Consider the following 70693-nt stretch of genomic DNA (forward strand, 5'->3'; position numbering starts at 1 on the left):
GAAAGATGACCTTGAGTTCTCTATTATACAAGAGAATATAAGAGACAAGTTAAATGTAATTTCATTGTTATTTCTTTGCATCTTCAAACCTTTTGTCTGCAGTTAGTTTCAATTTTACTCTTTAACAAGGTATGGACACACGTTCTTTATCATATCTTTCTTTCAGTCTATATGTGACAAAAAGCTGTGAGGAAGCTTGCAAGATTGCAGCACCTATATTCTCAATTGGCAGGGAAGCTGAGGAGTGTTTGAACGGGATTCAGTCGACTAAGATGGAAGAAGTCAGAAATGGGATGGCTAAAGACGTTTTATTTAGATCTGGTTTGAAGGGTTACAAGAGTGACAAGAAGACTCAAGAGCAACAAGATCGAAGAGTAACAAGATCAAAGAGATAACCTAAAACCCTAGATCTAGCCGCTCAGTGTGTTCAATGGTCCAAAAAGTCCCTTTCTTGTTGCTTCCTTTTCCCTTCTTACAGGACTCCTGCTCCAGATGACCTAGTTTCGTGCCCCTTTGCGCCTTGATGCGAGAGGCCGAGTATACGGGCCTGAACAAGGCTCCCTCTAAGCCGGGCATTTTTAGCCGATTTACTCGACCGGCTAAAAATACTCTAAGGTCAAGCCGATAGGTTTAGCCACCGAGCCGACCAAATCGATCAGACTTGCTGGATTAGGGCATGTTATTCGATGGGCCTTGTGGAGGGATGTAATCCATCTCCTACAATAAGTCCCCCCCCCAGTTCACTTGTGAGCGACATGGCGGTCTCAGTGAATTTGTGGGTCAGGTTTATTCGGATAACAGGCTCTAATACAAAGGATAACCCTTCCCGTTTAGTCGTCGGTATGTGCTTTTAGTCGCATGACGTCCTGTGAGCGTCTCTAGTCGCTTCGAGTAATGTTGAGTCGTTGATGCGTGCTTTCGCTTCTCAATATTTTACGATGAGGTGAAGTTTACTCGGGCGATACATCATTTTGGGTAAAGCGACGGGGATTGGTTTTGTTGGTTAACCGGGGACCGGTTTAAATCAAGACCAGGAATTGATTCTGGCCTGACAACCTAATTGAAAATCGGTTCGAGCGAGAAACCGAACCGTCGCGAGTAGGTTTCTGGGCATTTAGGCGGCCTTTTGAGGCCCATTTAGGCCTGTGTAGACCTAATGATTGTGCTCGGAGAACGTGCCTTCGTTTTTTGCTATAAATAGACCTCTTTCCTTTGCTTTCGTCATTCTTCTCTGCAGACTCAGGTATCCCGTTTTCTCTCCCTTCTCTCTACTTTTGTTTTCTCTCTCTATATAGGTTTTTCTTCGCATAGACTCGTTGGTATCGTTCAGCGGTTGTAGTCGTCCCCTGGATTAAGGAATATGCCTCCGAGAAGTTGATTGTTATGAGAAGAGAAGGGGAAGGACATCGCAGATTCTCCGAGTCCGACCAGAGATGTGTCAGCGCCCTGCAGTCCTCTGGACGATTTCGACTTGATTCATCGCGATGCTCTTCGGGACACGGAAAATATGACTCTATCTCAGCGTCTTTTGGTCGCTGATGCTCATAGGACACGGAAAATATGACTCTATCTCAGCGTTTTCGAGTTTCCTTTTGCGATTTTCATGTTGATTCTCCGCTTTTGCAGGTAATTGGGAGTCGAGGCTTCCTTGCGTTCTCGGTCCCCATAAGTCGCGCCTTCCTTTGTTTACTCGCAAACAACAGAGACTTCTCGACAAAGCCACATAAATGGACGGGGTTCCGGACCTAAGCGCTCTGTTAAAAGGGAAGTTGCAACTGCTCACGAAGAAGTCGACTACAGTCGATCCTAAGGGACCGTCTGATTCCGGAGTCGACGTCACTTCTGAAGACGGTGGAGCCTCCAGAGAAGAAGCCTCTAGAGAAGGAGCCTCCAGAGAGGAGGGTCCAATTGCAACCGATCAGGGGGGAACGGCAGAGACTTCTGCTTCTGGTCCCAAGAAGAAGAAGAAAAAGACCAAGAGGACTAAGGTGGGAGCGACCGACGAGGTTCCTCCCGAAGAGTCTGCTCCCGTCGACGCGACTTCCGAGGGTTCGAAGTCTAAAAAGAAGAAGGATGGGAGAAAAAGGTCTCGTAGCGGAGCAGAAGGGCAAGAGGCTGTTTTAGTCGGGGCGGCATCAGGTGGTCACCCGAGGAAGAAAACTAAGAGGTCTGTTGAGGCAGAGCCCCGCCCTTCTACCTATGACGCGAACGTTGCTGACGCGGCCATAGTCGACGCTGTTGGGGAAGCCAGCGGTACTTCTGGAAACCTGTCAGAGGAAAAGAGGAAAACCTTCTCGCGAGAAGGAGGTTCTGGTGGTGAGCCCGCGAGGTCTGAACCTGAAGGTTCCGTCGCGAAGAGGAGGAGGGTCGAATTTCCTGATCGCGTCGAGTTTTCCTACAACGAGACAACTCCCCTGATCCTTAATCCCCATAGGTGTGCGGAGCTGACGCGTCAAATTCGTGGTGGGACGAAGGAGATGCCGCAACTGGAAGACCTTTACTTCAAGAATGAATACATCGACGCTGCTTCCTCGAGAGCGCGGGTATCTACGCTTCCTTTCACCTTTTGTCTCCTTCTTTGATTTATTGGGTTGATCCATCTCACGTGGTCCGTGTTTGTCATTTTGCAGAGTGACGGGAGCATGAACTTTCTTGTCGAGAAATACGACAGCGCGCTGAAGCAGACGATGATCCAGTTGGGATCTTCGGAAAAGCTCGCTCAAGCAAGATTGAAGGCCATTGAGAGGGTGAGGGATGAGCATAAAAAGGCTAACGAGAAGGCTGCGAAGGAGAAAGAAGTCCTTAGAGTGAAGTTCGAATAGCTGGAGGGTAAGCTCAAATCCGCCGGCGCGGCTAAGAAAGAGCTTGCTCGAGAGAACACCCGCTTGGAGCAAGCGATTGCGACCCTTGAAAAGGAGAAGGCAGAGCTACTCGAGGAAAGGGACGCCGCGGTTGAGAAATTGATCAGAGAGAGGCAACGCTTGAGAGACTCCCGGGGACTCGAGGTTACTCGTAAAAGGGAAAGGGTCGAAGCTGCTATGATCGAGAAGGCAAACGGCTGCTTTGGTTGCGTGCGCGACCATCTAACTCGCTTGGACGCCTTTGGGAAGGCGAATAATCTATACGGTCAAGCTTCAGGGACGAGGAAGTGCCTCGAGATGATAAAGGCAAGTGGGACGGAGATCCCGTAAGAAATGATCGACGTTTTTATCGAGCAGGAGAAACTCTACGAGGCAGAGGTTACGAAGCTGCGTGTGGATCCGCTGTCTGATAGCGACCTCAGTTTTTCCCCGCTGGTTCTCCCTTCTCGTTTCGTCGAGGACAGGTTTAGAGCGTCGTTTGACCCTTATGGATCGAACGTAGATTTGATCGGACCAGGGACGGTTTCTAAGCTCATCACCTCACTCGAAATTACTGAGGAGCCGTCGGAGGAGCCTTTGGTCGATGTCACGTCGGTCCCGGCCGAGCGCGTCGAGGTCCTGGAGGGAGGTGGTCCTAGTGAACGTCCAGGGAATGAGAACCCATAGGAGGTCCCCGGGAAAGACAACCTTGAGATAGGCAACATTCTGGTTCGAGAGGAAGAAACCGGGCACGTGGGCATCGAGGATCCTGTCCTCGTCTCAGATTCTTCTTCTGAAGGACGAGAAGGCGAAGAGGATGAAGACGATAGAGTCGAGGAGATGTCGTCGTTGCAACCCGTCGAGGAAGAGAAGACCGACGAATTCGGGAATAGAGTTGTTCCTCCGCCTCCTGCTGTGGACTCTCTTCCTACTCGGGTGGAATACCCGACTGTTGCTGAAGACCCAGTCGGTCCTTTTGCTCTTGGGACGTCGGAGGAGATTGGTCAAGATTCTGCGCCTTGACGCTTTATCTTTGTCTTCTTTTCTTTTTATGTTTGTGGTCTTGATAGACCCTGTTGTTGTATTACTAGACGTACTTTTATTTTATTTTATCGGCAAGTCGTTGTTTTCAAGCAGACTTTTAGATTTGCGGGTTGTTGTGTTCTCAATCTGTACTTGCAATTTGCCTAAGTGAATTTCACTTATCTCTAGAGTTTTGCGATATGTTCGCCTAGAGACAATAGATCCTCGACCTTTGGCTTTTGCAAATAGATAACGACACAACCCGCTAAGAGACTTTGTTCAGTTCTTGTCGTGTTTCGATTGAGATAACGTCTAGACGCGTTTTTCTACTTTGAAAACAAGAGACTGAGTCAAAGAGTAGAAGGTTCTTTTTACGCGTTTTCTCAAAGATTATCGAGTAAATGGGTAGTTAATCCGTTACGCGTTTAGTCAAGAAAAGGTTAAAGATTCACTCCGTTTGGTCGGTCAGTGCTCTTTGGGCACAGGTGACTCGCAACCGTTTGGTCCTTAGGCTAAGTGTATGATCAGGACATATCTAGGAGATGGAACGTGAGTGTCCGCGTACCCCCTGCTGGAGGTACGGGAGCCGTTGGGTTCGACGATCGGTATTTACTCGATCGGAGTCGAAGCAAAGAAAAAGATTTTGACATTGGTTTTGTTACAGCTGGACCGGTTAAGGCTGCCTATGTACCTCGGTTGAGGATCAAGCCATTCGTAGTTCATTTTTCCCGAGTGAAAGTGGCCGTTGGAAGCGCATTTACTCGGTCGAGTAGAAGTGACCGCAGAGGTGCATCTACTCGGTTTTTTTTTTTTTTTTTTTTTTTAGGGGTAGAAGCGTCTTATATGCATTGAGTTCCATGCTCTGGGCACCTTTTCTCTGCTTGACGTTTGAAGTCGGTAGACTCCTGGTTTCACCACTTTGATGATTTTGTAAGGTCCTTCCTACCCAGCGCCGAGCTTGCCGGCGTTCAGCTCCTTAGTGTTCTCGAACAATTTGCGCATGACGAAGTCGCCGAGTTCAAGGGGTCTGGCTCGGACCTTTTTGTTGTAGTAACTCTCTATCTGATGTTGATAGTTTTGGATTCGCAGCAAAGCTTGGTCCCGTCGTTCTTCAATTTCATCGAGGGCGTCAAGCAGCATCTCCTTGTTAAGTTCGACATACTGGGGCATTTTCGAGCGTCGGAGGCTTGAAACGTTAACTTCTGCGGGAACCATAGCCTCGACACCGTAAGCGAGAGAGAAAGGTGTCTATTTGGTCGACCCTCGTGGTGTTGTGCGGTGGCTCCATAGAACTCTATCGAGTTCGTCGGCCCAATGACCCTTTTTTAGGTCTAATCGTTTCTTAATGCCGTCGATGATGAGCTTGTTGGAGGACTCCACTTGGCCGTTTCCCTGTGGGTAACGAGGGGTAGAGGGGCTCAAACAAATGTTCCATCTGCTGCAAAATTCCTTGAAGTTGCCCGACATGAACTGTGATCCATTATCGGTAACGATCTCGTACGGTAGACCTTGACGGCAGATGATGTTTTTCCAGACGAACCCGCGGACTTCTTTGTCGGTGACTTGAGCGTAGGCTTCAGGGTCGATCCATTTGGTGAAGTAATCAGTGAGGACGAGAATGAAACGCCGCTGGCGGGAGCATGGAAGAGGTCCTATGATATCCATTGCCCATCGCATGAACGGGTACGGTGCGACTGTCATTCGTAACATTTCAGTTGGACAATGGATGCTTGGTGCATGCCGTTGGCACTTGTCGCAGCTTCTGGCGTAGGACTCGCAATCTGCGTTCATCGTCGGCCAGAAAAAGCCCAGGCTTCTCACTTTGATTGCTAATGCGCGTCCGCCCGAATGGTTACCTCCAGCGCCTTCGTGTGTTTCGGCCATAACCCTGACCGTTTCTTCGCCATGGATACATTTGAGTATTACTTTACTCGCAGTCCATCGATGGAGTTCGTTGTCTAGGACAACATAATGGGCACTTCGCGTTTTTAGTCGGCGGGCTGCCCATTTCTGGGTTGGAAGTTCCCCCTTTGAGAGGTAGTCGATAAACTCAGTTCGCCAGTCAGGGCCGCACTCATCAGTAACGAGAGTGTCGGTTTCGGTGACTGGGGCTATGATGGCGGTTTGGTCCGTCGAGATATCGATGCTCGGCTTCTCAATGCGGTGTATTGGAATAGTTCGTTTAACTTGGTCATGAAGCTTGCTTCCAAGGGCTGCAAGGGCGTCGGCGCAGATGTTTTCTCCTCTGGGAACTTTGACGAGTTCGAAGAATTCAAACTCTGCGGCTAATCCCTGTACTATCTTGAGGTAGGCATCCATCCGATCGTTGCGGGCGTCATAATCGCCGCTAAACTGACTGGCGACTAACTGCGAGTCACAGTAGGCGCTTAAACGTTTGGCCTTGACAGCTTTTGCTAAGCGGAGTCCAGCGATCAAAGACTCGTATTCAGCTTCGTTGTTCGAGGCTGGAAAGTCGAAGCTAAAAGACTGCCTGATCAGTTCGCCGGTCGGGGATTGCAGTTGAACTCCAGCACCTGCGCCCCTGTTAGTCGAAGATCCGTCGACATGCAGTGTCCAGTTTGGGTTTGGGAGCGTGAGATCTTGCTCTAACTCCGGGGCCAATTCGATTAAGAAGTCTGCGAGGACCTGATATTTCGCTGCAGTTCTGTTTTTGTAAGTGATATCAAGCTCACCGAGTTCGATAGCCCACTTCGTTAGTCTTCCGGACCTGTTTGTATTTTGAAGTATCGTTCGAAGGGGCTGGTCGGTTAATACTTCAACCGAATGTGACGGAAAGTAGGGGCGAAGCTTTCTCGCCGCTTCGACGACTGCCAGTGCCATCTTCTCCAGAGTTGGGTATCGCGTTTCTGGTCCGGTCATGCGCCTACTCGTGTAGAAGATTGGCTTTTTCTCACCGCGATCCTCTTTTATTAGAACGCTACTGACTGCTGCTTGTGATACTGCGACGTAAAGAGATAGAACGTCGCCGACGTCTGGCTTGGCGAGAACAGGTGAAGTTGTAAGATAATGCTTGAGTTTGATAAATGCCTCCTCACATTTCTCATCCCAGATAAACCTTTTGTTACCTCGGAGGAGGTCGTAGAATGGCAAGCATTTGCCAGTGGATCTGGAGATGAACCGGTTGAGTGCAGCTATCCTACCCGTAAGCCGTTGCACTTCTCTACTATTTTTTAGGCTCGGAAGGTTCAGGACCGCGGAGATCTGCTTCGGGTTGGCTTCGATTCCCCGCTGCGTGACTATGTATCCAAGGAACTCGCCTGAGGAAACCCCAAACGTGCACTTTGCTGGGTTCAGTTTCATGTCGTATTTGTTGAGAGTTTCGAAGCAATCTCTCAAGTGACAGAGGTGATCAGCAGCGTGAAGCGACTTGACAAGCATATTGTCGATGTATACTTCCATGGTGATGCCCAGCTTGTCTGTGAACATTTTGTTCACAAGCCGTTGGTAGGTTGCTCCCGCGTTCTTCAAACCGAATGGCATGACCTTATAGCAGTAGGTTCCTCTCTCCGTGATAAATGTCGTTTTTTCGCGATCGTCCGGGTGCATCATGATTTGGTTGTACCCTGAGAAAGCGTCCATGAAGGTGAGCATCTCGTTTCCAGCCGTGGACTCGACTAAACGGTCGAAGTTGGGAAGAGGATAGCTGTCCTTTAGGCAGGCTTTATTCAAGTCTGTGAAGTCGACGCAGACGCGCCACTTCCCGTTCTTCTTTTTGACGACTACTGGATTTGCTAACCACTCAGGGTAGTGCACCTCAGCAATTGAACCAGCGCCGAGCAACCGGTCGACCTCTTCGTTTACAGCCTTTGACCTATCTGGACCGAGCTTGCGTCGCTTCTGTCGGATAGGCTTGACTGTCGGATCGACGTTTAGCTCGTGAGTTGTTATGGCCGGATCAATTCCTTTCATGTCTGACATGGGCCATGCGAATGTGGACACATTTTTGCCTTGAGAAAGTCGAGAACTGACCGCTGTATTTCTTCAGACAAGTACGCACCAACCCTTGCGGTCCGGCTTGGATCGGCATCGTCAATAGGTAACTCGAGAATTTTGCCTTCCTGGGAGCAGACTTTATAGGTTGGAGGAGTAACGGAGTTAACCGATAAAGACGATCGTTGGAGTTTAACTGTGGCGACTAGGAGGTCCCTAGCTGCCTTTTGATCTCGTCGCAGCGTTTTGATTTTGCCGTCCGTACCGGGGAACTTGACGCACTGGTGATAAGTAGATGGGATGGCCTGCATTGAGTGTATCCAGGGGGTTCCGAGTATGGCGTGGTAAGGGGCCTTCATGCTTACGACGGCAAACTTGACAGTCTGAGTGACTCCGCATGCGCGTACCGAAAGACGGATTGTTCCCAGTATTGTTTTGGAGGATCCGTTGAAGCCGGTTAATGTTCTGGAGGATGGTTTGATGTCGTCGAGATCGACTCCCATCTTCTGCAGGGTTCCTCGGAAAATGAGGTCGACGGAACTTCCTGTATCGATGAGGACCTTGGTGACGTCGTACTCCCCAATTCCAAGAACTACAAGAAGAGGATCATTGTGGGGTACGTGAATCCGCTCAGCGTCATCCGGTGAAAAGGTTATCGGAGGGTGATTTGGCGGCCTAGTCGGCCAACTCTGCGAAGTCACGACCTGCCGACGGTAATCCTTGACGGAGCGAACAGAGCTGCCGCAAGGAGGAGAACCGCCCATGATAACATTTAGTTGACGTCGCGTTTGGACCTGCTTGGAGTCTAAGAAGGCGCGTAAATCGGTTGGTACGTTGCTGTCATTTTTTGATGATGGAGTGTCGTTGCTTGACATCTTAGTTTGCTCCAAACGCCTCCGGAGGTTAGTGGGCTTAGAACGATTGAGGCGGATTCGGAGATCGCATGCTCCTGCGTTGAGTTTATCCCCAAGGTCGCCGTTCGGGCGTTCTTTGGGATCAGGGTCAACTGCCGAGATACGCCGCGACTTTCGTGCATTCAACGTTGTTCGGAGGTCATTGCACGTGGAGCTGTTGCTGTTTTCGGATTCAAACTTCCGTTTCAGAACATCTCTCAAATCTTCGAGTACAGGTGTGTCATCGTTCTCATCGTCTGACGACAAGTTTTGCTGGGAAAGTATGACCTCAATGCGTCTGCGGTTAGCTGGTTGCTCTTCGTCAGCCGAGGAGTCTGCCTCGCCAGTACTCTTCGGGGCGTCCTCCTCGTCATCGCGTTGTTGAGTTTCGCTATGTCGACTTTTGCCTGTAGCTTTGCGCTGGGCTCTCCTTTCTTTATTCTTGCTCCAGCTCTTGCCGTTCTTTAGCTTAGCCTTTAGTGGTTCGAACTTGAATTCGCCACTTGCTAAGGAGGAGAGGTAGTGCGCATAGAGTGACTTGCACTCTGTCGTATCGTCCCCTTTGACATCGTGATACTTGCAGTGTTTGGTGAGATCGACGGTTCTGGAAGGTCCTGCCGCTGAACCTGTTGCTGTTGTAATCTGGGTCGAGCAAACGGCGTCGACTGGTTTGTCGGACGAATCGAGCTCTCTTACCCACTTGTTCCATCCCTCTCCGCGGACTACAAGAGTTGAAACCGGCACGTTGTTCTCGTTGACGACATACATACATCCATCTTTGCGGCCGTTTTTGTCGGTTGGAGCATGCTGGCGCGGTTCTTGTCGCATGTTGGCATTTTTAGCCGCCGGAGCTTCGGGTGCGTTCATCTTGCTGAGAATGGTGTTAGTATCTTCTTCCATTCGGATGAAATTGTCAGATCGCGCGATAGCGTCCTGGAGCGACGTAGTTGGGTTTTGGTATAAATCCTCTCGGAATTTAGAACGAACCCACAACGTGTTCCGCAAGGCGTCGATGGCAATACCGTCTGGAATTTTAATCCTCGAGACTACAACTTTGAACTTCTCCATGTAGTCGCGGAGGCTCTGGTCTTTGGTTTGGTTGAGGTTCCACAAGCTAGAGGCAGTAGCGCTGCGGTTGGTGAACATAATGTAAGTCTTGAGAAAAGCTGCTGACAAGTCGCGGAAGCTTCCGATGGAGTTTTCTTCTAACTGGGAAAATCAGGTTAGGGCTTGCTCGTGGAGAGTTTCGACGAACAGTTGGCAGTAGCCTGCGTCCCTTTCTTTGTCGGGGAGTCGAGCCTGTGCCATCGGAATGTTGAAAGTTGTCATGTGTTCCACTGGGTCTCCGCCGGGTTTGTACTCGGGTAGGCGCAGCTTCTCTATCTTTCCGAGTTGCACACTGGTCAGAGCGCTAGTAAACGGAGTGCGTGATATTGCGGCGAGGACGCTCTCGATTTGCGGGGCCGCGCTGGTTAATTGATGGATCTTCTCGGGTTTCGTTTGGCTCGGAGTCGTCTGAGATATGGTCGCCTCCGGTCGCCGTCGGGTTGGTGTTAAAGAGGCGACGGCGTATTTGCTGGGGACGGCTTGTTTGGCCTTCGGGAGCTGTGAGGGCCGCGACCAGAGCAGCTAACTGGTCGTTGGTCGTCTTTTGGACTTCGTCTTGACGAGCAAGTCGAGCCATGATAGAGCTCATGAAATCTGCGGCGATGGGTGGTGCGGCTTCGGGCGTTGGGGTCGGTTCACCGCCCGGAGCGCCGAAGGTGGCGTCGTCTTGAACCATGTAGATCTAGAACGTTACTTTAGTCAGCCCCACGGTGGGCGCCAATTGTTTGAACGGGATTCAGTCGACTAAGATGGAAGAAGTCAGAAATGGGATGGCTAAAGACGTTTTATTTAGATCTGGTTTGAAGTGTTACAAGAGTGACAAGAAGATTCAAGAGCAACAAGATCGAAGAGTAACAAGATCAAAGAGATAACCTAAAATCTTAGATCTAGCCGCTCAGTGTGTTCAATGGTCCAAAAAGTCCCTTTCTTGTTGCTTCCTTTTCCCTTCTTATAGGACTCCTGCTCAGATGCCCTAGTTTCGTGCTCCTTTGGGCCTTGATGTGAGAGGCCGAGTATACGGGCCTGAACAAGGCTCCCTCTAAGCCGGGCATTTTTAGCCGACTTACTCGACCGGCTAAAAATACTCTAAGGTCAAGCCGATAGGTTTAGCCACCGAGCCGACCAAATCGATCCGACTTGCTGATTAGGGTCTGTTATTCGATGGGTCTTGTAGAGGAATGTAATCCATCTCCTACAAGGAGAGAAGATGACGAGGTGAGATAATAGTATTTGAATAATTTTACATAACATGATCATCTAGATAGCTTGAAGTATGGGTTGTGAATATTATCTCCATGCTTTTCTTTTCTTCACAGTAGGTTTGACTCTTTTATGTTTTTATCTACAGTTTAACATCTTGGCTGCTCTCTATCCAACTCTAGCTGTTTGTAGGCTTCCAGCGGAATAAACCAGACTTTTGATTAAGGAAATAGGTGAAATATTAGCTATTTGTAATATTTTTTTATTTTATGTATTTTTGAGAATTTTCATTTTTTATTCTATCGATATACTCTTCCAGAACTGAATTGCCATATTTAACATTCGTTATGATCAATATATAACCGGATGAGAATATCTTAAAAAATGTATATATTAATATCAAAATTCTTAAACGGCCATTGGTTAAATGGTTACACTAAAAAATTGATTTACAAAACACACCGGAATAAACCGAAACCAAACCAAAACAAAACCTCGAGAGTGAGGCATAGATCGTCTCCAACCACTCTAATACATGCAGCTAAATGGGAACCCAATAATGAATCACAGAATACGTTAAAGCTCGGTGTAGAAACATTGAGGCACACTATGTCCGATGGATAAGGCTTACAACATCTACACATAACAATTGAAGTGTATGACAATAACATTTATGAATACAGCATAATGATATATTCAAGGTTGAGACATAGATCAGTCATGCATAGTTGGAACATGTTTGGATGGAGAATAAGCACGATCAAAAAGAACCAATGCTAGAGATGCGCATTTCACACGCCGCTACTACCGAAATCGCTTTTACTTTCTTTAAAGGTAACAAGATTGTCAGTTTACATTGTAGTTTATTTGAATGTCAAAGCTACGATTACATGTCATCCCTACACCATTGAAATCCGATGTGACACATGTATCTATTAAAAACAGATTAAACACTTTGTCTTTATAATTTAACCAACATATTTTAAGGTTTGAGAGTTTGAAATAAATTGGAATCCCATTTAATAATTCATTTCTTGCAGAGGAGGTTGAACTCAAAAATCACACAGTTAAAAAAAGTTGCAACTTATCCGATAAATCCAACAACCACAAACTAAAAATTAAGATGGTGATATATAACATTCTGAACAATAAAAGCAATTGTTACCCGCAAGTTTCTTTTCCCTCTAATCATCTAAATTATCTAACAATATATAAGTGTTTTCAAACTTCGCTCTACTTATTACTAAACTCATCAAGCAATTTTTAAAAACTAATTCTAACTATTACTACAATTAAACTAAAACAAACATTAAAAAAAAATCATAAACTTCTATAAAACTTTTAATAATTAACAAGTTTGCGTTTCTTAAAATAAATAGATAAATTATTTTAATAAAAAACATAAAAATTAATTTTAATTTTAAGTAAGAATAAGTTAAGCATTTAAAATAATTTATATTATTTTAATTTTAAGTAAGAATAAGTTAAGCATTTAAAAAAATTAATTATTTTTCTAAAAAAATCGAATTTTTCAAAAAAAAAAGATTTTTTTATTTTTTATTTTATTTTGCGGGTTGGCGGGTATCCGCAAATCAAAATCAACCAACCCGCATCCGCCCCGCAAAAAATAGTCTTAACCCGCACACGCACCCGCGACTTGATTTTTTCAAAACGCTCGACCCGCACCCGCCCCGCGGCGGGTCAAATGGGGCGGCTCCCGCGGGCTTTGATTTAAATTCCCAGGCCTAGGTGTGCCCTAGTTGTATATATGATAATGCATTGCACTAAACTAGTCTAATATTTAAGTAACTATCAATTTACCATTATGTAAGTAATGATCAATCTTAGGATTAAAGTTTTTGTATACAATATTTTTGTTTTAATAAAATAAATAGAGACATTCTTCGGATTCGCCTAATTAATTGGGTTTTTTGCAAGAGTGACTCAAAACTCAAAAGTCAAACCAAAAACTAATCCATGCTTTTCTTGAATTTTTATTTTGTCCTATTCACCCCCTATTCACCCCACAAGTTCATAATATTCACGAAAATGCTATCAAATTTTTTTTATTTTTTTTCTTCTGAAAATGACATTTTTACTCTCTCACCCTCATCATCTTCAAGTAATTACAAGAATGTCATTGTCATCAATACCCCAACCACCATGAACAACCAATTTGAAGCTCTTAATGCACCTAAAATCGATTTACACTCTCTCTTTCTCAATTGTTATGAACTAAAAACAACATCTCTTTTACTTTACCTCCATATTCATCCAAAAAACTCAAGCTTTTGATTCAAAAATTTTTATGGTTGATAGAGCCATTCAAGCATACTATTCTTGGTGGGTTACTTTCGTTTGAGATTCTGGGTGGTTGGAGAAGACTTTGTGTGATAAGGAAGTCATCTCACTAGTTTAAAGTATGAAATTGAAATTTTTTCCAGATCTGGCTGTAGTCTGGGTTACTTACCCGTAAGTAGTCTGGCTGTAGAAGACTTACGGGTAAGTCTTCTGGTCAAACGGACGACTTACTTTTAAGTCGTCATCTTTGTTTGTTAAAAAAAATCTAGAAAATATCCTAGACGACTTACTGATAAGTCGTCTAGGATAAATGGGTTAGTTTTGCATTTGGCCGAATTGTGTCAGATATTTGACTTTTCCTGGACTTACTTAGTCGTCTCCGGAAAAACAAAAATTTCAATATTTTATTAAATCTGGACGACTTATCTGTAAGTCGTCTCAGGTTACTTTTGCAATTGGAAAATAAAACTTAAATATTTAACTTTTCCCAGACGACTTACGCGGAAGTCGTCAAGTAAGACGACTTACTTGAAAGTCATCCAGGATAAACAAAGTCGTCCAGGATAAGCAAAGTTGTCCACATTTATTTCCTAGATTATGGTCAAACCTTGCTTATCTCCGACGACTTTCTCGTACGTTGTCTGCCTGGACGACTTTCAAGTAAGTCGTCTGGGTAAAGTTAAATATTTAAGTTTCTTTTTCGAATTGCAAACTAACCGGAGAAGACTTATAAATAGAGGAAGCGCTAGGGTTTCCTCTCGGATCTTAAATAGAGGAAGCGGCTGTGAGAACGGTGGTGAGAACGACGGTGATAATGGCAGAGAGATAACCGGCGGTGAGAACGATGAGAACGATGGATTAGAGAGAATCGACGGAAATCGCCTTCGAAATCGCCTTTGAGAGAAATGGCTTTAGGGTTTTCTGATTTTTGATAAACAGTGAAAAAAAAAATACCTTATATATGGTCGGTAAATAATCCGGTTAGGTTTAAAAGTAAATTGTAAAATTAAAGGTTTGGTCCGGTTTGGACAACTTACTAGTAAGTCGTCTGTTGAATATTGTACATCAGACGACTTACTACTTACTAGTAAGTCGTCTCAGACCCTAAATTTAACCCCTAAACTAAATTGACTAAATTATCTAACTAACCACGTTATAAACCCGTAGTTATACTTAAATAGTGTTTACTATACACAGAAATAAACACACTTAGGTAAATTTTAAAGTTTTCAAAAAAACATTTATGCATTCCAAAATCTAACCCTAAGAACACATACAATACTACAACATATGTTGGCAAAACCTAAACCAAAGAATATCATGACTCGCTACTTTCACTCATCTATGTTGAAAACAATTAACTTTTGTTATATCTTAATTTATATCTCTTAAAACATATGTTAATTACATGATTTCAATTTTTCACTTATCAAAATATTTTTTACAAAAATTTTAAATTATTTCTAAGTAGAACTAGTCCAGACGACTTTCCAGTAAGTCGTCCAGACGACTTACGGGGGTTAGAAACGTAAAAATATTTCGGTTTTTTTATTTGTTCACAAGGGGTTGGTTGTAATTTCAATAGTCTTTTACGTTACTTTTGCATTTGATTCAAGTTTGGGTTTATTTTTGTGTTTGAAATCAAGTTGTGAGTCATATTTGGCAATTTTCTCTAATTAATAAGCTGATACGAGAGATAAAGATGGAGTATGCTCGAATGAAAACCGAAAACATAGTTTTATAATAATACAAAGAAATAGCCAAAGATAACACACAAAAGAAGCAAAACTAGACTAGCTTTATCAAAGTACGGGGCTTCGCTTCATTAAAAGTTGACAACTATGAGGGTGCCTAACAGGGGCGGAGGCAACGAAGGAGAAGTGGGGTCAAACCCACTATTTTAAAAAAAAATATTTATATAGTTTTTAAGTAAAAATATATTGATTCCAATAGAAAATTGAATTTGACTCCACTAAAAAAATAAAACCCCACAAAAATAATTAAAAATTTAAATTTAAAAATAAAATTATATAACTAATACATTTATATAATTTATTTGTTAAAATTTGGATTTGTATTAATTTTTATCTCAATTTTACTATTGAAAAAAACCATGAAATCGATAATAATTTTTTATCTTAAACTAAGTTACATTAGTTATTAGTTTTAAGCCATGTCATATTAGTTTCAAATAGTATAGTAATTTATATCAAAACATTTAAAACAAATTAATAAACAAACTCTTCTTTTTCGACAAACGCGAGAGTTCGGGAAGTGTTTCCGAAGCATGTTTTGGATTAATTTCAAATTGAGTTCTCTTTTTTTCTTTTATCTTATACTTTGGTGTTTTGATATTTTTAAGTTCAATAAAATATTTAGGGTTTATGTTTATAATCTGAATATTTTTAACAGCTAGTTTCGTATTTAGAATTGGGCTAATTTGTATTAAATAGATAAATAATGGACCAATTTATCTAAATGATCCTAGTGGAGAAATTTTTTGTAATATCACCATAATTAAGTAGACAAAATAAAACACAAATATTTAATTCGAGAGCTTTGCCAACCTCGTGGTCATAATTTTAAGGCAAGACTCATAAAAATACATCAAAGCGGCTTAATTATTCTTTGTTTGATCAATATGTATTTTTCTAGTTTTTATCGAAACAAATATTTATATAGTTTAGTAATTGTGTTAAAAAAAATTTTTGATCCCGGTCCAAAAAGTTTCGGCTCTGTCACTCTAGGGGAACGGAAATTGTATAAGATCACACTCGAATGTGAGGCTCAACGCTCTTGCCATCGCCTTAACATTAAGCTCCCAGAGAGAAAAATGTAACCTTTAACTTCATGCCGTTTCTTTTCAATTTATATGAACTACGCGCCGTTTAGGTCAATAAAACAGCATGTCTTTTAATCCTTTTTATAACCAAGAATCTCTCTTCTACACTTTTGTCTTAACGTTTGCCCTCACACAAGGACAGGAACAAGAACTCAACAACACTGCGTTTATTCATCTTTATTCAACCATAAATGATGCATACAAACAACACAGATTAGATTCTGAGGCTTTCAAGAATCAAAAGAAGGTGAATCGTCAACAGGATGCCAGAACCTGTTGTAAAACCACATAGTGTCAGCCTCCACGGCGTAACCATCCTGGTTCCTGTGCCATCCATAGTGCGCATGCGTCCTGTTCTTTATTGAGAATATAGCGTGTCCAAAGCTAGCTTCTCTGTATGCAGAGTACTTAGGCTGAGGCTCAGTCATTCTGCACGAACCATATCACACAGTCAAAAACTCATCCATCTGAATCTAATCAATAAACTTGTATAGCTTACTTGGTAGCTAAGCCTTCAATGTTTCCTCCATCACCAATGGTGATATAGACAGGAGCAGATTGATCTTTTACTGGACTGCAAATGCCGTTAACCACGGTGTATGCTATGTTTGATATGCGTTCCTAGTTTCACAAACAGCTCGTAGTTGTCAGGATCTATAGTTTAAAAAAGAGACATGACGAGCTTAAGTTTTGTGTTCTTACTGATCTTTCGTAGGCGTGGACGTGACCCGAGAAAACAACATCTACTTTGTTCTTGACGAACCACGGCTCATACATCACTCTCATTGTTTCACCTTCCATGTAATGGTAATCGTAGCTGTTGTACCACGGCGAATGGTTCAGAACAATCAACCATGGAGTTTCTGATCTGTTAACCTTTGGGAACTCCTCTTCGAGCCACGAGTACTGCGGTGTGTATTTACCGTATGCTGAGTAAGAAGATAGCACGATTATGTAAGCTGGTCCTCTCTTTATAGAGTACCAGAATGGTTCTGTGCTGCCTGAAGCTCGGTAAGGAGTACGGTACCTATGCGTGAATGGCTTAAAAGGTTTGTTTTCTCCCTGCAAGAGTGCATAAAAGATATCGATCTCGATGTCAGTCTAGTCCATGTAATGCTTTGTGCTAATAACATTTTGAAGATTAAAGCCAAAAAAATAGAGGGAGCAAGAAGCTTTACAATCTCGGGAGCAAAATCGAGTTCATGGTTTCCTGTGGTCCAAATCCAGGGCTGATAAGCTGTGCTTCTTTCAGCAAATCTTCCCCAACTGTCCCATCTATTATTGTCGTGATTTGGATGATTATCAGCGTATGAGAGATCCCCAACGAACAAAACTGCCTGCCCTTTTTTAGGGCTCTTCTCATAATGTGTTAAGGTTATGTTTGAGTCAAAAGTCTGTCCAAGATCCCCTGCAAAAAACAACAACTTGCAACTCAAGTTCAGATCCAAACATGTAGGGAACGTCAAGACCATGAATGTGTTTCAGGACAATTACCAATAAGACCGAACGTATATGGAACGTCAGGACCGACTTTAGGAGGAGTGAAGAACCAAAACTTGCGCTCTGTTTGTCCCACACCTACCACATAATAGTACTTGGAGTCATACTGCCAAAAAAAAAACCAAGAAAATCAGATAACAAAAATAGCAAAGATTAATAATGAAAATTGATGATGTTGGACCTCCAAGTTTCTGATGGTGCAGTGATGGATGTAACCAGAAGTATAATTGTAGAACTTGTAAGTGTTGGTTGTGCCATGGGCTTTGTGCTTTTTGGAGCTATGCTCTTTCCAGTAAAGAACCGTGTTGGATCCTGGTGCTTCTTGTGTCACCCAAGACACTATCACTGCCTTCCCTTCTACATCTCCTTGTGTTATATGCACCTTTTTGTTCAAACCCCAAATCAAAGACCCACTTTTTCTTTAGAAAAGAAAAATTAATAATTCTTTATAAACGTCCAATAAGCAAAGCTTGAATCAACCATTAGAAGAAAAATAGTTTTAAAAAACAAAAAAAGTGATACATAATATTAAATTGCGAAAACAAACCTTTACCTAACAACTTTAATAGTGTTATAAGGGGAACCCACAACATGCAAAACTCAGAAAAGATGGTTGCTACCTGTTGAGGAGCATTATGACCAGGATGAACACGAAACACATCGCTATGAAGAGGCATATCAATGGACTTCTCCACTTTCCTGACAAACTTACTGGTGATGCCTCCATTACAGAACAGCACCAAGCTGTTCAGCACCAACCCAAGAACAAGAAGAACGGACGAGAAATCTGATTTCATTTTCTCAGATTTTCTTTTCCTTCCGACCTTCTGTAAATTCCCTTTAAAAAGAAAATTAGGTGCAATGAATTTATGGTTACTGATCTTTAGATGATTGAACCTTTTCAACTCTGTTTTGAATTTCTATCGAGTTTTAGGGTAAAATAGTACTTTTGTATGTTTCCTTGTTTGACCAAAAAAATAATAGAGATATGGTATTGGTGAATAATCTGGGAATTATATATTCTTGAAAATCTTCCGGACACACGAATCTATGCTTCCCTTTTTGTTCTCTTCCGGTTTATTTTATTTTAGTCAGTTAACTTTTTCCCTATTTTAATTTTGTCATAAACTATTAAGATTTTGTCCCCAAAAAACTAATTAAGATTTAAAAAAAAGTATATCCCGTTATAAGGAAAAAAAAAACAAGTTTGTGGAATTTTAACTTTAAATAGAATTTTCGACAAGGCTAGTTGGGGTGTTCACAGTTCATAATTCGTTTGAATTTTTTTTTTGTTTTGTAATTTTTCTATTTTGTAGTAATAATTACCAAAGCTAAAATAAATTATTAGGTAATTCAATTTTGGTCCAAATTAAATTATTTAATGAAATATATAGTTTTAGAAAAATGATCTAATATATTAATAATATAAAATGAAGATATGAGAGGTGTAGCTGAGGGGGAGGAGGAACTGGGTGGGAATGGGGGCCAAGATGTCCAAGCGGGAGAGGAGGAGAAGAAGAAGGGAGCACGTAAGGTCTTGTTTAAGAAGCCGCCATGGATAGCAATAGGAACTTCTAAGTTGCGGCTTGTTTAGGCTGTGCTTTCCCCACGTAAAAATGGTGCTTCCAAGTCAAGCAAGCGTCAGGGAGGAGGAGAGGGATCAAAGCAAACAGAGGAGAAGGGTCCATTAAACCTTAAGAACTCAGCAAAACCGGGATAATTATGTTATGGATAGTACAATAAAAGACGTATTGTGGTGGGGATTGGGAGTCTTTTCTTATGTTTTAAAAATAAGCTCAGTGAGCATTTATTTGTGTTTGGGGCTTTATGGTTTTATTTTGGTACTGCAGTGTATGCAGCTCTTGGTTATTCTTTTGGTTGGAATAAACTTGATGTTTGTTATGCTTTTTGCATTTATATTAGAATACGGGAGATAGGGATTGAGAGGAACTTTGTGGTACAGTGGTCTGTGTTCAAGAATAAGGAGAAGCGAGGTAGACTGGGGTTAAATCGGATCATTGGGAGTTTGTTAATGTACAATGGAGTCTGTGGGCATCAGGTCTGGTCATTGGTCTCATTAAACCATGGGCAGACTATACGGTCACTATACGGGAGGAGTTTTGGCAACTCGGAAAGTGAGGTTATAAGTACGGCTACTTTATGGTTTGTACTAAGGTGGCATAAGGCAAGAGTTTTTATATGGTCTAAGCTTCTGGCTACTTCATGTGCTACACGATATATTTTAAATGGGGGTAGGATCGGGTCTTATATATGGCCTCTCATGACTTTGGACACAGGATTGCTACGTATTGTAGCTGGAATTTTTAAACAAGAATTGTTTATACACTATCTACAAATGCAAGAAGACAAAATGAGAATGAATGCTTTTGAATTCACTTTGGCAGGAAGTATAATGGAAAGTAACTCCTACTTGGAGACCAAAACTCTTTTATTAATCGGGGAGTATGGTAAAATTTTCCATATTTACAGGTTCAATAATTGGGATTGTGAGACTATGATGTTAAAGAAGGTATTGGCGTGGATTTTTTGGTTGAACTTTATGGTATGGTGGTTGAGATTTCAGGGTATCTTTAAGCCCAAATTAAACAGCTCTTGGGAGCCGCTTCGCAGTTTTTATAACGAGAGCACTTAGTTGGAATTGCAGAAGAATGAGAAGTAATTGGACTATAAGTTATCTACGGGATATATGGCAAAAACATAAACCAGACTTTTTAATTTTATCGGAAACTAAGCAAGATTTTGAATTCGTTCAAGGGTTTCAGTCACATTTTGGATTTGATAATCTAGTCACAGTTGATCCAGTTGGACGGAGTGGGGGACTTGCGCTTTACTATAATAATGATTATCAGGTCAAGGTGCTATATACAAGTAATCGAATGATAGACGTGGAAGCAGTGGCTTTGGGAAAAACGGTTTATTTGACATTTGTTTATGGGGATCCAGTCCAGGATTTAAGGGAACAAGTGTGGGAACGCTTGACTAGATATGGACTTTCGAGATCAGAACCTTGGTTTGTTATTGGTGACTTAAATGAGATTACGGGAAATCATGAAAAAGAGGGTGGATCTCTGAGGAGTGCGACATCTTTTGTTCCTTTCAACAATATGATTAGAAACAGTGGATTATTGGAGTTTCCTGCGAAGGGAAATAAAATGTCATGGCAAGGGCGAAGAGGTAAAGGAAAAGGGGCACTAATGGTACGATGTCGCCTAGACCGTGCATTAGCGAATGAAGAATGGCACACTCTATTCCCATGCTCCCATACTGAATATTTGGGACTGGTGGCATCTGATCATCGTCCAGTGGTAGCTTATCTAGAAGATAAGGTTGTTCGAAGGAGAGGCCAATTTCGATTTGATAAGAGATGGGTTGGTCAGGATGGTCTAATGGAATCAATTACAATGGGATGGTCGGCATATAAGGAAGGCAGCGGAAATGGTATAGTGGATAAATTAGTAATTGTCGGCACAAAATAGCAAAATGGCGGAAAAATAATCCACCTTTTGGGAAGGACAAAATAGCGGATTTACAGAAGGCTCTCGAAGAGGTACAAACTGATGATACTAGGTCGCAAGAGGATATATTGGAAGTATCCAGGAAGCTACAAGAGGCATATAAGGACGAAGAGGAGTATTGGCATCAGAAAAGTAGAAATATGTGGTATTCATCGGGGGATCTCAACACGAAATTCTATCATGCTCTCACTAAGCAACGGAGGGTACGTAATAGGATTGTCGGACTCCATGATGCAGCAGGAAATTGGATTACGGAGGATAATGGAGTAGAGAAAGTAGCAGTAGACTACTTTGAAGAACTATTTTGTACCACCTCTCCATCAGAGTTTGACGATTTTCTATCTGAGATAGTACCAGGGATTACTCCTCAGATGAACCAACGGTTATTGCGAATGGCGACGGAGGATGAGGTTAGGGAGGCGCTATTCATGATGCATCCTGAAAAAGCGCCAGGCCCGGATGGCATGACAGCTCTTTTCTTTCAACACTCATGGCATATTATTAAGAGTGATCTGGTGGAGATGCTGAACAATTTTTTGGTGTCGGGGGAAATGGATCCAAGGTTAAACATTACTCATATATGTATGATTCCAAAGACAGAACGACCTACAAGGATGACGGAATTAAGGCCTATCAGTCTATGTAATGTAGGATATAAAATAATTTCAAAGGTTTTATGTCAGCGGTTGAAAATCTATTTACCCTCTCTAGTCTCAGAGACTCAATTGGCATTTGTGGTTGGTCGGTTGATCTCTGATAATATCCTTATAGCCCAGGAAATGTTTCATGGATTGCGGACTAATAAGGCGTGTCAAGGGAAGTATATGGCGGTTAAAACGGATATGAGCAAAGCGTATGATAGGATAGAATGAGAATTTATTAAAGCACTTCTGCAGAAGATGGGCTTCCACCAACATTGGATTAAATTAATGATGGAGTGTATATCGTCGGTTCAATATAGGATCCTCCTAAATGGACACCCACGAGGTCTCATTGTGCCACACAGAGGCTTACGACAGGGAGATCCGTTATCCTCCTATTTATTTATTTTGTGCACTCAGGCGCTGATTGCAAATATTAGGAAGGCGGAGAGAGAAAAACAGTTAACAGGAATTAAGGTAGCCAGAGCATGCCCATCGGTCTCTCATCTGCTTTTTGCGGATGATAGTTTGTTCTTTTGCAAAGCTCAAAGGGAGGAATGTCATACTATTCTCAAGATTTTAAAGGAATACGAGGTGGCTTCTGGTCAATTGATAAATTTTGAAAAGTCTTCAATTCAATTTGGGCATAAGATTGAGGACTCGCTCAGGCAGGAGTTAAGAGATATTTGGGGTATACAGAATTTGGGAGGGATGAGATCTTATTTAGGATTACCAGAAAATCTTGGAGGTTCTAAGATTCAAGTTTTTAGTTTTGTGCAGGATCGTCTAAATAATAGGGTCAATGGCTGGACTTTTAAATTTTTCACAAAAGGAGGAAAGGAAGTGATCATCAAATCAGTGATTACGGCACTGCCGAACCATACGATGTCTTGTTATCGTTTGCCTAAGGCAACTGCAAAAAAATTGACGAGTGCAGTAGCACAATTTTGGTGGAGTCCTGGGGGCAGTACAAGAGGGTTACATTGGAAATCATGGGACAAGGTATGTGTCAGCAAGGAAGATGGAGGACTAGGTTTCAAGGATATAACTGATTTCAATACAGCTATGCTTGGTAAGCAGTTGTGGAGGCTAATAGAAAAGCCAAACACTTTATTTTCTCGAGTTTTCAAGGGTAGGTATTATAGGAACGCCTCACCCCTGGAACCGATTCGATCATACTCTCCGTCATACGGCTGGAGGAGTATTGTATCTGCTAGATCTCTGGTAAACAAAAGATTAATCAAAAGGGTGGGAACAGGATCTTCTATATCTGTATGGAACGATCCTTGGCTCCCAACCACTCGCCCGAGACCAGCCAATAAAAATCAACACAATTTGTATCCATACCTTACTGTGGATTCCCTTATTGATTCCACTTCGCGAAAATGGAATTCGCAGGTTATTCGTACTTTGGTAGACCCACAGGATGTGAAAATCATAGAGAGCATACCACTGAACAGAAACCAGTTGGTTGATAGGGAAGGATGGCATTTCACAAATAATAGAAAATTTACGGTTAAATTAGGATATCAAGTAGAGAGGATTTACCCGGATAGGGAAAGATCACCAGTATTAATTGGACCTACAGTTGATGTTTTGAAGGCATTTTGTTGGAAACTAAGGTGCCCACCAAAAAATAAAACATTTTCTTTGGCAATTGGTTTCAGGGTGTGTTGCAGTTAAGAAGAATTTGCAGGTGCGAGGGATCCAAAGAGATATATGTTGTGCAAGATGTGGAGCGGATGAGGAGTCGATTAACCATGTGTTTTTTGAGTGTCCTCCAGCAATTCAGGTTTGGGCGCTGTCAAAGATACCAACAAATCCAATTATTTTCCCAACAAGCTCTATATTTACAAACATGGATCACCTTTTCTGGAGAATTGTTCCACCGATGGAGGATCATCACTTTGCTTGGATACTTTGGTACATCTGGAAAGGAAGAAATAATAAGGTTTTTAGTAATCTGGATATGGACCCTAGGGACACTCTTAAGTTGGCAGAAACGGAATCCACACTCTGGGCAGAGGCACAGATTTTGAAGGACCAGAACACGGGAACACAGGTTCAGGCATCTCTGCCGTCAATTCCTGGAAGATGGTGTTTTACTGATGGATCATGGAAAGAGGGGGATATGTTCTCTGGTCAGGGTTGGTTCAGTACTTTAGAAGGTTTTGAAAGTTTAATGGGAGCTAGGAATGTAAGAGCTTCTTTAACTCCCTTGCATGCAGAGATGGAGGCGCTACTATGGGCTATGGAATGTATGAAGAATTTACATCAATTCCAGGTTACGTTTGCAACGGATTGTTCTCAATTGGTGAAGATGGTTTCGGAACCAGAAGAGTGGCCAGCTTTTGCAAGTTATTTGGAAGATATCAAAAGTCTGAAAGAGAGCTTCACACGATCAGAGATTATACATGTACCAAGAACGCAAAATACAAAGGCGGATAACCTAGCACGCAGTGTCAGGAAACAAACGTCTTTCGTCGTTCACATGGATCAATATCTCCCGGTGTGGTTTACAGAGTCAATATGAGTCTGTAATGTTGTCGACAAAAAAAAAAAAAAAAAAAAAAAAAATGACATTATCAAAATATTCTTCCGAACTTCTTCATCTAAACACATAAAGAATGCATGTGACAAACTCTGATTATAATCAAATTTAGAGGATGACTGGGAAAAGTGGTATATACTTTGGACATCCATTTTTAAAGCATTTTTATAAAGCAATCATATGATTTAACTTAATAAAATAAATCAACAGCCGAAAAGTTAGAAAATGAATTATGTTAGGTCTCAAAATTATTTTTTCTACACATTTTATTTAGTTCTTTGAAAATATATCTATGGCAAAAAATTAAAGCTAAACCAAAAAAAATCACGCTCTATTTTCTAAAGTAAAAAACTAAAGGTATAACACCAACCAATCAACCTCTTATCTTTACCAAAGTGAACCTGGTCCAGTTCGAGTTGGTTGTGGTTATGTCCTTTCCACTTGGGGTCCAGTGTTTCGAACAAGCTTTGGTACCTCCTTTTTTTCTCTCTCTCTGTGAAGATGGCTTGAGGTCTTCCACCGAACAAGGATCTATTTGTACAAAATTTATTTTCACTTCAGATATAGGAACCTCTATTTTTAGGCATCATTCTTTGTAAATCATTTTAGCTGATGATTAATAAATTTAAAATTTCATCAAAAAAAGTAATCTAATTCGAAATGAACTTTTCAGTCTATCTGGATTTTGTTGTATATCCTCATCTTAGTTGATATTTTCTTTCTATTTAGTTAAAAAAAATTTCTTTTATATGCATTTTACATGTTTCCATATCACTCCTCGGAAGTCAATCCTAGAAAGCTTGTGTTAATCACTGTTCTCATCGGCTGCTTGATTCTTTTTCATATGAGAGTAACATAAATTGATTATAAGTGAAGGATCTCTTCAAGTGAATGATCAAGTCGATTCGGTTTATTTTCTATTGAGTATGTATGAATATTTAGAATTCTGAAGAATATTTTGTTACCATTTAACTGTCATTACTTTCCGGTGACTCAACCAAAATCACTCATCACTCAGTTCCTTCTAGTTATCGATTGCAAAAGTGATGCAGCAGCATTACGTTAATGGTACCAACATAACGACCAATTCAAATATGTTTCCTTTGTCTTTTAGGATTTCGTTTTAATGTTATTTCCTATTTTCATTATTAGTTTTGGGTTTTTCTTTGTTAGAATGACGGTTTATAATATTCTTATCCTTATGGGGTTTGTCCAAACGGATGGATATATAAACAGAGCTTTGTCTATTTTGTTTAGTACGTTTTGATTTATAATTAAGAAAAGCTTTGCTTTTATCCCTTGTTCGATTTGATTCAATTCATCAAACAGAAAGCTAGTCTCAAGAAAACTCTTGATCGATCCAAGAACAAGTTTCAAAGAACCCTAAATTCTTAGATCGACCGTTCACTCATCCGTACGCTGCGCCAAAAAGGAACTAGATCAGTGCACGCGAAAGTTAGAAGCTTCATGGTCAATAATCTGAAATTGTTGATAAATATGAGTTTTGAATTTTAGTGAATACAACCAACAAATTCAATAGAATTGTTCATTATAGAATTTGCAAAGATGATAAAAATTAAAACTAGCCACTGTGGAGTTTTTTTTAACGCTTACAATTCTATAAAAAGAATTCTTACAACATTAAGCTAAACCGGCTAACAACAAAAATAAAGAGAAAAAATACCGGTAGATATCTATAAATTTATTTCATATGTGTCTAAATTAAATTTAAAAAAGAATTGAAAATTTGTGAGAGAGAAAGAGAGCCAGACACACAAAGCAACTCCTTCCAAACTGAAAACCACTTCTCCCTTATCAAGAATATGCAGTTTCACGATCTATCACAAATTTGGTTAATAAACATTGTGGAGTCTGCGAAACAATCTATCACAAATTTGGATAATAGAAAGAATTATATTTGATTTTCTTGAATGATGAAATCATTATTTATAACAGAAACCGATTGAAGTTTATATTCTGATGTTGTAAGTTCACATGGATGCAGAATTTTCGGTTTGGTTTACAGAGTCAATGTGAGTCTGTTTAAGTTGACGACAAAAAAAAATTAAGCTAGCATAGAAAATGTGTTGTTGTTGAATTTAAATTGTTAACTCCAATAAACTGTTTACTGATTTCAATAAACAATACAGTTGACTTAAAAAAAAGATTAGTTGAGAGACATGTAGCAGCACTAAGAGAGGTAAGGAGCAATGAGTTCCACCTCCTTACCAATAAGAGCCGAAGAAAACTGAGACCAATGGTATCGTTTACTTTTGCTTTCTTATTTACTTTACGGCAAATGATCACTTTCTCATTTTAGACCATATCTACCCAATTTCAATAATGTTCGATCTGTGGACCCAATTTTAATCTTTTTCTTATTTTCTCCGTTCCACCTTTTCATGCCAAAAGGTTGTAATTTGCAACCAAACTTTTTAAAAAGGGTATCAAATCATGTGAAAATATATAGCTTAACTTAGAAATAAAGAAGCTAAAAGCAATTAAATTTTTTTTTTTAATCTTTTCAAAAGTACTTGGAAACCTTTTGTTTGCTCACTGAATGACTTTGGTTGGACAACATTTAACTTGAAAATGACTACTTCACAAAAATGTTACTAGACTACCATGTTCTATATGTTAATAACTTCTACTTACTACCTAACCTTTAATAGACATGTATGTTTTTCATGTTAATAATTGATAAAGGTACACACTAAAGAAACCGAGACCAAAACATTGAAGATGTCTTAAAATTTTGAAATTCAGTACAGATTAACAACTAGTGGGACGATGGGCCGAGCCACATGGACCTGTCAATCACTTGCTAAGTTTCCATACCAATTAAGCAAACTCTAACAACAATAAATATTAAGGCTTTTTCTCATCAACTGCAAGAATCTGTGATCATATTCTCTTGATTCTGTCACCTTCAGTAACCAGAAACCCTTCACTGGCTAGGGTTCCAACCGCCTTTCTTACCTGATTAAAAAAGGTCACAACAACAGAGACTTTTGTTAGTTTCTCTGTCCTGTTATGAGCTGATCAAAACTTTTGATATGCAAGAAAAGTTTTTAAATGACTCACATCATGAAGGTGAATCTCGGTGTTTATGTTGCCTCCATGCTTCTTCAGTTCTTCCAGTAGCTGCACAACATTTCCCATTGTAATTGGTAAATCTCAGAAGAACGGTTTCTCTAACATTATTTGCTTGCATTGTTCGCTATGACAAGTTTGGGATGATAAAAGGAGTATACCTCTGATAAGCGCATTGCAGATCCTCCAATTTGCATTTTCTCAAGAGTTATGTCTCGAATTGACGACGCAAGGATGTCCCGTCTCATTCGTTCACTTGCTGAGACTCCAGTGTTTATCAGGTCCATGTCAATAGTCCCTTCACCAGTATTAAAAGAAAAAAACAGCGTTTATTATTAGAAATAGGTATTGAATCCTAGTGTTTTATATTATCCTGATGATATTAGTGAAGCAACTTACCAGTGGCGTGATCAGTTGCTGATTGCTGCATTGCAACTCTGAGAAGTCGAAATGCCTCCTCCACGTCATGTTTTTCAACCTTTATCAAGAACAAATATTAGTTGATATGAAATGACAAAATGAAACTGCATCAAAGATTCAGGTTAGTATATGAGGAGTCTTCACTAACCCATTCAGAGAAGCGCATACGAGCCAAGGCCTCACTAAGTCTGATCAGGCTTTCAATTTGCCTAGGAGTCGCTGTTATGACCTGTGTCAGACTCAGAGAGTTAAGGCACGAGACTGACCTTGTTATGACAGCACCAAAAAACACAATCAAGTTGCAAGACACACCTTTTTGCTACTACCGGCAAATTTCCCTGCTTTTCTAAGCTCAACATAACCCCGGGTCAACTCCTCTGCGGCTTCATCTGATAGTTTAGGATGAATGTTCTTGCGAGCATAGCTAACATAGCTTGTCAGTGTAGTGATGTCCAAAGCCTCCTCTTGTGCACTCTGCAAATTGAGATTATAAAAAGGATACCAACTCAAGTAAGATATGGGGCAAAACACAATCATTTGTAAGCATATACTGTGGAAAGATATAAGACCTCTGCGTTCTCAAAGTGTAGTGCCACAATATGCTTTGCAAGCCTTCGGTCAGTCTGCTCATCAGGTTTGTCAAGAATCAAGTAGATTAAATCGAATCTGAGAAGCAAATTGAGATAAAATTAGTAAGACGAAATAGACCTCTTTTGAACAAGCCTAAAACAAAAACAAAAACGTCATTTTCGTTGAAACGTACCTAGAAAGCAAGGTCGGAGGAAGGTGAATATTCTCAATAACAGAAAGCCGCGGATTATAGCGTGAGCCACTAGGATTTGCGCAAGCCAACACAGAGGTCCTAGCATTTAGAGATGCAATGATACCAGCCTTTGCTATTGAAACAGTCTGCTGTTCCATAACCTGAGCAGAGCAACAATGTTCATCAGCCTGGAAACTGCAAGCGATAACTTGAGCAATGCTAAGAAAAAGAGAGTAACAAACCTCATGCAGCATGCTCCTCGCACTGTCAGACATTTTGTCAAATTCATCAATACAGCAGATACCTCGGTCACTGAGCACAAGAGCTCCACTCTCCAAAACCTAAATGATGTAGCATTCACGTCAACAGGTCAGGCTTGAGAAGATACTGAAAATACAATTGATTACAGAATAAATGAAAACAAAATGAACATACAGTTTCTCCTGTCTCAGGATCTTTAGCTACATAAGCTGTCAAACCAACAGCTGAGCTCCCACGCCCACTTGTGTATATCCCACGTGGTGAAAGCTTGTGAATGTACTGAAGCAGCTGAGACTTGCTGGTACCAGGGTCACCAACAAGCAAGATGTTGATGTCACCACGAAAATTAGCACCAGATGCCAAGTTCAAAGCATTCCCTCCAAAAAGCTTCACATTTTGAAGTGTCTCAGTAAAAAGAGCTAATGTTGTTTATAATGAACCTATAGACAAGTATCGAAAGCGTTACACTACCTGGCACAGAAGACCCTTCTTTACATCATCCAACTCCCAGATGTTTGGTGCTAGTGATCTAGCAAGCTTCTCATATATGTCTGGTTGTTTAGAGAGTTCTTCAAATTTCTTCAGCTGAAAATTAACACAAAAAAAAACTGATTGGAATGAAGGGACAAAGGACAGTTACAAAACTATAGATATATTTAGTTAAAAAGATGAACCTTCTCCTCATCTAACTCGACATCTTCATCCACTCTACGAAGACTATTGTCAACATCCATAGGATCCTCTGCAGCCATTCTTGTCTTACTTGCTTTCTTTATATGAAGGCAATCGATGTAGGTCTATACTCAAGAGAACACAAATAACAATGTCAGAACGTAAAAGGAATAATGAGGAATTACAAACAAAAGAAAAGATAAAGATGACATGCCTTGAACACAGATTTCACAGTCCTGTGAGCAGGCCCTACTCGGACAGTCATTGCTCTGTAAATTCCAGTGACCTATCCAGAAAACAAGCTTTGACTGTCAACGATAACCATAGTAACGCATGTATTAACCTTGTATCATTACTGCTTTTACCTCAATTCTATCACCAGGCTTTCCATTATCAACTAGCTTATCATGCAGCAACAAGCTAACAGTGTGAGGTGTTCCTCCTTCAGGAATCTCATCAGGCGTTTCCTGAAGCCTCACAATCTGCTTATCCGCAAACCTGAATCACGTGAAAGGGCATTAGCTACAGGATTAAACAGAATCAGACAAAACCCATTTCTATAACTTACCTGCATCGGTTGTGCACTAGTGTCATTGAGTTCTTGGCAAGGCACTCTTGTTTCAAGCAAGTAGGGGGCTCACTTATTTTCCCTAACAATAAAACAGCCATTATGAGAAAGAAACTATGCACACATTACAAAGAGATGGGTAAATCCTTACCTCTATCAACGATGATAGGGTCAGAGAAGTAACCACAAACGAGGCATCTGAACACAGCTTCCCTGATCTCAGGAATGATTGAGCTACTCCGAATGATCATTCCTTTCAAAGAGATCATCTTCTCAATATCTGACCAAGCAAAACACACATTCAAACATAAGCTAAGTTAGTCACTATAGAGAGAGCTAAGAAACCATGAAAACAAAACTAACCAGATGGATTGAGATTCCTCATGGAAGTAGAACTCCTGAGGTTAAAAATCCTCACTTGAACATGTTTCTCGAACAAACGATCGATAGAGGAAACAATATCCATCAGCACGATATCAAAGATAGCGAGAACTTCCAAGGGATATCTCACCATCTTGTTGTACAAATCAGGATCATAATCAAACACGTCATAGGCATCAACATCAATCCACTCTCCTTCAATCTCAATCACCTTACGTATAGACGCCATATACTTCCCTTCTCTAAACAAATCGTCGCTGCTCTCTTTCGCTTCCCTGAAATGCTTAACAAACATCTCAATCGCGGATTTGACATCCTGGACGCTGATGTTGGTTCCCCAGACGAACGTCGGCGTGGCATCATCGGCGCCGTCTTCTCCGCCGTCGTCGGAAGAGGGAGGCGGTTCGTCGGTGTGCGATGGAGTCGCTGGACGGTTGGATCTGGCGGCGGAAGGGCGAGACGTGGGAGGGGTGGAGCTTGGGACTCCGAGGCGGGAAGGCGGTGGAGGAGTGGCGAATTGAGAAGGGGTGGAGGATCTTGCTCGGCGGCGGCTGCGGAGGGAGGAGGGGGAGGAGTAGGTGTTGCCGATTGGGCTTGAAGCGTTTTCGCCGGGAGAAGAAGGACCTGCGGGTGTAGTGAGAGTAAACAAAATTACGAAACGGTTTCAGACATAGAGAGATGAGAGATGAGAGATAGAGAGGGGAGTACCGTCGTTGGTGTTGGCGGGAGGAGAGTCGGAAGCCATCGCTGATTTGAGACTTTTGAGTGAGAGAGACGGAGGGGCGTGAAATGAGGTTTCGGCGCTTTTTAGTGACGTTTAGGCGGGTACTTCACTTGATTTTGGCGCCATTATCACTATGGGCTTTCTAAATGGGCTTCTAACTCGGCCTATTATTAACTTTGATCCTAACTACATTCTTTAGATAACTTTTGGATTAACTAATCTTTACTCTATTTGGTGATCACGCGAAATTATTGTTGTTTCTTTAATCTTAAAGTTTTGATCGAAGGTTTTTCTTAATTTAATTATTTAATTGGCTGCTCCATCAATTGCTAAAGCCTTCTTCTGTTTCTTGGTTTAGGTGGGACTCCACTTGATTTTGGCGCCACTATTTTAATGGGCCTAAGTTGAGCCTATTATCCATTTTTAACTCTTAGTCATAATAACGATGGTCACATGCCTGCAGCGTTGCTGAGAGCATGCATGCAGTAGTTATTAGTCTATTATCATGTAGTACCTTTCTAATAATACAAAACATTATAGGAAGGAATGATTCGTTACTAAATCATTTGATTTTGACCACATAAAATGTGCCAAGTTAGCATAACTCTCCAAGCAAACACTTTTGTGAATAACATACCAAACAAATCCGTTTGAAATTCTTCAAAAATCATTTTCCCAAAACGGTCCTCGATCTTGATTCAATCAAATGCTAAAAGCTAACTGTTCTTGATTTTGATTCTTTCTGCTAAGTAAGAGATCATCATCATAAACGATGATTTCAATTCACAGAAAAGTAGACTTAACCAACTAAAAGCATCAAAGATTAGTAGTAATCATCCAATTCCACTCTTATCCGAATCAAAAAAGCAAATCCAAGTACCATTGTTTACAAAGATGATCGATCATCCAAGAAATGACCTAACACAATGTTCAAGATAAATCGAAAACATCATCAGATTCAGCATGCACCTGAATCAGAAGCGGAGCCCACGCTTGCAGTGGATGCTACCACGTTTAGCGAACGCTCTCTTCTCAACTTTCCTAATCCTGTCTCCCTTGCTCACGCTTCTTGGTGCCACCTCATCATCATCCGCTTCGTCGCATTCATCATCGCTGTAATCTCCGTACTTGATTCCAACAGAATAGCCGCTAAGAATCACCATCCTCCCGCCGAGCGAACCACCACGGTGATCATCAGCGGGCTTCGCGTCGAGTTCATCAACGAAAGCTTCCATGAGCGTCGGCGGCGGAATGAAGTTTCGGTTCGCCATTTGTCTCTCGATCGTTCTTGCGGTTTTGGATTGGAGACGCTTTGTTCACCGAAGGAGGAGAGGAGGTGGAAGTTAGCTTTTATTCTGAAGACGCAGCTCGTCTCATGTGATTTTATACTCGATAATCTTTTCTTGATGCTCCCTTGGTTTTTGTTTCTTTTTACAGTAATTTCAACAAATATTTAAATAATTTGTGTCATCAAATTTGAATACAGTTTACTTAAATTTCAGTGCGTCAAAGCACCATTATCCAAAGAAACCCATTAGTGTTTCTTAACGATTATTTTAGTATATAAATGTAGTTAAGTGGGTTTAAGAACCCTCCGATTTTGTGTCTCCAATGGTAGTTTCTTAACTAAAGGTTCTTAAAAAAATGAAACTTTTTTTTAAGATTAATTTTTTTTTAATTAAATAAAACATATTGAAAGATAACATTTTAAAAATAGATTTTAAAATAAAAACATAAAAACAAAGACTAGTAAAATAAACGATAATAATTTGAAATAAGCATCCGAGCTCAGTTGTTGTCTGTATCACGTTCAAATTTACGCCATATATGTTCAACCAAATCAACTTTTAGTTGTTGATGCATTTGTTTATCACGAATTCTAATTCGAGCACCCATCATATTGACGATATTTGTAGGCATATCTTGAGAAAAATCGAGATCGACATGTGAACTTTCGGTGTCTTCTCCTTGTAGAAACTCTGAAACATCAAATTGAGTGTATTCATCTCGTTCGTCTTCTACTATCATATTATGGAGTATGATACATGCTCTCATAATCTTCCCAATTTTGACTTTATCCTAAAAAAGTGCCGGATTTTTGACAATGGCAAAGCGAGCTTGCAAGAGTCCAAAAGCACGCTCCACATCTTTTCGTACAGCTTCTTGACGTTGAGCAAATAAAACTGCTTTCGGCCCTTGTGGTACTGGAATATATTGGATAAAAGTCGTCTATTTCGGATAAATACTATCGGTGAGATAGTAAGCCATATGATACTTTCTTCCATTGACAGAGTAAGTGACTTGCGGAGCTTGACCCTTTATTATGGCATCAAAAACAGGTGAGCGGTCAAGAACATTGATATCATTTAAGGTACCTGGAGGACCAAAAAACGCATGCCATATCCAGAGATCATATGAAGCAACGGCCTCTAAAACGATTGTTGGTTTACTCGAACCACGAGAATATTACCATTTCCAAGCGGTGGGGCAATTCTTCCACTCCCAATGCATACAATCGATGCTTCCTATCATTCACGATGCTCTCCAATATCAAGTAGACGTTGAAGATCAGCCGGTGTTGGTTTTCTTAGGTACTCATCACCGAATAAATTGATTATTTCTTCCACAAATTTTTCCACACATGCCCGAGTTGTAGTTTCCCCGAGCCGGAGGTATTCGTCGACCGTATCAGCCGCAGTACTATAAGCCAAGACACGAATGGTTGCTGTACACTTTTGGAGTGCAGATAGACCAAGCCTTCCAAGACCATCTTTCTTTTGGCTAAAGAATTGAACTTCGTTTGAGAGTCGATCAACAATGTGCATGAACAATGGCTTGCTCATTCTAAAACGTCGTCGAAATAAATTTTCAGGATACGTTGGAGTTTCACTGAAATAATCATTCCATAAACGTATATGACCGGCTTCACGATTTCTTTCGATATAAACTCATTTTTTTCTTTTCTCTCTCTCATCTTCTTGACCACCGTATTGAATAGAAAAAATTCTCAAATGTTTGATCAAAATGTTGATCAAAATATTTATCAAAAGCCTCATCAATTGATCCCTCAAATGTGTTTTGAGAAGAAAATGCCATGTGTTTAAATGTGGTTTACCTAGCCTTTGTGAATAATATTTGATTTGTTGGAGAATAAGAAGGAGAATAACAATAAGATTTGATTTGTTGGAGAATAAGAAGGAGAATAACAATAAGATAGAAGCTGAATACAAAGGTTGGGAAAACAAGCGTTTATAAGATGAATGCCAAAGACAGAAGTGATACAAAGCTGAATAGAACTTAAAAATGGTTCTTTACACTGGTTCAAGAGAGACAGCGAGCCTTTATAAGACTTAAAAATAAGAGACAAGCTGAGGTTTGATTACCAAGTCCGTGACATAAACTTACAAAACATTTTACAGACAATCAAACAAATACATTACACGAGACTTTACAAGACCATTTCAGTCCGTGACACATAAAACAAATACATTACACAATCAAACAAGAGCTCATTTCAGTCCGTGATCAAACATGACTTCAAACATGACTCCCATGTCCGTGACTCGTGTTCTCACTTCAAACAAGACTTCAGAAACAAAACATGACTTCCACACCCAAGCTCCCGTCTTGTGTCATGTTACCTGCTGAGAAAAAATAACAATGTATATGAACAACACCACACAAGAAACTTAAAAGTAGTTAAGAACAAGATAGTTAATTCCATTACAACTTAAATCCATTAAAGAACATCATCACACAAGATACATAAACAAGAGACACAAGATACAAAACAAGAACAAGAAACAAAATAAGAACAAGAAACATAATATGAAACATAGAGACCCGTTTTCAACATGCTACACTAATTAGCCAACATTTTCGTGATTAACTTCTTCTTTAGAGCTTCTTCTTCTTCAGATAATGGCTATGTTTTCGCAATGAGTCTGTCTAGCAGACCCATCTTGGACAGTCTTTCCTTGCCTGGCAAGTCTTTCTCTTTGAGAGACCACATGGTCTGAAACTCGGAGAGAGCCTTGCCATCCTCCATACTTCTCTTACTACTTCCTCCTTTAGCTGCCTTAACACCAACATGACGTTTGGTGGGTGGATCATCTAGATTGATAGTTCCTTGAGAGTTTTCAGATTGTGCACCATCCTCACACCTTCTCTTTTTAGAACTACCATCAAGCTTAGTAGTTGCAAGTTCATACCATTTATGGTCGTTGCACAACTCCTCCCATGCGTGGTGAAGGTTGAATTTGATCTTGTGATCGTTATAAAATATTTCGTGTGCAAGTTTAACAACATCACCGTCGTTCTGGCCACTTGTTTTCTGTCTTGTTGCAGCCTCATATGAGCCACACAACTTGGAAAAAAAATCGTTAATCTTCTGCCACCTTTCCTTACACTGAATAGCCTCTCGCTTTTCATCGTTTACAACCTTTGATGAGGCTGCATAGTAAGCTGCTATTCGTTTCCAGAAAGCTCCCGCCTTTTGCTCATTGCCAACCACGGGATCCTTGCTCGTGTTTAACCATGAGCTTATGAGCGCTACGTCCTCTGTGGGAGTCCATTTCTTCCTTTCTTTGCGCTCGGTAGGTGTGTCTTCACTGAAGCTTGAAGTTGCAGTAGACTGACTATTAAAGACAGTGAGCTGTGATAAACCCTCATAACGAAACGGCTCTTGTTGACTGCTCAAAAGGTCAACAAAACTCGAGTTCTGATGACTATATGGATTCGTAGAATCCATATCCTAAAGAAGAGAGAAAGAAGAAGTAATCTGAAAGAAACGAGAAAGAAGAAGTAATGTGAAGAAGAGATAAAGAAGTAGTAATGTGGAGAAGAGAGAAAGAAGAAGATCCGGGTTTAATAGAAGAGAAGAGAAAGAATCATTCATCACACACGTCGTAAAGAAGCATTCGACTTTACTCATGGATTTGAGTTGAGTTAAGATGAGTTGACATGAATCTACCATATTTATTACATTGCACACAGTCCTAATGTTAAACTAAACCAAACATTGATCACACGCGTTTTAACTAACCATAACCTAACTCTAACAAGCATTTATTAACCGCATCTATCAACTACCATCCACAGTAAAGCATTAAAGGAAAATGCAAGACTTGAAGAAGACAAAGTATGGCAAATTTACCTCACCAAGAGGCGCATGTAATGGTTGCTTCTCCAAGACAGGTGATGTGTTTTATCCTGTGCCACATCAAGCTCAACCACCAGTATAGGACTCGCAAAAGAATGAAGACATTAAAAGGAATTAATGAACAGAATGAATAATCTATGTACAAGGTTAAGTTAAAGACAGAGATCTGATAAGAGCTTCAAGATGATGTTATTCTATTATCCAAATACACACACGAATACACACATGAATAGACAAGCGGAACAGAACAAGCATAAGAGCTTCAAGATGATGCTATTCTATTAGGCAAATAAACACACGAATAGAAGTCTTGCAGAACTATCAAGACATTAAAAAGAATTACTTAACAGAGATCATTCACTAGAACAACTCATTACACAAAGCTCTTAACTATGACATATACATTCTTCAACAAAAGTCAGTTAACCCAAATACAAAGATACATCTCAATCAATTTAAACCTCCTACAAGACAAAATCAGTTAATTAGCAAGAAAACAATCCGCTCCTAATTAAGCCTCCAACAAGACTAAAGCATGAATCTTTACCTCGACAAAGGCTTCAAGATCCACAAAAACGCAAGGATCCCCTGAACAAACCCACCTGCAACGAACAAAACAGCACAAACCCCCTTGTTCAAAACCCAGAAACTGAATCGTCTACACGAAAACAATTTAAAAATTGAATCTACTAAATAAAGGAAAAATCGAATCTTACGTTGATGAAATTGCGGGGTCGATGGGAAGCAAACACAAAAGTTGGAAGATAAGGGATTCTGGTTCTGGTTCTGGAGAAGACTAAAGTTTTGGGAGTGAAGCTGGAGAAGGAGAGTGGAGATCGAGTTTGGGCTGACAGAATAGCTAGAGAAGAAGGCGATGAGATTGCTTGCGGAGGATGGCATCAGCTTGGCGACGGATCAGACTCGTCGTCCTTCGGAGAACACGAGAGAAGAGAGAAACGGAGAAGACGAAGAAAGAAAGAGCGGAAGAAAAAAAAACATCTATACTATTATTTGAGAAGTGAATTTGCTTACTTGTCATATTCTCCATAAATTTAGTGAATTTGCTTACGTGTCATATTTTCCATGATTTTAGGATAATTCATTAGTTTTATTAATATTATTAATTTAAAACTTTATTTTAATATATATATATATATATATATATATATTATGATTATGATATTTTAGAAAATTAATAAATATTAACTTATTATGCCAATATATATTTCAATATATAATTATCATGCTATTTAGAAAATTTAATTAATAAATAAATATTAACTATTGATATTAACAATATCTACCGATAATATCATAATTATGTTTATCTTATATTTAGTTTATGATTTTAATGACTAATATTATATCCAGTTTCTCTGATTATTATTTGAAATATTCATCCAAATGCATTTATTATAAAAATGTATGTATAAATATACTAAAATATTTTAATTAATCGGTTTCTTTGGTTTATTCGGTTGGATCAATTAATATATTGAAACATATCAATATACTGCAGTTTCTTAGAAATAACATCTATTCGGTTTATTTTGTACTACCAAATTCACACTATTTTTTTTATTTCAATTTGGTTCGGTTTTGAATGGTTCAATTGTACCGGACTGAACATCCCTAGGTTATTGTTATTTTGTTTACGTTTTAAGTATTGTAATTGTTTAAATCCTTTCAGTGCCACTATAATTTTTTTTTGAGTCCAAATACAAGAAGTGTTTAATTCTAAATCCAAGGTTCCTAATTTGATTAATTTTGATCCAAAATCTAATATCCCATAAATAAAACTATGAAACAAAAGAACATAAAGAAATACATTTATTACCAATATGAATATTGAAGCTTTATAATTTATAATATTAATTTAATTTGTATCTATTTTAATAATTTTTAGTAAAAATAAACATTAGAACTAAGAATTGTTATATATATATAAATCCGCAAAAGGTGCGGGACATCAACTAGTTAATAAATCATCCTCTCCTAGTTAGCTAATACGTGCACATAGAACCCACTTTGTAAGCGGTTCCAAAAATCTCCCATTAAGGATCGGTTACATACAATTTAATTTCTTTTTATTTAATTAAATGTATCATTAACTCTTAAAACTCCCAACAGAAACCGGGATAAAGGTGATCTTACTTACAATGTAAGTTACGACTGGTGAAGTTTATATATTTATATTTAATTTAATTTAATTCCAATGTGTTGTTGTATGGTAACTTCAAAAATGGGCTTATCGAGAAAAAGAAGAAACTGAAATGGGCTTATATGCGGCCCAAACAATGGAACGTGTTTCCAACTAATATACAAACACGGTCTTCCTCTTCCACTCATCTGCAAATCCAAAAAAAGAATATCAGAGTGGGTAGCTGCCAAAAAATCCAAATCTCTCTCTTCCCAGTTTTTTTGAGATCCGAGAAGATGTCTACGTTCAGCGGAGATGAGACTGCTCCTTTCTTTGGCTTCCTCGGCGCTGCCGCCGCCCTCGTCTTCTCCTGTAAGCACTGCTTCTTCTCTATTCGCATCCACGCTTTCTTGGAAACCGAATCAGATTCAGATGGTCGCGTTTCTGTCAATTAACATTTATCTTAAAGACTTTTTATTAAATCGTTTGCCTACTTGATGAAATGTTTTTGTGTGTGTTTCCCTGTTCGATCTGCATCTGCATGATCAAAAAATGTATGTAAATTGAATGTGTAACTTAGTCACGTTTGAACCTAAGACTTTGCGCTACATCATTGATTTTTGTTTTCTTTTTGATCGTTCGATCCGCATCTACATGATCATCTCTTCGAACAATGCGATTCCATCATCATACATAACATCAATAATTTTCATCTGCATCTACATAAACGCTTGGCTGCTTATTGGATGTGGTTCACATTTCCCCATGATCATCAGTTTGAACAATGCAATTTCACTATAATGTATGTCAAGTTAAACTTGTAGCTTTAGATGAGATGATTTCTCAAAAATCTCTTTGGTCGCATTCACTTAAATTGGAATACATTTGCTGCGTACAAGGTTCATATTTAGACTTTAGTCAATGTTACTGTATTGTGTTAGGTATTTGAGCTGTTTATAAGGATCATACATACCGCCTGAATGTTATTGGATATTCCCCCATAATCATCTCTTCAAACGATGCTGTTTCACCATAATCATAATGTATGTATGGAATGTGAAAGTTTTTAACTTTAGATGATATGATTTTTCAGAACGCTCTTTGTTTGCATTCACTTAATTTTGGAGGTTGGAACCTATTTGCTGCATACAAGGATCATAAATGTTACTTGTTTGGGTTAGGTATGGGAGCTGCCTATGGAACTGCAAAGAGTGGTGTTGGTGTGGCTTCCATGGGAGTTATGAGACCTGAGTTGGTGATGAAGTCCATTGTCCCTGTGGTTATGGCTGGTGTGTTGGGTATCTATGGACTCATCATCGCTGTTATCATCAGTACCGGTATCAACCCAAAGGCTAAGTCTTACTACCTCTTTGATGGATACGCCCACCTCTCCTCCGGTCTTGCTTGTGGTCTTGCTGGTCTCTCAGCTGGAATGGCCATCGGGATCGTCGGAGATGCTGGAGTCAGGTTTGTTTGTTCCTCCTTTGCAACTCTATAAATAATCCTTACCGAGTGGATGGAACTTGACTTGTTTGGTTTTGGGAAAATCTTGTCAGGGCAAATGCGCAGCAGCCTAAGCTTTTCGTGGGCATGATTCTTATCCTCATCTTCGCGGAGGCGCTTGCTCTCTATGGTCTCATTGTAGGCATCATCTTATCCTCTCGAGCTGGTCAGTCCAGAGCAGAATGAGAAACAAAACAAATGTCAGATGATGATTTTTTTTTTTTTTTTTTTGTGGAACCTTGTGTGGGGCTGCCATATATTCTGCTTCGTTTTGGTGGGTGCTTGAGTTTAGGATGTTTTTTTTTTGTCTGGGTCGGTAATAAAAGAGAAGTTGACATTTTCTGTATTCTTGTATTTTTCTTGAGGAACTTGATGATATTTTGTTTGTAAAGAAGTTTTGCTTCTGAAACCATGTTTGAGTGTTTTATGATACTCATCTTTTGTGTCTTTCAATTTTGATTTTAATCTGAAGATAAGTGTTAAAACGAACAAACCATGAATTAACAGAAGTGGTTTAACCAATGTCTTGAATATTGGTTTTTGAAGATGACTTATGTACAAAACCAAAATCAATTTTTTTTTTTCTCGTGATTGAAATGTACCATCTTTGATAACACTCTTGCTTCTCCTTTATTTTATTTTCTTTATTTTGGATCAAATCTTCTCCTTTTTCTAATAAACACAGAAAAAAACAAAGTAAATTCTGTTTTAACAGCCTTTATTGTTGGAAAAAAAATTTCAAAACCTTCAAGTTTTTGAAGAAAAATAATAACGTCACTGAAATCATCTATACTATTAAATCAGAATCCCTACTAGGATAATACCCATAGTTTTTGAAGTTATTTATAAGATAGTGCTATTACCTAATTTGGATTTTTTAATTAATTCGCTTGCAATATTTATAACCTATCATTTTTTAAAAGTTTTTGACCCGTAATTAATTAACTTACCATATTTATAACCAATCATATTTATAAGCAAAATATTTATAACCAATCACGCACCATATTTATAACTGACCATATTTATTATATAAGATCTTTATTTAAAAATAAACAAATCTCGCGCTTTGAAAGCGCGGATCAAAATCTAGTTTGTAATTAAATCAGGTAGAACGTTATTTTCAAGTTGTAATTAATGATCAAAATGCCAATTGTACTAATAATGACACATCTCTACTATATAAAATGAACTAATTTAAAGGTTCCTAAGCTATGCCACCTAGGATAAAATATTCCCACCCAATCAAACTTACACCTCATCATAATTTTCCATGTAGTCTTCTTAATTGCCGATAATATTGGACGTCTATTTTGGTAGTCACATGGCTTTTAAATTATACATGCATTTTATGTTGCAGTGACCCATGATAAAACCCAAAATATATATGCTAACTGAACCACCGTTTAAACTTTTGGACTTCATCTTTTTCGTTTCTTTATGTGATTCTCTTACGTTTACACCTTCTGCTATTCCATCCTTAAATCCCCTTCGGTTACTCTAACATCTAATGTCATGCACTCCTTTCCAATCCATCTACTTTATTCTTCACCTTGACCTAAATCACCATGACCAAAAAATTGCAAGAGGCAATGGCTAACAAAATGAAGAAACGGGAAATTAAGCACGAAATACAACTAGGGGGTGGGGTAGAGTTCCTTATGATTGATGAACATGTATGAGATGAGCTTCCTTAACATAATCTTTTGCTTAGTCAGAATTAATTCCAGTTACTTATTCTACTACAGGGTACTGTCATACATAGTTTCATATCGCCTAATCGTTTTGTTCGTTACCCAAGTAACCTCAACCGTGGAGCCACCTCCAATATATTCTATCTTATGAGAGTGAGTTTATCATCGTCAATCAGGTCCGATAAAGTTTCAGTTTTTTTCAAACTTAGTTATCTTTATTATTGCTAATCCAAATCGAAGAGAATTCTCTTTGTGGCGATTGTATACAGTGCTTGCATTTCGTATCCTCCTCTTCTGGTACGTTTCTCCGGCAATTCAATTTCTCAAAAGATGTTTATTTTTATTTTTTAAATGGCGTTTGTTTCTCTGTTGGGAATGTTGAGTAGAATATAATAATGATAGAGATCAATGAATATGTACCCTCAGTTAATAGAACCTTTCTTACATTTTAACAGAAATTCTTTTGGTTAACCCTCGCAAGCCGTGAGCCTCCCTCCAGATTAGATGATGATGTTTGCTCTCAAAAACACCTGTCCTTCATAGAGAGATCAGAGAACACTGACTGATGTGATCGTGGAAATCTCTTTGCAGCCTTGGCTAGTGTTCTAACCATATGATATCATCAGAAACTACGTCGTATTGATCTTGAGAAACTTCAGTTCGTTGGAGACTCTCTCAAGATTGAGACAAGAGGACATGTGGAAATACTTATATTAAATTAGGAAAACTGAAATAAGTATATGTTTTCGTGTCAGAGTCGTAAAGAGTGTTGGGCATGTTTATTGGAGGTTCTTAGGATGAGGTTCTTAGCATAACATAAGAATCGTCTCTTAACTCTTAACTAAAAAAAGCTAAGAACCGACTCTTAATAAGAGTTTTAAGAGACGGTTCTTAGTTTTTTTTAGTTAAAGTTAAGAGACGATTCTTATATTACGCTAAGAACCTCACCCTAATAACCTCCCAATAAATATGGCCTAAGGGCGTATACTCAACCTAGGATACAGTGTCTTGGTAGGAGCGCCAGAGGAATCCGTGGCTCCTTTCTTCGACACTTCGATGAGCTTGGATTTTCAGAACACTTTTCCATAATCATGTTACTGCTGAAAAAGCTGGAGGATTCCTCCTTATAGATTTTATTTATGTATAGATTGTTTTGTGTTTCAAAAAAAATATGTATAGATTGTATTATATGTATTTATATTTTTATGTGAAAAATTGTTGAAGTTCATATTATCATATATATATTTAAATTGTTTGTTCCGTAGTTTTGCGTATACGTCTTTGGTTGATTAAAATTCACATGTAATAATATTGAATGTCTCTTGCAGATTGTTATTTAGGAAAAGGTTGAAAATGCTATTTTGATTATGAAATAATCTAAAAAATTTTGTTTGGAAATGCTCTTTTGAATATGGAATAATTAAGATATATATATTTTAACATAATACAAGATGGTTAAAAAAAATTATTGAGGAAAAGAAAATATATTATAAAATATATTTCAAGTTACTTAAAGAGTATATATATAGATTAACATCAGATCGAAGATTATATTTTTATGAAAACATCGCAGGATTATGTGTAACACAATATATTATCTGAGATTAGTCATATTTGAGGAGGTTGCTAAAAAATTCTATGCTCGAAAATTCAAAATTAACAAAAATACCCACTTAATTTATCAAAACAAAAAGTTATGTAACAAACCAAACGCTATATCTCACAGCCCACATAATTCATTTTATCATAGGTGTGTGATAAATGATTTTTTGTGATTCTACCTTTTTGTTTGTTACTTACCATTCTCTGTATTTTTTTTCATTCATATTTTTTTTTTATCTCAAGTATCCTTTTAATTTTTGGTTTTATCATCAGATTATATGTTTGCTCTTATTTAAAGTACTACATAAATATTGAAGAAAATATTTTGAATACATTATTCATAACCATTTTCATAAGAAGAATTCAAAAATTAAAAAGATGGCCTACATAAAAGTTTACTAAAATTCATGCAACAAACTATTCTAAATTAATTTATTTCTGTAATATATATAGTTAAATTAATCACAAAACAAAAATACTAAAATATATATTTCTAAAAAAAATTCAAACATATCATGTTACAAAGTAATTAAAATAAAATTTTAATCGTATGTAATCCGCGCGTAGCGCGGACACGAAACTAGTAAACATAAAGATGAGAAGCATAGCTGTTAGCATTGGTCAAGTTGTGCTCTCTCTCTCTCTTAACAATTTAGTAAACATAAGGGAAAATGGCATTTCTGTTTGCCGGGTAATGCTCAAACTTGAGGAGATACCACCTGTGAGTTTCTCCAGCCGATAATGATAGATTCCCAACCTACAAAGAGAAGGACAAAAATACAATTTCTCTGAAACCAAACAACCTTCAAAAACAAAAACAAGACAAGAAAGTGCACCGTACCACGGAACCAAAGAGTAACCAGACAGTTATATCTGTTCCTCCACTCGCAATCAGCAAACCCACGTATAAAACCTACATTACAAAGCATAACACCATTTAGCGAAGAGAAGGAAATAATAGCATAGAGATGTCTACTAGGCAAGGTATCATTAATTACGATTTCTGCCAAGTAATGTGGACTAGAGACAATATCAAACCAGTCTCCGTGTGGTATTATGTACTCTTTCGCTTGGCTAGGACTTTTCCGGAGAGATCCCTGTATTAACATTGTCTCAGGATCTAGAAACACACAAACAATGAGACATAATGTTACAAACTTACGAGAATTGCATGGCAGCGCCGCTGATGTAACCATCCCCAGAGAAAAATGGCTCCACCAATCAACTGGCACCATCCAAGATTCATCAGAGGGCTTAGAAATGATAATAAATCAAACTCAGAGGATGAGATATGGTCTTTCCCTTTAGAAATGAACCCAGCCACTAGATTGACGCAGAGTGATAAAGGCGCTGCTGCATAGTAACTAGAAACCCACATTAAAGCCAAGTAAAATGACAATCAAATTATAGGGCTGTTCGTTTGGTTGCCGCAGGTACCGGCGGCAGCGGCAGCGTCAACATTCGGCGTCAACTCTTGTTCGTTTCGTTGACGCAGGCAGCTGCGTCTGACGCCGCGTCCGAACGCCGCGTCCTGCGGCTGACGCCGATAAAACTTGCGGTCGCGACATAAAACCTGCGGCCAATAAGGTAATTTACTATTTTACCCTTACTATGCTTCCTGCGGCAGCGTCGGCGTCGACCTCAACTTCCTGCGTCTTCTAAACGAACAATAATCTGCGGCAGCATCAGCGGCAGCGTCTGCGTCAGCGTCTGCGAAACGAACAACAACTGTTTTCATTGACGCTGCCGCCGCCGCCGACGCAGACGCTGCCGCCGCCGCCGACGCAGACGCTGCCGCCGCCGCCGACGCAGACGCTACCGCTGACGCCGAAACCTGCCGCAACCAAATGAACAGGGCTTATATAGATCTTGAAAATGTTCATGAGATTCTTGACAAACTTACTATAATCCGCCGAGATAAGGAAGAATGTTCATCCGAGCAGAAGGGCTATACTTGAACACATAGAATGACTCTATAAGGCGTCTCAGAACTTGTATTTCCATCAAAAGAAGTAGAAACACTGCTCTCCGCACTTTAAACTGACTCTCAACATGATAACCTCCGGTTAAGTATCTTGAAAACATGAACTCCTCAGACGATAAAGGCGCCATTTTGAAAGCATGCATCCAAGTGATGGCTAGCAAGAGAGTTGTCCATGCCACTCCGAAGACATAGAAGTGAGCAAAGTATTTCTGAGGAACAGTCCATTTCTGCATCCATAACAAAAATACAAAGGAAATAGATTTGAAAACTAAAACGTGAGACTCAAGTAACATTGACGAGTGAGGAAGGCGAGAGTGAAAACCTGAGAAGACGAGGGAGGAAGAATCTTTCCTCTACCAGTGATACTCCAAACGAGTTCATGAAACAATCTCAGCTTGGAACTTGGTATGGAAGCAATCACCATAAGAAGTATGGCAGCAATCCAAGGGGCTCTAACCAACCAAACAATCCATATCCCTAGTTCCATACTTTCTTGCGGTGGGTGGGGGAAGGAAGTAAAGATCTCTTTCTATTTTATTCAAATTTGGTGTGCGAGGGAAAACCATTTTTGAAGTCACTTTTAGTTTTATCCATGTGACTTCGCTTCTATCACAACCCACGTGGGAATCAATCTCTCTGTATTACGTGTGATCTCCCCTAATTAAGTCAATGAATGTAATTAAATACTTACTTATCGTACAAGTTTGCCGTTAATGGGTTGGCTTTGTGGTATTTTATTTCATAAAGACTTAGCGCGGAACAAGGGATAATAGTAATTATCCAGACAGGAACTGTGGCTCACCATGCTGCATAGCACTGCAAAATATATACTAGGGATATATATCCCACATCGGGAATTCTAAGGGACATATTAAGTAATATATAAAGGGTTATGGCCAATCCACTAATCACCAATTGGTTTTAAGTTGGAAGTTCATAATAAACCCGGGTTTTAAATTACCCAGTCATAAGGGATAATTTTAATTTTAATTAGGAGTTTAGGGTATTTAGGATCTGGGCTCTGATACCATGTTAGATTCAGGTTTATTATGTGCTTCCAACTTAAAACCAATTGGCGATTAGTGGATTGACCATAACCTTTTATATATTACTTAATGTCCTTTAGAATTCCCGATGTGGGATATATATCCTTAATAACAACGTAGAACATATTTTTCTCCATTTAACATCCGTAGATGCAAACACAAGGCACAAGCGGTCATGATCACTGATAATTCCTAAGTCCTCCTGGTGTTCATGTTATTGATTATACAGTGAATAACTACTAAATGCAAGCATCGATTAATGTTAGTCATATATACATTCAAGTAAAATATTCTTGATTATAGATATGAGCCCTCCTTATCGAGGGAACGGTGGTGAATGGATTAAATGATACAAATATATGTCTCATCCCGAAGACGGCCAAGCCTAATGATATGGCTCAATTCCGACCAATAAGCTTGTGTAATGTAAGCTATAAAATAATTTCGAAGGTCTTATGCCAGAGATTAAAGAAAGTGCTACCAGGCTTGATTTCAGAGATCCAGTCAGCCTTTGTTGCTGGAAGACAGATTTCAGACAATATTATGATTGCCCAAGAAATGTTTCACGCGCTGAGGACTAAACCAAGTGGTCGCACTAAAAGGATGGCTATTAAGACGGACATGAGCAAAGCATATGACAGAATGGAATGGTCATTCATTGAAGCCGTCATGCGCAAAATGGGATTCTCAGAGACGTGGATAACCTGGATAATGCGATGCATTACGTCGGTAAAATATAAGGTGCTTATGAATGGTCAACCAAGAGGAAATATCGTTCCTGGTAGAGGCTTAAGACAAGGAGATCCTTTGTCTCCTTTCATTTTTATTCTATGCACGGAAGCGCTCGCTAGCCTTCTTAATCATGCAGAGAATCAAGGGAAGATAACGGGGATGCGTGTCACACGCGCGTGCCCCTCGGTATCTCACATTCTCTTTGCTGATGATAGCCTTTTCTTCTGTAAGGCGGAGCCCCGTGAATGTGAAGAAGTAATGAAAGTAGTCAGGAAATATGGTAAAGCTTATGGCCAATGTATCAACTTCGAGAAGTCGTCCTTACTCTTTGGTAAGCGGATTAATGCAAATACCAGGCAAGAGATCAAAGATGCAATGGGTATACAAAACGAAGGAGGGATGGGAACCTACTTAGGTATCCCGGAAGATATAAGTGGATCCAAGTGCAAATTGTTTGCATTCCTCAAGGACAAGTTAATGCACAGGGTAAATGGATGGACGGGTAGGTGGCTTTCAAAAGGTGGGAAGGAAGTTCTGATAAAATCTATTCTGCTAGCTCTTCCGACTTATGTCATGTCTACTTTCCTGCTCCCTTTAGAGATATGTGAAAACCTAGCTAGTGCCATCGCACGGTTCTGGTGGAGTTCAAATCCACCAAAGAGAGGAATTCACTGGGCGAAATGGGAAAAAGTTTGCCTACCAAGGGAGGTACACCAGAAATGCATCCTAACGATCCGTGTGGAAATGGTAAAGGTGTGGGAGGATCCGTGGATCCCAACGATCCCAGCGAGGCCGGCTGTCCCTGTGGCACCAGTAATGCATCCTAACATGAGAGTAAGCGATCTCATTGATCAGATAGGGAAGGATTGGGATGTTGGATTATTGGAGAATTATGTAAATCCCGAGGACATACCGCTTATAAGGAGTTTGGCCATCAGTTCATCTCACCGGCGCGATACTTTTTGCTGGAGCTACACAAGGAATGGCCAATACTCGGTTAAATCTGGATATTGGGTGGCCCAGAATTTATTGAAGACGGCGGAAGCACATGAGATATTGGAACCGAGTATTACCAAGCTTCAAGCTTTTGCTTGGAAGTTAAAAGCGCCTACGAAAATATGTCATCTTATTTGGCAGTTATTGACTGGGCATGTTGCAGTAACAAGGAATTTAGCAAGACGTAATATGCGATGTGATAACTACTGCCCAAGATGCGGAGATTTGGATGAATCAGTCACACATGCTATCTTTGAATGCCCGCCAGCGCTACAAGCTTGGACCTTATCGACAACCCCAACAAGCCCTGAGGTATTTCCACTACCAAGTGTCTACGCCAATATGGACTACCTATTCTGGAGAAAAAACTCTATTATTGAGCTGGAACAAGACAAAGATCCTTTTCCCTGGATAATTTGGTATATCTGGAAAGCTAGGAATGATAAACTATTCAAGGGGATAGATAGAGATCCTTTGGAGTTAGTCCGCTATGCAGAGAGTGAATGTCAGGCCTGGTTTGCTGCGAACGATGTGGCACAACCTATGGTACAAGAGACTAATATAGAGAACCCTCAAGTCATAAGCTTGGGTAATATTTGCTTGCTGGATGGATCTTGGACAACATCTGCCAACTTCAGTGGACTTGGATGGGTTTGGATGAACAATACAGGAAATACTCAGCTCATGGGGATGAAGAATCTTCCTCGACGTGAATCAGCCTTGCATTCGGAAGTAGAAGCGCTACGGTGGGCAATGGAGAATATGCTACAGCACTCAACATGCCAGCGCTTTGGGACGGATTGTAAGGAGCTGATCGCAATGTTAGATGATCCTCATGCGTGGCCTAGCTTTGCGACGGAATTGGAGAGGATAGAGACGCTACGGATATTCTTCCCGGAGTTTAGCATCACTCATGTTCCACGAGCGAGAAATCAATTTTCAGACTTTTTAGCTAAGAATGCTAGATTCTTCCATAGGGAGTTACTTTTCATTGGTTGTTCTATTCCGGTCTGGTTACCCAGACCACCTCAAGCTTGAGTAATAGAATGGCCGTTCGAGGAAAAAAAAAAAAAAAAAAAATATAGACATGAGCCCCTTGATATTGTATTTGTATTTATTATACATTTTTTACAGTAGATTGTAATCCCATAGGTTAGGTAACTAATCTCATATTTTTTTAGTATATAAACATGTATAACCTCTTGTAATAAGACAGAAAATCAAACATAATTAAACATAAATTATTCTCTCATCTCTTTCTTGTGACTCTTAGATATTTTGGCACATTAATATGGTGACAGTTTAGTTTAGTTGGCTTAGTGCATTCATGAAACACATAACTGAACGATGTGAATATAGCTGTTTGTTGTCATAGTGAATGGTGATATAGTTCTGATCTCAAGATGAAGAAGTGTCTTTAGTCATATGTGTTCATCAGTTGTATTTACCATGATCTGATATCCAGCCTCTACGCTTGATCTGCAAACCACTTATTAGGCATGGTGATATAGTGTTTTTTCGAAAAAAAAAAACTGAAAACCAAAATACCCGAAACCGGAACCAGACCAAAACTCTCAAATACTTGAGTGGTTCCTGCATTTATATATCCAAAATAACTCAACCGAACCGAAACCAAACCGAGAACCGAACAGGTACCCAAATATATAAAAATATTAGTTTTATATACATATAATATAACAAATATATAGAGATATAGAGATATTAAAAGTATCTTGAAATATTTGAAAAACTAGATTATTATAAAATATCCAAACTATCCGAAAGTATCTGAAGGTAATATTTTTATCCGAAATATCTAAAGTTACCCGAAATATCCGAAATTTTTATATGAATCATTCTAATTATTTGATATTTGATCCAATATATCTGATATTTAACCTGAACAATCCAAAAAAACCGAAACGAATGAGAACCCAAAATTTCCGGATATTTTCCAGGTCCTAGTTTTACTATCCAAACTGAACGCAAAACTACCGAACCGAAAAATAGTCAGGTAGTAAATAGATCCTCTAACCCACTACCCCGATATCCAAAATATTCGAACCGATATCCGAATTGCACAGGCCTACCCACTTATAATGTGACAAGTTTCCCATAAAAAAAATGCAGTATAGCATGAATTTGATTTTATGTCAATCTTGCATCTAACCAAATTATCGTTACATTAACGACCGATCTATATGTGTCAATTCTTCTACAACTAAATCCTTTTGATTGGAGTTCCCTTTAGATACTTAAGTAGCATCTCCACCATATCTCTGTGTCAATTCTTCTACATCTAAATATTTTTGATCGGAGTTCCCTTTAGATATTTAAGGATGCATCTCCACCATATTCCAGTAATGAACCATATAGACTGCATGTGTTGAGTGATATGGTCCAGAACAAAGCACAAAGCAAGATGAGTAATTGTAAGACAAGTGGGGCTAATCCGCAATTCTTTGGTATTTTCCAATGTTGTTTTATGGTTCCCTTAATGGTCCCCTATGGCAATCCTTGTAGCTTTTTTGATGAAAATTTGTGCTGGTTTGCCTTCAAGTTTTATTAAGAAGATCACGTATCACTACAAGAAAACAACGGTATTCTGACGGACATTCCGACGGAAAATGAAATCCTCGGAATATCCCGAGGAATTTCCGAGGAAATTCCGATGAAACACAAAATTGGGTTTCCTCGGAATTTCCTCGGAATATACCGACGGAATTCCGAGGAAATATTAATCCGTCGATATATTCCGAGGAAATTCGGAGGAAAAATGGGTTCCTCGGAAAAAACCGATGAGTTCCGAGGAAATATTATAGCCGTTGGAGAACCGTTGGGGGATTTTACAAAATTCCGAGGAAATTCCGACGAACTAGACTTTTCCGTCGGAATTTCCTCGGTCTGTCGGCAGGATTTAAACTATAAATACAAGCACTCCTCTTCCTCTTCATTCACTCCATATCTTCATCCTCCCTCTTACTCTATTTACACACGAATTTGATTCATAAAAAATATGTCTTCTTCAAATTATTTTCGTTCTTGGATCGATCGACCTCATTTGGATCCGAACACGAGATTGCTTACGGAAGAATACCAACGAGGTATAACCGAATTCATGGGGTTAGTTCACCGACAACCGGAAGAAAAAACAGGTATGTTAAGATGTCCTTGCTCTAATTGTAAAAATAGAAAGGTTATTAAAGAGTGGGATGTTTGGACTCATCTATATTTGAGTGGGTTTACACGAAGTTACAAAATTTGGTATCATCATGGGGAAACTGATTATGAACATGGTAGTACTAGCGAACCTCAGCCAGCGGTTAGATTAGAAGAACCAATTAGAACGGATGTAGATTATGGTGTAGGTACTGAGCAGATGGTAAATGATCATTTTAGAGGGGAAGATTTACCCAATGCAGAAGCTAGGAGATTTTATGATATGTTGGATGCTGGAAAGCAACCATTGTACGAAGGTTGCAGAGATGGTCATTCAGCTTTATCATCTGCTACAAGATTGATGGGCATTAAAACAGATTATAATTTGGCTGAAGACTGTGTGGATGCGATTGCTGATTTTGTAAAAGGTATTCTACCCGAGGATAATGTAGCTCCTGGTTCATACTACGAGGTTCAGAAACTCGTAGCTGGTCTTGGTTTATCGTATCAGGTAATAGATGTATGCAGCGACAACTGCATGATTTATTGGAGGGCGGATGAACAGCGGGTTACATGCAAATTTTGTGGAAAGCCTCGTTATAAAGATACGAGTGGAAGAGTTCCAGTGCCATATAAAAGGATGTGGTATTTACCTTTGACGGAAAGGTTGCAGAGGTTGTATCTGTCTGAACGCACAGCGCAACCAATGAGATGGCATGCGGAGCACTCAACAGATGGTGAGATCAGACATCCTTCAGATGCAAAAGCGTGGAAGCATTTCCAATCAAAGTATCCCGACTTTGCGTATGAGAGAAGAAATGTCTACCTTGGATTATGTACTGATGGTTTCAGTCCGTTTGGCAAGAGTGGAAGACAGTATTCTCTATGGCCCGTCATTCTTACACCATACAACCTACCCCCAAACTTGTGCTTGCGACGAGAGTTTTTGTTTCTCTCGATTCTCGTTCCCGGACCAGAGCATCCTAAGAGATCACTTGATGTGTTTCTTCAGCCACTAATATATGAGTTGCAACAACTATGGGCTCAAGGTGCTGAAACATACGATGTTTCGTGTAAAGAAAACTTTCAAATGCGGGCAGTACTAATGTGGACAATAAGTGATTTTCCAGCATATGGTATGTTGTCTGGATGGACAACGCATGGAAGGCTATCATGTCCATATTGTCAAGATAACACTGATGCTTTCCAACTAAAACACGGAAGGAAAACGTGTTGGTTTGACTGTCACAGGAGATTCCTACCACCTGATCATCCATATCGTAGGAGTAGGAATTTGTTTACGAAGAACAAGAGGGTGTTTGACAGTCCACCTCCGGAAATTTGTGGGAAAGATTTGAAGATACAACTAAGAGATTTTGGTGCAGAAAGGACGCCAGACGTCGGTGGACATGAGCGTTTTCCGGTAGATGCTGTTGGAGAACTACATAACTGGCACAAAAAAAGTATTTTCTGGGATCTGCCATACTGGGAGGATCATCTGCTAAGGCATAATTTAGATGTCATGCATATTGAGAAGAACTTTTTTGACAATCTCATGAACACGATCCTTAATGTTCAAGGTAAAACAAAGGATAATTTGAAGTCAAGACTGGATTTAGTCGATATATGTGCTCGTTCAGAACTTCATGTTGATGAGAATGGTAGGGCTCCTTTTCCCATATACCGACTTGATGCAGCGGGAAAAGATGCGTTCTTTGATTGGATTTCAAACGATGTGGAATTTCCAGACGGTTACGCATTAAATTTGCGTAACTGTATCGACAGAAAGGAAGGAAAGTTTACTGGCTTGAAAAGCCACGATTGCCATGTAATGATGCAGCGCCTCCTTCCGTTCGCCTTCAAGGAACTATTACCACGAAATGTTCATGAAGCAATTGCAGGGATAAATGTTTTTTTCCGCGATTTATGCACGAGATCAGTGACTCTTGAAGGTATTGAAAATTTGAAGACTAACATAGCCGTGATTCAGTGCAACCTTGAGAAGATATTTCCTCCCTCATTTTTTGATGTTATGGAGCATCTTGTTATTCACCTGGCAAGAGAATTGGAACTTGGTGGTCCTGTGCAGTATAGATGGATGTATCTGTATGAGCGGTATATGTTCCATTTGAAGAAGATGGTGAAAAATTTAAGTAGGGTGGAAGGTTCTATAGTCGCACAGATGATCAATGAAGAAACTTCAAACTTTGCCGAGTACTACTTTCCAGCAGAAGTTCAGACCAAAAACAGAAGACCTGCTCGGCATGATGATAGAGGCGAACGGGCAACATATCATGTTACGGTTCCAGACATTTTCACAGACGTTGGACGACTTAGCGGAAAACCAAAGGACCGTCGACTTACTGAGCAGGAGCGCAGTCATTTGCAAACATATTTGCTCACCAACTGCGAAGACGTTCTTCAATATGAGAGGTAAATAAATGAGCTTACAAATTTTTATTTTAACAAGTTGAAATTTAAATCTTAATTAATTACATTATTGTCATCATATACAGGATTTTCATGGCAGAAAAGCGGTTCGAGTATAGATACGCCACAGAGGACGAACTAGAAGAAATGAAGCAGAGAGAATTTACTGGATGGATGTTTACTTATGTGAGTGCTTTAAACAAATTAAAATATATTTTATCACATATTTATACTAATTCACATTTATTGATATAATATATATATATGTGCTATTAATAGGTGTCTGCTGGTTTGGCCAGAGGTGAAACATTTGACGATTGGATACGTGAGATGGTCGTTGGACCAAACTTTGTTGTGAAGTCATATCCGAGATTTTGTACTCGAGGATATGCATTCACAACTCAGAAGAGGAGACGTTCGAGTACGACTTATGATGCTGGCGTTTGTTCTGCATCAGGAGATGATGTATACTACGGACACATACATGAGATTTTGGAAATCAAGTATTTGGGCATGGTTGGATTGCGCTGTACTGTTTTCTATTGTGATTGGCACGACAACACTCCAGATCGAGGTGTGAGAACAGATGCATTTGGTGTTACATCAGTAAATTCGAGGCGAAAGCTGCAATATTATGATCCTTTCATTCTTGCTTCTCAGGCCGATCAGGTAATTAAATGTTAATTATTCAGAATGATTCATCATCATGTGTATTAATTTATAATTTTTCTAAATGTTACAGGTTTGTTATATCAAGTACCCCCGGGTAAGGAACAGAGATGATCCATGGGTTACTGTTACAAGACTCAACCCGAGAGGCCGAGTTCAGGGAAGTTCTGAGCTGGAAGACCCACTACAACCAAGCACATCCGGCAACTTAAGTGCAGCAGAAGATTTAGCTGGAGTTGGCCTTGTTGTCGATTTAACCGACTTTGGAGAGGAAGCCGTCGTTCACGTAGAGGATGAACCAGTGATTGGAGAGTTTCACCAAGATCCAGATTCAGATTCATCTGGTGATGATGACTCGGAAACAGACTACCATTGATTTTTTTTTTTTTTTTTTAAGAAATACCGAGGAAATTCCGAGGAACACTTGATATAACCTCTTTCCTCGGATATTAGTTATTTGGTTTATCTAGCAAGGCAAAGCTGAATACGAATTAAAAACTACTCAAAACACAACCAAATAAAACGAAGAAACCATGTAAAAGAAATACGAACTCATAATTAAGAAAAAAAAAAACTAAGTTCAAAATTAACAGAAAATAAGACCATAAAACGTTAGAATAGAAAAGAAAATAAAATAGCGCGGTCGGAAATCAAATGGCAATACTGGCCGGTGATAGCTCCTACTCCTCGTCTCCTGCTCCAGATGTTCCTGCATCGTTGGGTCTCTTGGACCTCTTTCTTACCCTGTGTGTACCACTCGAACCCGAACCAGAGCTGGATGGAGAGTTGTCCCGATGAACTACATCATCCTTTTGGCAACGACACGGCCTGATACGTGAAATGGCAGCCCAGATCTTGTGTAGCATGTCGTTGTTTGTCTTTATGCTCTGATCTCTCCAATGTTGTTGCTGGCGCGAAGTGGCGTTCGGTGGAAGCTCTTGCAGCTTGTACTGGCTGGAGTCTGATGGGAGTAGCTGATGGGGTTGTGAATCATCTGGAATGGCTTGTGCAGCCTCATCTTCTCCTTCTTCATCAACCACGGCCTTGCCTTTGGTCTGATATTTTGGCGTGAAGAAGGATGGCTTGTCTACTAGTGCGGTAGCAGGGGGTAGGAACTCAACTGCAGCCTCTGAAAGTAGAGCAGTCAGGCCGATCTGAGGCAGGTGGCAGTAGAGTGTTTTCTTCGCTCGGTCCTGGAATACGTAGACGTAAGGACCATCCCGATCGATCCTCGAGTGGGGACCAGCTATGAACTCCTTACTTACAAGAGAAATGACATCCAGGTAGTTCCAAGCAATGTTGTTCGATCTGTCCAGTGCTACCTGCTGGTTCTCGCAGTCTACACCCACATGTCTAAGGATCCGAGTAATCACTGCACCAAATCCACATGCATTGCTCTTGGATTTGGTTACTTTCCCCTTGTATCCTGCTAAGTTTGCGGCCAGCACCGCTCCCATGTTGAAGGCAGTAGCAGGTGGGAATGTAGAGTTTCCAAATGCCGGTAGCAAATGCCTCACACCTTGGTACAGGAGGCACAACTCCCATTGCGTGACTGATGCGGCTGTGGTTGTCCCGTATAGCAATGAGCCAATGAGGCGTGTGGCATATCTCAGTACTGGGCTCCGGATAAGTGACTCCTTTGCCTGAGAAGATCTATAAACCCCTGTGCCAATCGTTTCCCAGAAGTTCAACAGCTCTGAAGTCCAATAAAGACCAGATGTCCTCTCCCCTGCACTCAATCCAAATAGTCCGCAGAGGTCTGTGAAAGATACCTCATAGTATACTTTCTGCACTACGAATGCCAGAAAACCTTCCTGATGGCTATCATCGGGACGGCTGACGTATGCGGATGCTATGAACTGGCGTACCAACTCCGGATAAGTGGGTTCGTTGAGGTTGCATAGTTGGCCTAGACCCATGTTCTGGAACAGCCCTTCAATGTCTGCTTTGATTCCCAATATTGTCATCGTCTCAGGACATGCTAGTTGTGTAGCCGGAACGGCTACCTTCTTCATGTTGTTGTAGTGGGTGGTATCAGACTTATCCCACTTCTTTGGCCTTTGCTTCTCTCGCTGAGACGAACCCTCTTCTTGTGTGTTCTTCTTTGCTGATGTTTTCGTGCGCTTCATTCTCTACAAAATAGAATCATTGCTCTCAACATGGTTATAATCAATTAAGAACTCAAAGCAACATGAAAATGAAAGGCGAAATCGAGTTGTGATAAAAAAAACCAAATTGAAAAAAATTCTCAATCCCTAAATCATCTCAAATCCTGTTCCAAACTCGTTGATCACAGACAATTGTGTTCTATTCCATGTTTAAACATCTGTTTCATGCATATTTGATCAAGGAATCAACACGGAAATAAGAAATTCACAAAACCCAAAAATTGCTCAAGAACACGATTTCAGAATGTGGAGATTCGCGGAGTATACCTGTCTTAGGGTGAAAACGAGTGTAGGAATCAGGTAGAGCTCGAAAAATCAAGGGGAATAGAGCCCAAAATTGTTCAAATCGGATGATTATAGAGAGAGAAAGGGGGGGGGAATTATAGGGGAAATCGGAGGGGATGAGAGTTCTGAGGTTTAGATCCAAAAAAGGTCGGGTTTTGCCTTATAATTCTGTTTCCCGCACACGCATCGATCGATGCGTTTTTGAACAAATACGGATCGATCGATCACATTCTTACGCTTTGGTCCATCTTAGTGATCGATCGATCCGTTTTTGGACATATATCCATCGATCGATCCGTTTATAAAAAAACTTACAAGATTTTCCGAGGACATTCCGAGGAACACTTGAGATTCTCGATCGATCGATGGGATAATCTCATCGATCGATCACATTCTTACGGTCCGGTCCATCTTAGTGATCGATCGATGCGTTTTTGGACATATATCCATCGATCGATCCGTTTATAAAAAAACTTACAAGATTTTCCGAGGACATTCCGAGGAACATTTGAGATTCTCGATCGATCGATGGGATAATCTCATCGATCGATCACATTCTTACGCTTTGGTCCATCTTAGTGATCGATCGATGCGTTTTTGGACATATATCCATCGATCGATCCGTTTATAAAAAAACTTACAATATTTCCGAGGACATTCCGAGGAACACTTGAGATTCTCGATCGATCGATGGGATAATCTCATCGATCGATCACATTCTTACGGTCCGGTCCATCTTAGTGATCGATCGATGCGTTTTTGGATATATATACATCGATCGATCCGTTTATAAAAAAAAATTGACGTATTGAAACCCCAAACACTAGTTCCTCGGAATTTCCTCGGAATATTCCGAGGAAATTCCGAGGAAGAAGAGGGTTTCCTCGGAGTTCCCTCGGAATAATCCGAGGAAATTCCGAGGAAATAGGGTTTTTAAACCGAAAACAACGTTTTGCGGTTTGAATAACACCTATATAACCCTTATTAAGTGTCTTACGTTCATTATGAAGTCAAATATTTGTTCCTTACCGTATAATTAACACTTTTCCGATTGTATGAACGAAATCCCACAACATAAGAGAAACACTTATACCTTTTAATGAACGGTAAAGGGAATACTTTCAATTAGTTTTGAAATTTGTTATTTCATGGTTTATGCTCATCTATACAAAGAATCCTCAATGGTATGCATTACAATTGTATAAGAAATGAAATACGGCAAAAAAAATTGATGTTTTGAAACCCCAAACACTAGTTCCTCGGTATTTCCTCGGAATATTCCGAGGAAATTCCGACGGATATTTTACTATCCGTCGGAATTTCCTCGGAATATTTTCATTTTACCGGGCAAATATTTCGCGAAAATTGAAATTAGAATTCCGACGGAATTCCGACGGATAATGTCCGTCGGACCCTAGGTTTTATAACCACGAGCCCCTTCTTCTTCCCCATTTCTCTCTTCTTCCTCTGCGCGACTCCTCTCTTCTCTCCGGCGATTTCCCCCTGAAATCCGACGATATCTCCGGCGATCTCCCCCTTCTCTTACACAAATCATGTAAGGACCCTATCCCACTCTCTTAGGTTCTATTTGTTAGGTTTTTGTGTAGTTTTGATAGATTTTTGTTAGGGTGATTGGTTAGGATTGTGATTTGGTTGTATAATAGGTTTAGAATTATGATTTGGTTGAATAATTTGTTTTGTTGAATTGATTTAGAATTTTTTTATAATTTTTTTATTTTTTTGTATTTATAAAATCGATTTTTATATAAAATCGATTTTTGTATTTTACAAATCGATTTTTCTATATAAATTCGTTTTTTTGGATTTTACAAAAAAAATTTGTATATAAATTCGATTTTTTGGATTTTACAAAACATTTTAAATATCTATAAAACTTTTTTTGTGATTAAAAACTATTATTTGGGATTTAAAAATATTTTTAATATATATATATTATTAAAACTATTTTTTGTAATTATTAAACTATTTTTATTTATTAAAACTATTTTTTGTTTATTAGAACTATTTTTATATATTTATTAAATATTTTTAATATATATAAATCTTTTTTTGTGATTAAATTATTTGGGATTTTTAAAAAAAAAAATTAATTTATATATTTCTCTATTTATTAAATATATTTTTTTAATTTACAGGTCTCATGATGATCAGACCCGGCCTCGACAGCGTCGTGGTCGTGGTGGTACGGGGAGCCAGTCTCGGGATTCCAGCCATTTTCAGGATTCCCCTTCGCCCCACAGCTCCAACCATACATCTCCCTCTGCTGCACCCGCTCCTGCTCCTCTCGCTCCCGCTGCTGCATCCGCTCCTGTTCCTCCGGGTCCTCCGGGAGTGATGCGTGTTGCGGAGTTGGTTCAACAGCCCGGTCGTGACCATCTTCCGTATCTCACTCCGTATCCACATGGACGGGGTCAAACATGGTAATTAAACATTTTTTTTCTTTAAATTTGGATTCATTATTAACCGTTTATTCTTTTTATTAGGTTCAACCGATCCGGGAACGGGATCAGCGCATGGATCAACCGTATGATGTACTCGGCCCTCGACAGTGGACATCCGACTTTCACTCACTTCCCTACCGACAAGCAGGTTCTGTGGTTTCGTCAGTTTGCGGTAAGTATTCTAATTTTTTACTTATATTTTTAATCTTTAATATAAATTTTCTACTAATTGTGTTTTTTTTTCAGCAAGAGTTCAACTGGAATTCCGATGAGACGCTCTTTATCTATCACCACTTCGTCCATAAAGTTATGGACAACTATGGGAAGCAGATCCACGAGTGGAAGAAGAAGTGGGAAATCAATAAGGTTCGATTTAATTTATTAAACAATTTTTTAATTTATTAAACTATTTTTTAATTTATTAAACTATTTTCTTTTTTTTTTATTAAAAGGTCCCAAAGTCGATGAACGACACGGTCTGGAAGGAGTTGTGTGCGCATTGGGATAAGGAAGAGACGAAAAAAACTTCTTCCACCAACTCCACCAACCGCAGGAGCGACCGTAAAGGGAAGGGCATCTACAAGCATAACTTGGGTGCTCAATCTATTGCCACTCTGGGAGATCGCATGGTAAGTTCAACCGCTTTTTCTTCAATTATTTGAGTTTCAGAATTTTAATTTATTGTGCATTTCTTCTAATTTCTAATGTTTCTTTAATTTATGTTTTTTTTCAAGGCGGAAGAAAATGATGGCGAGCCGGTTGATGATCTCGCCCTAATGAGGAGGGCGTATACCAACAAGAAGACCGGCCAGATTGATGACGGTCTTGTGAGGGACGTGGTCGACCTGGTCCAAACTCAGGTGGTAGACGAAGTGTCTCAGCTTCAAACCGAGGATGACGCTTCGACGGCTTCGACCAACTTGTCCCGGTTTCGAATCAACGAAATCGTTGAATCCGTAAGTTCTTTTTTTTAAAAGTTCAATTCATTTATTTCTTGGTTTAAATTTGTAAATTTGGCTATTTTCTATTCAGTCGGTTCCAAAGAAGAAGGGACGTTTGGTCGGTTTGGGTCGTCGCACCCGGTCGGTTCCTCCTTCTTCTGCACCACCGCCCTTTGTTGATCCAGAAGTACTTACGGCTCAGTTGAAGGACAAAGATGATCGTATATCTTTGTTGGAGACCCAGATGGCGGCTCAACAGGCGGGCTATGAGGCACAGAGGAGGCTGAACCAGCAAATGATGGAGATGATGCAGAGGATGTACCCGAACGAGGTGTTCCCGGACGTGCCAGACCCGTAGTTTTTTTTTTTCCAAAAACTCGGAATGTTTTATTTTTATTTGTGAAACTTTGAATATTAATTAATATGATTTCAATTTTAATTTCATATTTTCGAATTTAAATTACAGAAATTTTATTTTTTTAAAAAAATTAACATTTTTTACATTCCGAGGAAATTAATTATATTTTTTACTCGATCGATCGATGCGTTTTTGGACATAAATCCATCGATCGATCTGTTTACAAAAAAACGTTCAGAATATACCGAGGGACATTTTCCTCGGAATATTCCGAGGAATATGTCCGTCGGTATATTCCTATCGATCGATGTATTTATGTCCAAAAACGCATCGATCGATGAACGTCCGAGGAAATATCCCGACGAAGTTCTCCCTCAGTATATTCCGAGGACATTTCTGACAAACTGGTGATCCTCGGAATTTCCTCGGAAGTTTGTTTCCACGGAATTCCGTCGGGAAATTCCGAGGGATTTCCGAGGAAAGAAGAAATTCCGAGAAATTATTTCCGACGACTTGTTTCGTTGGTATGTCGTCGAAATAACGATATTCCGACGAAATTCCGACGCTTTTTTCCCTCAGAATCCTTGCTGTTTTCTTGTAGTGTATATACTTTCTTTGGGATAAAATTAGTTCTTCAAAACGGCATATTTTTATGCGTAAAAATATAAAAATAGTTTTAAGAAATTTTTTTTAACTTTAAATTTATTTATTTTAAGTACCAATAATTTTAAGTACCATACATAGGAACAACAGCAATATATAATTCTCAAATCGTAAAAAGCCAATAAGTAAATAAAAAGAGAATAATTAGCTTCGCACTTGTTAAATCCATGACCAAACAAAGACTTACTTATGGAAGTCTCTATTTTCTAAAGAATAAACATGCAAACTTTCCTAAATTCATTAACTGAGAAGATAAAAATACAATTCTTAAATTTCACAAACATAAAAGATGACTATGAGAACCACCATATCAATTAGCATTGGTCAAGTTGTGTTCTCTCTCTCTCTCTAAAACCATTTAGTAAACATAAGGGAAAATGGCACTCCGGTTAGCCGGGTAATTTTCAAACTTCCGGAGATACCACCGGTGAGTTTCTCCAGCCGCCATTGTCAGATTCCCGACCTATAAAGAAAGGACCAAAATTCAATTTCTCTGAATTTAAACAAAGCCTTTCATCAGTTTTTGACAAAAGAAAGTGCACCGTACCACAAAACCAAAGAGCAACCAGATAGTTACATCTATTCCTCCACTAGCAATCAGCAAGCCCATGTATAAAACCTAAATTACAGAGCATCATCGTATACCATTTAGCAAAGAGAAGTAAAGAAGAACATGAAGATATCTAATCCACTAGGGAAGGTCGAATTACGATTTCTGCTAAGTAATGTGGACTAGAGACAATCTCAAAGACTCAAACCAATCTCCATGTGGTATTATGTACTCTTTCGCTTGGCTAGGAATTTTACGGAGAGATCCCTGCATCAACATTTGTGCATCTTTCAGTATCTAAAACACACACAAACAGAGAGACAAAATGTCAAAAACTTACTAGAATTGCGTGACAGCGGCGTTGATGTAACCATCCCCAGAGAAAAAAGGCTCCACCAATCAATTGACACCATCCAAGCTGCATCAGAGGGCTTAAAGACGATAATAAATCGAACTTAGGGGCTGAGGTTTACCTTTTTCCTTCAGAAATTAACCCAGCCATTTGATTTCCGGCGAATGATACCATCTCTGAAGCTATATCGATGCAGAGTGATAACGGCGCTGCTGCATAGAAACTAGAAAGCCAAGCAAAAGGCAATTAAAAAATATATATAAATCTTGATATGTTCATGAGTTTCTTGAGAGACTTACAACAATCCGGTGAAATAACCAAGAATGCTCATCCGAGCACAAGGGCTATACTTGAATACATAGAATGACTCTATAAGACGTCTCAAAACATGGATTTCCATCAGAAGGAGTAGAAACACTGCTCGCAACACTTTAAACCAATGCTCAACATGAGAACCTCCGGTTAATGGCGCCATTTTGAAGGCATACATCCAAGTCATGGCGAACAGGAGAGTTGTCCACACCACTCCGACAACGTAGAAGTGAGCAAAGTATTTCTGAGGAACTGTCCACTTCTGTCTCCATAACAAAACAAGCAATAAGGGACAAAGGGTCGAGAGTTTTACAACACCAGAAACATCCAATTACTAGAACATATCTCTGAAACTGAAATATTGAATAAAAATGCTATTTTGAAATTAGTAATAACATGAACAGCAACTGAAACACACAAAACCTGAGAAGAAGACGGCTGAAGAATCTTGCCTCTGCCGGCAAAACTCAACATGAGTTCATGATACAATCTCAGCTTGGAACTTGGAATCGAACCGATCACCATAAGAAGTATTGCAGCGATCCAAGCGGCTCTAACCAACCAAACAATCCATATCCCTAATTCCATTGTTTTTTTCCTGTAGCCAACGATATTAACCCTAGAAAATCTCTTGGAAGTTAAGATCTCTCTTAATATTTTCTTTGAGTTTCGTGCGAGGGAAAACCAGTTGGGAAAGTCACATTAGTTTTAAGTACGTGACGTCGTTCCATCAGTATTCCAATTTCCAAGTGGGAACCAATCTCTTAGAGCATGATTATCCGGGGTTCTTAGTGGGTTTCTTAGTGCGTGGGCCCCCACAAAACTCTTAAGGATCGGTTACAAAAACTACTAATTAAGAACCGATCTTAGTGAGTTTCTTACACTGTTCGCGGGCTCAACTGACACGTGGCGGTCCACGATTGGTTTGCTTTTTAATTTTTTTTTTTTTTTTGTTTAAACTAAGAAACCCACCGTGGATTTCTTAGGGATAATCATGGCCTTAGTGTTACGTGTGATATCCTCGAACTAAGTGAATGAATGTAATTAAATGCTTACTTGTTTAACAGGTTTGCAATTATAATGGGTTGTTTTGCAATAAAACATAGTATGGCCGAATGGTATATCTAGATTTACTACATATTAATCGGAGAGGGGTACATTAAATAAGACCTTATAACCATTAAATTTTTTTTATAATTCACAAAAGTAATTATACGAATCTTGTGACTATGCAAATATTTGAAAAACAGACAAAATACCTCTTCTGCGATGATTGACGCAGCCGTGTTCGTTTCCTAGCCGCAAGACGCAGCGGCAGCTACCAAAAAATAAACGGGAATCACGGCAACACACAGCACTGATGACCGCAGCGGCAATTAACAAAACACAACACCGATGACACAGCGGCAGTAGAAAGGGCGTTGAAATTTTTAGCGGTAACGGCGTCTCATTTTTTGTGACTCTGGAAATCCGTTGGTGGTTACTTTAGCTTCAGATTCTATTATTTTGAGCATTTTCACCATAGTTTTTCTTGTCTCTCCCGCTGCGTCTAGCGGTTAAAAAACGAACACGGCTGTTACTGACTCGAAGAGAGGGTGTGTGAGTAATTTTCTTAGTTATGCTAAAAAAAGGTTCGATACTTTCCACACCATAAATTTGAAGTAAATTCTGGTTTGGTTAAAAATTTATTAGTTGAATTTTGGTTATGTTTAAATCTTTACGGTTAGATAAATAAATTTTGGTTTGGCAGAATTTTTTAGGAAACCTCCTAAAACCTAAGTTTATCATATGTTTTCCAAGACTTCAAATATCTAAGACTTTTTTAGAAAATATTCTAACCATGAACTGTAAAATTGAATAATTGAAATAAATAGTAATAAATTCTTCATTAAAACTTAAAATCAACTTTTAAAGTGTTTATTATATACAGTAGCTAATATTTACAGTAAAAACTGGGGCTATGTTATTTTATTAATTTATAGAGTTATTAATTCAAAATAATTTTCTTTTCAGATTTTTTTTTAGTTTAAATGTTTTTAATAAAATAAGAAAATAGGTTATTTTATCGTATATACATTAATTAAAATTTTGAAATTTAAGTTTCATATTGTTTTTGCTATATTATTTGATGTATATAAAAATGTTACACAGAGTTTAAATGTGGTTTTAAATTGAACTTTACTAAATATCATTAAAATATATTAAAGTGTTAAGAAAATATAGAGACAATTTCATTGTGAATATAAAACAAACAATACAATATTTGGTTTAATTTGTAATTATATAAAATGTGTGTATATATGTACATAAATGATTAATTTACCATCTTAAAGGGACCATATATTTACATAGAATTTTCTAAAAAAATATATTATCTTATTATATTATTGAATTGTATCATATTTTACAATGGTCCAATTTAGGACAGATAAATTTATTAATTTATCATGTTTGTTAATTTATACAGTATCATTTATAGGGTTTCAACTGTATAATACAAACTTTAAACACAAATATTACTTGAACATATGTTACTAAACCCTAACCAATAGACAAATACGATTTGCAATATATATTTTCATCTACTTCCTAACTATTCAATTTTATTAAATTTTAATTCACATGATTCATATTTTTTGTGTGTTTACATTATTTAAATATATTCTTCATCAAAATAAATTTTCAAAATTTTCGTAGTCTAATTATAAAATTAAATTCATAAGCAGACTCTTAAAGACTTCATGTTTCTTACAAATTTCTCTAGATATAACTATAACATATTTTAAAAATTTTATTGGTCATAAGTGAGTAGTTGTAATTTAACTACGCATTTATTTCAGTTCAACATTTAATAAAATATAAGATACAAATTTGGTTTTAAATTAAATTATAGATTTAGGTAATTTTCTCAAAAGTAATAAAAGAGAATAGAAGATTTGTAAATTATTAGTTATATGTTAGTAGTCAATATATAGTTTATGATAATAAAACCATATTACATAAAATGTTTTAAAAATATATATTACTCTAATAACATTTGTTTTAATAAATAGTTTAATTTGGATTGGAAAGAAAATACAATTATTCACAGTGTTCATTTTTTGTCCGTCTAAGGCTTCTTTTATTTAGTATTGCTTATCAAAGACAATAACACAACAGTTGATATAGTACATCACATTAAGAAAGCCAAAACAAGCTCTTGAGAAAACAATATAACCCGACAGACAATATAATCTGACAGTTACAACTACAAGAAAAATTAATGATGAAATCCAAACCGAATATTTGTTGGATGTTGACAATACATTGATATCAAGCTAATCTTTGTTTCGCGCTTGTTAATAATTGAAGTGTTTTCCTGCATCATAACAGGCTGCATTCACTTGTACCTACAAAAGTTCTCTAGATAAAGATATATCTTTTTGTTTGGTTAAATATGTTCCGGAGGAGATCGCTTCCAAATAGTTTACCCTTGAATCCGTCGAATAATCTGTAATAATCATTACAACAATAAAACAGAGCAAAATGAGCATATCTCCGATTACAAAAACAGGGCGAAAAACGAAAATATCTCCAGAAACTTAGGAAAAAATATCCAAAATAAAGCCAAAATACTGAAAAACAAAGAAGAAAAAGATATTAGAAAATAAATCTCAGCGCCGGTGCTCAAAAAGACCGCAAGGTCACTAAAAATCTCATTTTTCTCTCTCTGGCAGCTGACCAAATTTTTCATCTACACTGTTCATCTAATTATGGAGTAATGATTTATAGAAATTACTAATTTATTAAGTACTAGTTTATAGATATTTTATGGGCAATTTTCTCAAATAGCTATTTTTGAAGTTTTTGTCACAAAAATGGTTCTCAAAAAATAAAATGGCCAAAATAGTCTTCTTATTTTAAAAAATTATTTTTTATTTTTTATTTTTAAAAATTTGAACTCATCCCCAAAACTCAATCCCTTAAATCTAAACCATAAGTCTTAGATTAATTAACTCTAAAGGTATAAATACATATTTACCTTTCAATAAAACATTTTTGGTCATTTTCTTCCTCGAGGGTTTATTTTTGTGAAAATAAACTATAAAGGGTTATCTAAGGGAATTTCTCATATTTTATTGTATTAGAAGTATAAAATTTATGATATTACTGTTTTCCTCTAATTAATTAAACTTTAGTTACAGCTTTAATTGATATACCTGGCTCTAAACATGCTTAAGGGTCGCAAATTTTGGATAGTACAGCTAACTGTGTTTTGTAAAGGTTTTGAATACAATAACTGCTTTTCATCATCACCATGACTCATTTTCTTTTGTTTGTTTTCTAATATATATAGTATAATTTTGTTTTGTTCTTTTCCTTCAAATATAGTATTATTTAACGTAAAAGCAAAATACCTTTTAAAAAGAAGTATTTTATTGCAATAAACATATTATCATGCACGTCGACAAATTCATGGGCAGAAAGAAAAGACAAAGATAACATTAAGAAATGAATTAACAAGCCTTTAGTCAAAAAAAAGCAACAAAAAAAAAAAGAATTAAGAATAGCTACCCCATGGACAACAGAACAAACCCGTGAGTTGGCAAAACAAATAAGCGTAAACTAGGTTAAGATACGCGTCTTGCGCGGAATAAACATTATATGTATAAATTATTTTATATATTATATGTTTATAACATATTATGAAATAATAAATATATATTGAATAATTAAAAAGTCATTATCTACTACTTATATAATTAAATTGGTGTAAACATATAAATAAATTTTATAAATTGAAAAATATTTTTTCTATTTGATATGATATATAATTAAATTTAAATGATAGTAACATATATATGTTATATTTTAATATTAATATTTATTAGATGATGATTTTTACTCATATTTTTTTTATCATTTGTATCTGTTATAGCAAAAAATCTAAATTAGTGATAACAAAATTTTCACTGTGGGATTAGTGGTTTAAGTAATTTATAATATTTTAAAAAAATAAGTTGTCAATATCTTTTCAAATTTTTTATCAAAAAAATGTTCAAAGTAAATTTCAAAATTAAGATATTTTTAAATTTTTATATGGCATATAGTTTAATTTAAAATGATACATATATTTATATATCTTTTATTTTTGATAATTATTAAATGAGACTTTCAACTTATATTATTTTTTAATTATTTGTATCATGTCATAACAAAAGTTTTAAATCATAGATCACAAAATTTGAATGTGAAACTTTTAACAGTTTTAGTAATTTATACTCGTTTTTAAAAATTCAAAATATAATATATAAATAATTTTTTAAATTTTTATTATATAGTTACTATGATTGTTTAATTTATTTTAATAGCTTAAAATTAAACAAATATAATTATAATACACAGTTATTTTTATCAAATCTTTATTGTTCAAAATCATTAATTCTTATATATACTTTAGCCACATTAGGCAATTCTGTAATCTTATTTGAGGAAATAATGAAGCATATTTAATAATGTATTTATTGTGGTTTAATAAAAAGCTTATTATATATTTAGATGGACCAACCTATTTCTCTAAAGATTCTAAAAATCATTCTAGTGTTGACATGTGGCTACAAACAAATGTTGCAATGCTTCTCAAATAATATATAGGGGATATTAAATCAAATGTTTTAGGTAGTAGTATTTAGCTATTCATAGTAAAATACTTCGGTATTCATATGCGAGTCTGTCTTATGCGTTATGCCTCGAAACAGGCCAGTCCGTGCTATAAGGCAAGTGAAGCATTAGGTTTAGGCACATAAAATATAAGCAAAATATATAGGCCACATTTTCTAAAATTTGATGTAGCTTAAATGGTTTTAGAAAGGAAATTTGAGGTTTCTTTACCTCATGTTCAAGGCTTCCAACCAGTTCCCAACCAATCTGTACACTAACTTTTTCATTTACAATTTTTCAGTTAACTATATGGGCCAAATTACTTTGGCATGCTTTTTAAACCTCAGAAAAGTTTTTTTTGGGTGTAACCTCAGAAAAGTTTGGGACGGCACTGCCTCAAAATATACATATATGGAGTGAATCCAGTGATCATGAAATTAGTTTACAATAAAAAAAGTGGATTCAAAATTAACTTTCCATAACACCAACCTATGCTTGAATATGTATACCTAAAGGTTTGCTAGCTTTCGGTTTGACATAATCTTTGTTCTATAGAAATGTTATGTATAGAGAGAGACGGCTAATTTTAGTCATATAGTACTTTGTGATCTGTTTAACCATTGTCTTAGGAGAAGTATGATTCTAAGATTTCTAAAGTAAAAAAAGATTAAAAACAAAAAGAAGAGTATTCTATTTTAAACCCAAAAAAACATTTTAAAATCCCTTTTCTTTATCAAACATTTTAAAATCCCTTATTGCCCAAGAAGTTGAGGCACGCTAAGAGCAATTCCAACGGGAATCTTTAGCAAAAAAATCTTTAGCAAAAAAATATTATAATAATATGCAGGGTCCACGAAATTTAAGAGTTTGTGTCAAATTAATCCTTAGCTAAGGATCAGACATGTTACTGTGCGCGGGTCCCACCGCCACGTGGGATTCCGCGATTGGTTCAATCCTTTTCTTTTTTTTTAGCTAAAAAAAATATAAAAATAATAAAATAATTTAAAAATCTTACCTCGGTTATCAAGCCAAGAATAACAGCGTTGCGGATGGTCTAAGAAACTAGAGAATAGATATATTTGCTATTTATTAGGTTTTTATTGGATGTATTATGTAGAGCATACTGGTCATCAAAGATAATAATTAACGTCTCTCGCAGATTTAGTAATAAACAAATACCCGTGAGGAAAATATTACAAGCTTTCTTCAGAGATTTAAACCCAAAAATTTCCATCTCGTGGGTTTTTTTGGCTAGACGAGTCAAACTGGACCCAAAAAATACCCAAGATGAGCTTAAAAATATGACAAAAGAAACAGAGAAAATATAGGAAATACATCAAACTAAAGAAAAGAGAGAGGATGTTCAAAAAAAGAGAAGCTACAAAAAATAAAATAAAAAAACTTCATCTTTAACCATCTCCATCTCTATCTCCTTCAGCTTACTTGTTCTTCGTCTTGTTGAAAATACATAGTTCTCATCGGATCACGGAAGTCAGATCTTGAAAGAAGAGTTCATCACAAGGAATGGTGAGACCCATGTCGTGATCAAAACCAAACTCTTCCTCAGCTCTTCTAAGGAGACATTGGAAGTCAAGATTGGTCAAAAAAGATATAGGAACTATGTATCTGCTCCTATTTTTTCCTACATAGACAGGGAAGTGTCCCTTTGGTACATCAAGTGGGAGATCATACTCTTCATATCCTCCTCCTCCGTTCTTCTTTCCCAAGCTCGAACATCTCTTCAGAATATGCCTAAGCATTGTTGTTTGAGAAAGTTTTGTAGATTTCTTGGGGATGGCCATTTTCTTGTGTTTTGAGTGAATTGAAGAGAAAAGCTTTTTGTTGTGTTTGTAGAGGGGGAAGTTGGTGGATAATATTGAGGGGTGAGGTGTAAATATTTATAATGACATGCATGTGTTGTATATTTCTATGTGTCTGAGAGAGAGGTGAGAAATATGTGTAGAAGCCACGCACACAATGGCACTAAAAACATTAGACGTTAGAGCCATTTCATGGTTGGTCCTATTATGACACTGTGGTCCCCTCGATATCCACCTAGCTCATAACAAGATGGCCCATAAACTGCTATCTGGATTTAAATTTTAGTCTAATATGTATTAGAAAGTTTGAAACATACACAACTTTTAGGCTCTTAAAGATGGATTTCGAATGATTTCAATATTAATGATAAAATTGTTGTATATCACCATTTACAACTATGTAACAATGAACAAAAAGCTAAAACTCAAACAGATGTCTGCATAAAAGTAAAATAAACTCTTTCATATTTTTTTTAACTGTGTAAATGGTGATTAACAACAGTGTAACCAATCGACGAGATTGCCAGTGTTGGGATGTAGTCAAAGCCATCCTCATTTGTACTGTTCATGTCCGCACTATTGATCGGATGGCGTAATACTAACCAAGGCTTTTAGCCATTTGGGACATCTACGACCCTACTCCAAAACTCACTCTAAATTCCATTTTGCAGTAAAATCATCTCTAACTCTATTCCAAAACTCACTCCAAAATAGAGTAAGATATGATTACTCCAAATATGGAGTAAACCAACTCACTAC

General features: G+C 38.5%; 8 protein-coding genes and 1 pseudogene across 8 annotated transcripts; 2 read left to right on the top strand and 7 right to left on the bottom strand.

The window, feature by feature from the left end:
- Nucleotides 1–5111: 5111 nt before the first annotated feature.
- On the bottom strand, nucleotides 5112–7793 carry LOC125583040. The gene has a single exon (XM_048749578.1). The coding sequence runs from the start codon at nucleotides 7791–7793 to the stop codon at nucleotides 5112–5114; it is 2682 nt and encodes an 893-aa protein (XP_048605535.1).
- An 8429-nt stretch (nucleotides 7794–16222) lies between these two features.
- On the bottom strand, nucleotides 16223–18642 carry LOC106429449 (purple acid phosphatase 10). The gene is made up of 7 exons (XM_013870196.3): nucleotides 18278–18642; nucleotides 17839–18039; nucleotides 17652–17763; nucleotides 17336–17565; nucleotides 16860–17219; nucleotides 16657–16778; nucleotides 16223–16586 (listed from the first exon to the last, which is right to left on the bottom strand). Exons 1-7 carry the CDS (start codon nucleotides 18452–18454, stop codon nucleotides 16388–16390), a joined length of 1401 nt encoding a protein of 466 aa, XP_013725650.1. The 5' UTR covers nucleotides 18455–18642; the 3' UTR covers nucleotides 16223–16387.
- Nucleotides 18643–27104: 8462 nt separating this feature from the next.
- Nucleotides 27105–31371, bottom strand: LOC106429437 (DNA replication licensing factor MCM4). The gene is made up of 18 exons (XM_013870185.3): nucleotides 31252–31371; nucleotides 30526–31167; nucleotides 30314–30442; nucleotides 30163–30244; nucleotides 29960–30092; nucleotides 29809–29880; nucleotides 29597–29719; nucleotides 29394–29507; nucleotides 29097–29309; nucleotides 28904–29002; nucleotides 28662–28822; nucleotides 28468–28564; nucleotides 28211–28372; nucleotides 28047–28127; nucleotides 27878–27956; nucleotides 27640–27776; nucleotides 27470–27529; nucleotides 27105–27364 (listed from the first exon to the last, which is right to left on the bottom strand). The coding sequence occupies exons 1-18, from the start codon at nucleotides 31286–31288 to the stop codon at nucleotides 27290–27292; spliced, it is 2496 nt and encodes an 831-aa protein (XP_013725639.1). The 5' UTR covers nucleotides 31289–31371; the 3' UTR covers nucleotides 27105–27289.
- Nucleotides 31372–35192: 3821 nt separating this feature from the next.
- Nucleotides 35193–36017, bottom strand: LOC106441374 (glutathione S-transferase T3-like). Its single transcript, XM_013883197.1, has one exon. The coding sequence runs from the start codon at nucleotides 36015–36017 to the stop codon at nucleotides 35193–35195; it is 825 nt and encodes a 274-aa protein (XP_013738651.1).
- A 2724-nt stretch (nucleotides 36018–38741) lies between these two features.
- LOC106429428 (V-type proton ATPase subunit c1) lies at nucleotides 38742–40518 on the top strand. The gene is made up of 3 exons (XM_013870177.3): nucleotides 38742–38940; nucleotides 39750–40035; nucleotides 40125–40518. Exons 1-3 carry the CDS (start codon nucleotides 38865–38867, stop codon nucleotides 40255–40257), a joined length of 495 nt encoding a protein of 164 aa, XP_013725631.1. The 5' UTR covers nucleotides 38742–38864; the 3' UTR covers nucleotides 40258–40518.
- Nucleotides 40519–44019: 3501 nt separating this feature from the next.
- On the bottom strand, nucleotides 44020–45838 carry LOC106443044 (polyprenol reductase 1-like). Its single transcript, XM_048749579.1, has 7 exons — nucleotides 45674–45838; nucleotides 45360–45578; nucleotides 44978–45201; nucleotides 44530–44731; nucleotides 44366–44464; nucleotides 44209–44280; nucleotides 44020–44124 (listed from the first exon to the last, which is right to left on the bottom strand). Exons 1-7 carry the CDS (start codon nucleotides 45836–45838, stop codon nucleotides 44020–44022), a joined length of 1086 nt encoding a protein of 361 aa, XP_048605536.1.
- A 1549-nt stretch (nucleotides 45839–47387) lies between these two features.
- LOC125583041 lies at nucleotides 47388–49532 on the top strand. Its single transcript, XM_048749580.1, has 2 exons — nucleotides 47388–49040; nucleotides 49485–49532. The coding sequence occupies exons 1-2, from the start codon at nucleotides 47388–47390 to the stop codon at nucleotides 49530–49532; spliced, it is 1701 nt and encodes a 566-aa protein (XP_048605537.1).
- An 11852-nt stretch (nucleotides 49533–61384) lies between these two features.
- Nucleotides 61385–64642, bottom strand: LOC106443043 (annotated as a pseudogene).
- Nucleotides 64643–69251: 4609 nt separating this feature from the next.
- Nucleotides 69252–70113, bottom strand: LOC106443042 (auxin-responsive protein SAUR50-like). Its single transcript, XM_013884654.3, has one exon. The coding sequence runs from the start codon at nucleotides 69914–69916 to the stop codon at nucleotides 69590–69592; it is 327 nt and encodes a 108-aa protein (XP_013740108.1). The 5' UTR covers nucleotides 69917–70113; the 3' UTR covers nucleotides 69252–69589.
- Between the last annotated feature and the right edge of the window lie 580 nt (nucleotides 70114–70693).

This window comes from Brassica napus, chromosome C3 (assembly GCF_020379485.1).
Source record: "Brassica napus cultivar Da-Ae chromosome C3, Da-Ae, whole genome shotgun sequence".
NCBI classification, from domain to species: domain Eukaryota; kingdom Viridiplantae; phylum Streptophyta; class Magnoliopsida; order Brassicales; family Brassicaceae; genus Brassica; species Brassica napus.

Coding starts and splice junctions, on each gene's coding strand:
- LOC106429449 (XM_013870196.3), bottom strand. CDS start 18,454: ATGAAATCAGATTTCTCGTCCGTTCTTCTTGTTCTTGGGTTGGTGCTG. Junction 17,566..17,651: donor ATATACGTTCGGTCTTATTG/GTAATTGTCCTG, acceptor TGTTTTTTGCAG/GGGATCTTGGACAGACTTTT. Junction 16,779..16,859: donor TCCACGCCTACGAAAGATCA/GTAAGAACACAA, acceptor TTGTGAAACTAG/GAACGCATATCAAACATAGC.
- LOC125583041 (XM_048749580.1), top strand. CDS start 47,388: ATGAAAGTAGTCAGGAAATATGGTAAAGCTTATGGCCAATGTATCAAC. Junction 49,041..49,484: donor CGGAGTTTAGCATCACTCAT/GTTCCACGAGCG, acceptor ATGTGAATATAG/CTGTTTGTTGTCATAGTGAA.
- LOC106443042 (XM_013884654.3), bottom strand. CDS start 69,916: ATGGCCATCCCCAAGAAATCTACAAAACTTTCTCAAACAACAATGCTT.
- LOC106443044 (XM_048749579.1), bottom strand. CDS start 45,838: ATGGAACTAGGGATATGGATTGTTTGGTTGGTTAGAGCCCCTTGGATT. Junction 45,579..45,673: donor TTCCTCCCTCGTCTTCTCAG/GTTTTCACTCTC, acceptor TTATGGATGCAG/AAATGGACTGTTCCTCAGAA. Junction 45,202..45,359: donor TTCTTTTGATGGAAATACAA/GTTCTGAGACGC, acceptor TGGTTGCGGCAG/GTTTCGGCGTCAGCGGTAGC.
- LOC106429428 (XM_013870177.3), top strand. CDS start 38,865: ATGTCTACGTTCAGCGGAGATGAGACTGCTCCTTTCTTTGGCTTCCTC. Junction 38,941..39,749: donor CGCCGCCCTCGTCTTCTCCT/GTAAGCACTGCT, acceptor TGTTTGGGTTAG/GTATGGGAGCTGCCTATGGA. Junction 40,036..40,124: donor GTCGGAGATGCTGGAGTCAG/GTTTGTTTGTTC, acceptor AAATCTTGTCAG/GGCAAATGCGCAGCAGCCTA.
- LOC106441374 (XM_013883197.1), bottom strand. CDS start 36,017: ATGGATTCTACGAATCCATATAGTCATCAGAACTCGAGTTTTGTTGAC.
- LOC125583040 (XM_048749578.1), bottom strand. CDS start 7,793: ATGAAAGGAATTGATCCGGCCATAACAACTCACGAGCTAAACGTCGAT.
- LOC106429437 (XM_013870185.3), bottom strand. CDS start 31,288: ATGGCTTCCGACTCTCCTCCCGCCAACACCAACGACG. Junction 30,245..30,313: donor CCCTATCATCGTTGATAGAG/GTAAGGATTTAC, acceptor TTTTATTGTTAG/GGAAAATAAGTGAGCCCCCT. Junction 29,310..29,393: donor AGAAGGGTCTTCTGTGCCAG/GTAGTGTAACGC, acceptor CAAAATGTGAAG/CTTTTTGGAGGGAATGCTTT.